This window comes from Engystomops pustulosus, chromosome 3 (assembly GCF_040894005.1).
Source record: "Engystomops pustulosus chromosome 3, aEngPut4.maternal, whole genome shotgun sequence".
NCBI lineage: Eukaryota > Metazoa > Chordata > Amphibia > Anura > Leptodactylidae > Engystomops > Engystomops pustulosus.
Window position 1 is genome coordinate 223,665,506 of NC_092413.1, and position 71,265 is coordinate 223,736,770.

The window sequence follows — 71,265 nt, forward strand, 5'->3', positions numbered from 1 at the left end:
TCGCCCCTCGTGTCCTCCCGGAGTCTCGCCCCTCGTGTCCTCCCGGAGTCTCGCCCCTCGTGTCCTCCCGGAGTCTCGCCCCTCGTGTCCTCCCGGAGTCTCGCCCCTCGTGTCCTCCCGGAGTCTCGCCCCTCGTGTCCTCCCGGAGTCTCGCCCCTCGTGTCCTCCCGGAGTCTCGCCCCTCGTGTCCTCCCGGAGTCTCGCCCCTCGTGTCCTCCCCGGGCTCCCTCGTGTCCTCCCGGAGTCTCGCCCCTCGTGTCCTCCCGGAGTCTCGCCCCTCGTGTCCTCCCGGAGTCTCGCCCCTCGTGTCCTCCCGGAGTCTCGCCCCTCGTGTCCTCCCGGAGTCTCGCCCCTCGTGTCCTCCCGGAGTCTCGCCCCTCGTGTCCTCCCGGAGTCTCGCCCCTCGTGTCCTCCCGGAGTCTCGCCCCTCGTGTCCTCCCGGAGTCTCGCCCCTCGTGTCCTCCCGGAGTCTCGCCCCTCGTGTCCTCCCGGAGTCTCGCCCCTCGTGTCCTCCCGGAGTCTCGCCCCTCGTGTCCTCCCGGAGTCTCGCCCCTCGTGTCCTCCCGGAGTCTCGCCCCTCGTGTCCTCCCGGAGTCTCGCCCCTCGTGTCCTCCCGGAGTCTCGCCCCTCGTGTCCTCCCGGAGTCTCGCCCCTCGTGTCCTCCCGGAGTCTCGCCCCTCGTGTCCTCCCGGAGTCTCGCCCCTCGTGTCCTCCCGGAGTCTCGCCCCTCGTGTCCTCCCGGAGTCTCGCCCCTCGTGTCCTCCCGGAGTCTCGCCCCTCGTGTCCTCCCGGAGTCTCGCCCCTCGTGTCCTCCCGGAGTCTCGCCCCTCGTGTCCTCCCGGAGTCTCGCCCCTCGTGTCCTCCCGGAGTCTCGCCCCTCGTGTCCTCCCGGAGTCTCGCCCCTCGTGTCCTCCCGGAGTCTCGCCCCTCGTGTCCTCCCGGAGTCTCGCCCCTCGTGTCCTCCCGGAGTCTCGCCCTCGTGTCCTCCCGGAGTCTCGCCCCTCGTGTCCTCCCGGAGTCTCGCCCCTCGTGTCCTCCCGGAGTCTCGCCCCTCGTGTCCTCCCGGAGTCTCGCCCCTCGTGTCCTCCCGGAGTCTCGCCCCTCGTGTCCTCCCGGAGTCTCGCCCCTCGTGTCCTCCCGGAGTCTCGCCCCTCGTGTCCTCCCGGAGTCTCGCCCCTCGTGTCCTCCCGGAGTCTCGCCCCTCGTGTCCTCCCGGAGTCTCGCCCCTCGTGTCCTCCCGGAGTCTCGCCCCTCGTGTCCTCCCGGAGTCTCGCCCCTCGTGTCCTCCCGGAGTCTCGCCCCTCGTGTCCTCCCGGAGTCTCGCCCCTCGTGTCCTCCCGGAGTCTCGCCCCTCGTGTCCTCCCGGAGTCTCGCCCCTCGTGTCCTCCCGGAGTCTCGCCCCTCGTGTCCTCCCGGAGTCTCGCCCCTCGTGTCCTCCCGGAGTCTCGCCCCTCGTGTCCTCCCGGAGTCTCGCCCCTCGTGTCCTCCCGGAGTCTCGCCCCTCGTGTCCTCCCGGAGTCTCGCCCCTCGTGTCCTCCCGGAGTCTCGCCCCTCGTGTCCTCCCGGAGTCTCGCCCCTCGTGTCCTCCCGGAGTCTCGCCCCTCGTGTCCTCCCGGAGTCTCGCCCCTCGTGTCCTCCCGGAGTCTCGCCCCTCGTGTCTCCGGAGTCTCGCCCCTCGTGTCCTCCCGGAGTCTCGCCCCTCGTGTCCTCCCGGAGTCTCGCCCCTCGTGTCCTCCCGGAGTCTCGCCCCTCGTGTCCTCCCGGAGTCTCGCCCCTCGTGTCCTCCCGGAGTCTCGCCCCTCGTGTCCTCCGGAGTCTCGCCCCTCGTGTCCTCCCGGAGTCTCGCCCCTCGTGTCCTCCCGGAGTCTCGCCCCTCGTGTCCTCCCGGAGTCTCGCCCCTCGTGTCCTCCCGGAGTCTCGCCCCTCGTGTCCTCCCGGAGTCTCGCCCCTCGTGTCCTCCCGGAGTCTCGCCCCTCGTGTCCTCCCGGAGTCTCGCCCCTCGTGTCCTCCCGGAGTCTCGCCCCTCGTGTCCTCCCGGAGTCTCGCCCTCGTGTCTCCCGGAGTCTCGCCCTCGTGTCCTCCCGGAGTCTCGCCCCTCGTGTCCTCCCGGAGTCTCGCCCCTCGTGTCCTCCCGGAGTCTCGCCCCTCGTGTCCTCCCGGAGTCTCGCCCCTCGTGTCCTCCCGGAGTCTCGCCCCTCGTGTCCTCCCGGAGTCTCGCCCCTCGTGTCCTCCCGGAGTCTCGCCCTCGTGTCCTCCCGGAGTCTCGCCCCTCGTGTCCTCCCGGAGTCTCGCCCCTCGTGTCCTCCCGGAGTCTCGCCCCTCGTGTCCTCCCGGAGTCTCGCCCCTCGTGTCCTCCCGGAGTCTCGCCCCTCGTGTCCTCCCGGAGTCTCGCCCCTCGTGTCCTCCCGGAGTCTCGCCCCTCGTGTCCTCCCGGAGTCTCGCCCCTCGTGTCCTCCCGGAGTCTCGCCCCTCGTGTCCTCCCGGAGTCTCGCCCTCGTGTCCTCCCGGAGTCTCGCCCCTCGTGTCCTCCCGGAGTCTCGCCCCTCGTGTCCTCCCGGAGTCTCGCCCCTCGTGTCCTCCCGGAGTCTCGCCCCTCGTGTCCTCCCGGAGTCTCGCCCCTCGTGTCCTCCCGGAGTCTCGCCCCTCGTGTCCTCCCGGAGTCTCGCCCCTCGTGTCCTCCCGGAGTCTCGCCCCTCGTGTCCTCCCGGAGTCTCGCCCCTCGTGTCCTCCCGGAGTCTCGCCCCTCGTGTCCTCCCGGAGTCTCGCCCCTCGTGTCCTCCCGGAGTCTCGCCCCTCGTGTCCTCCCGGAGTCTCGCCCCTCGTGTCCTCCCGGAGTCTCGCCCCTCGTGTCCTCCCGGAGTCTCGCCCCTCGTGTCCTCCCGGAGTCTCGCCCCTCGTGTCCTCCCGGAGTCTCGCCCCCTCGTGTCCTCCCGGAGTCTCGCCCCTCGTGTCCTCCCGGAGTCTCGCCCCCGTGTCCTCCCGGAGTCTCGCCCTCGTGTCCTCCCGAGTCTCGCCCCTCGTGTCCTCCCGGAGTCTCGCCCCTCGTGTCCTCCCGGAGTCTCGCCCCTCGTGTCCTCCCGGAGTCTCGCCCCTCGTGTCCTCCCGGAGTCTCGCCCCTCGTGTCCTCCCGGAGTCTCGCCCCTCGTGTCCTCCCGGAGTCTCGCCCCTCGTGTCCTCCCGGAGTCTCGCCCCTCGTGTCCTCCCGGAGTCTCGCCCCTCGTGTCCTCCCGGAGTCTCGCCCTCGTGTCCTCCCGGAGTCTCGCCCCTCGTGTCCTCCGGAGTCTCGCCCCTCGTGTCCTCCCGGAGTCTCGCCCCTCGTGTCCTCCCGGAGTCTCGCCCCTCGTGTCCTCCCGGAGTCTCGCCCCTCGTGTCCTCCCGGAGTCTCGCCCCTCGTGTCCTCCCGGAGTCTCGCCCCTCGTGTCCTCCCGGAGTCTCGCCCTCGTGTCCTCCGGAGTCTCGCCCCTCGTGTCCTCCCGGAGTCTCGCCCCTCGTGTCCTCCCGAGTCTCGCCCCTCGTGTCCTCCCGGAGTCTCGCCCCTCGTGTCCTCCCGGAGTCTCGCCCCTCGTGTCCTCCCGGAGTCTCGCCCCTCGTGTCCTCCCGGAGTCTCGCCCCTCGTGTCCTCCCGGAGTCTCGCCCCTCGTGTCCTCCCGGAGTCTCGCCCCTCGTGTCCTCCCGGAGTCTCGCCCCTCGTGTCCTCCGGAGTCTCGCCCCTCGTGTCCTCCCGGAGTCTCGCCCTCGTGTCCTCCCGGAGTCTCGCCCCTCGTGTCCTCCCGGAGTCTCGCCCCTCGTGTCCTCCCGGAGTCTCGCACCTCGTGTCCCTCCCGGAGTCTCGCCCCTCGTGTCCTCCCGGAGTCTCGCCCCTCGTGTCCTCCCGGAGTCTCGCCCCTCGTGTCCTCCCGGAGTCTCGCCCCTCGTGTCCTCCCGGAGTCTCCGCCCCTCGTGTCCTCCCGGAGTCTCGCCCCTCGTGTCCTCCCGGAGTCTCGCCCCTCGTGTCCTCCCGGAGTCTCGCCCCTCGTGTCCTCCCGGAGTCTCGCCCCTCGTGTCCTCCCGGAGTCTCGCCCCTCGTGTCCTCCCGGAGTCTCGCCCCTCGTGTCCTCCCCGGAGTCTCGCCCCTCGTGTCCTCCCGGAGTCTCGCCCCTCGTGTCCTCCCGGAGTCTCGCCCCTCGTGTCCTCCCGGAGTCTCGCCCCTCGTGTCCTCCCGGAGTCTCGCCCCTCGTGTCCTCCCGGAGTCCTCGCCCCTCGTGTCCTCCCGGAGTCTCGCCCCTCGTGTCCTCCCGGAGTCTCGCCCCTCGTGTCCTCCCGGAGTCTCGCCCCTCGTGTCCTTCCGGATCTCGCCCCTCGTGTCCTCCCGGAGTCTCGCCCCTCGTGTCCTCCCGGAGTCTCGCCCCTCGTGTCCTCCCGGAGTCTCGCCCCTCGTGTCCTCCCGGAGTCTCGCCCCTCGTGTCCTCCCGGAGTCTCGCCCCTCGTGTCCTCCCGGAGTCTCGCCCCTCGTGTCCTCCCGGAGTCTCGCCCCTCGTGTCCTCCCGGAGTCTCGCCCCTCGTGTCCTCCCGGAGTCTCGCCCCTCGTGTCCTCCCGGAGTCTCGCCCCTCGTGTCCTCCCGGAGTCTCGCCCCTCGTGTCCTCCCGGAGTCTCGCCCCTCGTGTCCTCCCGGAGTCTCGCCCCTCGTGTCCTCCCGGAGTCTCGCCCCTCGTGTCCTCCCGGAGTCTCGCCCCTCGTGTCCTCCGAGTCTCGCCCCTCGTGTCCTCCCGGAGTCTCGCCCCTCGTGTCCTCCCGGAGTCTCGCCCCCTCGTGTCCTCCCGGAGTCTCGCCCCTCGTGTCCTCCCGGAGTCTCGCCCCTCGTGTCCTCCCGGAGTCTCGCCCCTCGTGTCCTCCCGGAGTCTCGCCCTCGTGTCCTCCCGGAGTCTCGCCCCTCGTGTCCTCCCGGAGTCTCGCCCCTCGTGTCCTCCCGGAGTCTCGCCCCTCGTGTCCTCCCGGAGTCTCGCCCCTCGTGTCCTCCCGGAGTCTCGCCCCTCGTGTCCTCCCGGAGTCTCGCCCCTCGTGTCCTCCCGGAGTCTCGCCCCTCGTGTCCTCCCGGAGTCTCGCCCCTCGTGTCCTCCCGGAGTCTCGCCCTCGTGTCCTCCCGGAGTCTCGCCCCTCGTGTCCTCCCGGAGTCTCGCCCCTCGTGTCCTCCCGGAGTCTCGCCCCTCGTGTCCTCCCGGAGTCTCGCCCCTCGTGTCCTCCCGGAGTCTCGCCCCTCGTGTCCTCCCGGAGTCTCGCCCCTCGTGTCCTCCCGGAGTCTCGCCCCTCGTGTCCTCCCGGAGTCTCGCCCCTCGTGTCCTCCCGGAGTCTCGCCCCTCGTGTCCTCCGGAGTCTCGCCCCTCGTGTCCTCCCGGAGTCTCGCCCCTCGTGTCCTCCCGGAGTCTCGCCCCTCGTGTCCTCCCGGAGTCTCGCCCCTCGTGTCCTCCCGGAGTCTCGCCCTCGTGTCCTCCCGGAGTCTCGCCCCTCGTGTCCTCCCGGAGTCTCGCCCCTCGTGTCCTCCCGGAGTCTCGCCCTCGTGTCCTCCCGGAGTCTCGCCCCTCGTGTCCTCCCGGAGTCTCGCCCCTCGTGTCCTCCCGGAGTCTCGCCCCTCGTGTCCTCCCGGAGTCCTCGCCCCTCGTGTCCTCCCGGAGTCTCGCCCCTCGTGTCCTCCCGGAGTCTCGCCCCTCGTGTCCTCCCGGAGTCTCGCCCCTCGTGTCCTCCCGGAGTCTCGCCCCTCGTGTCCTCCCGGAGTCTCGCCCCTCGTGTCCTCCCGGAGTCTCGCCCCTCGTGTCCTCCCGGAGTCTCGCCCCTCGTGTCCTCCCGGAGTCTCGCCCCTCGTGTCCTCCCGGAGTCTCGCCCCTCGTGTCCTCCCGGAGTCTCGCCCCTCGTGTCCTCCCGGAGTCTCGCCCCTCGTGTCCTCCCGGAGTCTCGCCCCTCGTGTCCTCCCGGAGTCTCGCCCCTCGTGTCCTCCCGGAGTCTCGCCCCTCGTGTCCTCCCGGAGTCTCGCCCCTCGTGTCCTCCCGGAGTCTCGCCCCTCGTGTCCTCCCGGAGTCTCGCCCCTCGTGTCCTCCCGGAGTCTCGCCCCTCGTGTCCTCCCGGAGTCTCGCCCCTCGTGTCCTCCCGGAGTCTCGCCCCTCGTGTCCTCCCGGAGTCTCGCCCCTCGTGTCCTCCCGGAGTCTCGCCCCTCGTGTCCTCCCGGAGTCTCGCCCCTCGTGTCCTCCCGGAGTCTCGCCCCTCGTGTCCTCCCGGAGTCTCGCCCCTCGTGTCCTCCCGGAGTCTCGCCCCTCGTGTCCTCCCGGAGTCTCGCCCCTCGTGTCCTCCCGGAGTCTCGCCCCTCGTGTCCTCCCGGAGTCTCGCCCCTCGTGTCCTCCCGGAGTCTCGCCCCTCGTGTCCTCCCGGAGTCTCGCCCCTCGTGTCCTCCCGGAGTCTCGCCCCTCGTGTCCTCCCGGAGTCTCGCCCCTCGTGTCCTCCCGGAGTCTCGCCCCTCGTGTCCTCCCGGAGTCTCGCCCCTCGTGTCCTCCCGGAGTCTCGCCCCTCGTGTCCTCCCGGAGTCTCGCCCCTCGTGTCCTCCCGGAGTCTCGCCCCTCGTGTCCTCCCGGAGTCTCGCCCCTCGTGTCCTCCCGGAGTCTCGCCCCTCGTGTCCTCCCGGAGTCTCGCCCCTCGTGTCCTCCCGGAGTCTCGCCCCTCGTGTCCTCCCGGAGTCTCGCCCCTCGTGTCCTCCCGGAGTCTCGCCCCTCGTGTCCTCCCGGAGTCTCGCCCCTCGTGTCCTCCCGGAGTCTCGCCCCTCGTGTCCTCCCGGAGTCTCGCCCCTCGTGTCCTCCCGGAGTCTCGCCCCTCGTGTCCTCCCGGAGTCTCGCCCCTCGTGTCCTCCCGGAGTCTCGCCCCTCGTGTCCTCCCGGAGTCTCGCCCCTCGTGTCCTCCCGGAGTCTCGCCCCTCGTGTCCTCCCGGAGTCTCGCCCCTCGTGTCCTCCCGGAGTCTCGCCCCTCGTGTCCTCCCGGAGTCTCGCCCCTCGTGTCCTCCCGGAGTCTCGCCCCTCGTGTCCTCCCGGAGTCTCGCCCCTCGTGTCCTCCCGGAGTCTCGCCCCTCGTGTCCTCCCGGAGTCTCGCCCCTCGTGTCCTCCCGGAGTCTCGCCCCTCGTGTCCTCCCGGAGTCTCGCCCCTCGTGTCCTCCCGGAGTCTCGCCCCTCGTGTCCTCCCGGAGTCTCGCCCCTCGTGTCCTCCCGGAGTCTCGCCCCTCGTGTCCTCCCGGAGTCTCGCCCCTCGTGTCCTCCCGGAGTCTCGCCCCTCGTGTCCTCCCGGAGTCTCGCCCCTCGTGTCCTCCCGGAGTCTCGCCCCTCGTGTCCTCCCGGAGTCTCGCCCCTCGTGTCCTCCCGGAGTCTCGCCCCTCGTGTCCTCCCGGAGTCTCGCCCCTCGTGTCCTCCCGGAGTCTCGCCCCTCGTGTCCTCCCGGAGTCTCGCCCCTCGTGTCCTCCCGGAGTCTCGCCCCTCGTGTCCTCCCGGAGTCTCGCCCCTCGTGTCCTCCCGGAGTCTCGCCCCTCGTGTCCTCCCGGAGTCTCGCCCCTCGTGTCCTCCCGGAGTCTCGCCCCTCGTGTCCTCCCGGAGTCTCGCCCCTCGTGTCCTCCCGGAGTCTCGCCCCTCGTGTCCTCCCGGAGTCTCGCCCCTCGTGTCCTCCCGGAGTCTCGCCCCTCGTGTCCTCCCGGAGTCTCGCCCCTCGTGTCCTCCCGGAGTCTCGCCCCTCGTGTCCTCCCGGAGTCTCGCCCCTCGTGTCCTCCCGGAGTCTCGCCCCTCGTGTCCTCCCGGAGTCTCGCCCCTCGTGTCCTCCCGGAGTCTCGCCCCTCGTGTCCTCCCGGAGTCTCGCCCCTCGTGTCCTCCCGGAGTCTCGCCCCTCGTGTCCTCCCGGAGTCTCGCCCCTCGTGTCCTCCCGGAGTCTCGCCCCTCGTGTCCTCCCGGAGTCTCGCCCCTCGTGTCCTCCCGGAGTCTCGCCCCTCGTGTCCTCCCGGAGTCTCGCCCCTCGTGTCCTCCCGGAGTCTCGCCCCTCGTGTCCTCCCGGAGTCTCGCCCCTCGTGTCCTCCCGGAGTCTCGCCCCTCGTGTCCTCCCGGAGTCTCGCCCCTCGTGTCCTCCCGGAGTCTCGCCCCTCGTGTCCTCCCGGAGTCTCGCCCCTCGTGTCCTCCCGGAGTCTCGCCCCTCGTGTCCTCCCGGAGTCTCGCCCCTCGTGTCCTCCCGGAGTCTCGCCCCTCGTGTCCTCCCGGAGTCTCGCCCCTCGTGTCCTCCCGGAGTCTCGCCCCTCGTGTCCTCCCGGAGTCTCGCCCCTCGTGTCCTCCCGGAGTCTCGCCCCTCGTGTCCTCCCGGAGTCTCGCCCCTCGTGTCCTCCCGGAGTCTCGCCCCTCGTGTCCTCCCGGAGTCTCGCCCCTCGTGTCCTCCCGGAGTCTCGCCCCTCGTGTCCTCCCGGAGTCTCGCCCCTCGTGTCCTCCCGGAGTCTCGCCCCTCGTGTCCTCCCGGAGTCTCGCCCCTCGTGTCCTCCCGGAGTCTCGCCCCTCGTGTCCTCCCGGAGTCTCGCCCCTCGTGTCCTCCCGGAGTCTCGCCCCTCGTGTCCTCCCGGAGTCTCGCCCCTCGTGTCCTCCCGGAGTCTCGCCCCTCGTGTCCTCCCGGAGTCTCGCCCCTCGTGTCCTCCCGGAGTCTCGCCCCTCGTGTCCTCCCGGAGTCTCGCCCCTCGTGTCCTCCCGGAGTCTCGCCCCTCGTGTCCTCCCGGAGTCTCGCCCCTCGTGTCCTCCCGGAGTCTCGCCCCTCGTGTCCTCCCGGAGTCTCGCCCCTCGTGTCCTCCCGGAGTCTCGCCCCTCGTGTCCTCCCGGAGTCTCGCCCCTCGTGTCCTCCCGGAGTCTCGCCCCTCGTGTCCTCCCGGAGTCTCGCCCCTCGTGTCCTCCCGGAGTCTCGCCCCTCGTGTCCTCCCGGAGTCTCGCCCCTCGTGTCCTCCCGGAGTCTCGCCCCTCGTGTCCTCCCGGAGTCTCGCCCCTCGTGTCCTCCCGGAGTCTCGCCCCTCGTGTCCTCCCGGAGTCTCGCCCCTCGTGTCCTCCCGGAGTCTCGCCCCTCGTGTCCTCCCGGAGTCTCGCCCCTCGTGTCCTCCCGGAGTCTCGCCCCTCGTGTCCTCCCGGAGTCTCGCCCCTCGTGTCCTCCCGGAGTCTCGCCCCTCGTGTCCTCCCGGAGTCTCGCCCCTCGTGTCCTCCCGGAGTCTCGCCCCTCGTGTCCTCCCGGAGTCTCGCCCCTCGTGTCCTCCCGGAGTCTCGCCCCTCGTGTCCTCCCGGAGTCTCGCCCCTCGTGTCCTCCCGGAGTCTCGCCCCTCGTGTCCTCCCGGAGTCTCGCCCCTCGTGTCCTCCCGGAGTCTCGCCCCTCGTGTCCTCCCGGAGTCTCGCCCCTCGTGTCCTCCCGGAGTCTCGCCCCTCGTGTCCTCCCGGAGTCTCGCCCCTCGTGTCCTCCCGGAGTCTCGCCCCTCGTGTCCTCCCGGAGTCTCGCCCCTCGTGTCCTCCCGGAGTCTCGCCCCTCGTGTCCTCCCGGAGTCTCGCCCCTCGTGTCCTCCCGGAGTCTCGCCCCTCGTGTCCTCCCGGAGTCTCGCCCCTCGTGTCCTCCCGGAGTCTCGCCCCTCGTGTCCTCCCGGAGTCTCGCCCCTCGTGTCCTCCCGGAGTCTCGCCCCTCGTGTCCTCCCGGAGTCTCGCCCCTCGTGTCCTCCCGGAGTCTCGCCCCTCGTGTCCTCCCGGAGTCTCGCCCCTCGTGTCCTCCCGGAGTCTCGCCCCTCGTGTCCTCCCGGAGTCTCGCCCCTCGTGTCCTCCCGGAGTCTCGCCCCTCGTGTCCTCCCGGAGTCTCGCCCCTCGTGTCCTCCCGGAGTCTCGCCCCTCGTGTCCTCCCGGAGTCTCGCCCCTCGTGTCCTCCCGGAGTCTCGCCCCTCGTGTCCTCCCGGAGTCTCGCCCCTCGTGTCCTCCCGGAGTCTCGCCCCTCGTGTCCTCCCGGAGTCTCGCCCCTCGTGTCCTCCCGGAGTCTCGCCCCTCGTGTCCTCCCGGAGTCTCGCCCCTCGTGTCCTCCCGGAGTCTCGCCCCTCGTGTCCTCCCGGAGTCTCGCCCCTCGTGTCCTCCCGGAGTCTCGCCCCTCGTGTCCTCCCGGAGTCTCGCCCCTCGTGTCCTCCCGGAGTCTCGCCCCTCGTGTCCTCCCGGAGTCTCGCCCCTCGTGTCCTCCCGGAGTCTCGCCCCTCGTGTCCTCCCGGAGTCTCGCCCCTCGTGTCCTCCCGGAGTCTCGCCCCTCGTGTCCTCCCGGAGTCTCGCCCCTCGTGTCCTCCCGGAGTCTCGCCCCTCGTGTCCTCCCGGAGTCTCGCCCCTCGTGTCCTCCCGGAGTCTCGCCCCTCGTGTCCTCCCGGAGTCTCGCCCCTCGTGTCCTCCCGGAGTCTCGCCCCTCGTGTCCTCCCGGAGTCTCGCCCCTCGTGTCCTCCCGGAGTCTCGCCCCTCGTGTCCTCCCGGAGTCTCGCCCCTCGTGTCCTCCCGGAGTCTCGCCCCTCGTGTCCTCCCGGAGTCTCGCCCCTCGTGTCCTCCGCGGTTTTCCTCACCTTCTTCTTCTCTCTTCCCCAGATGCAGACGTTGTTTCGTTATCTGATCCGAGCTTCGGTTCTTTCCGTGAGCCTCTTCCCGGGATTTCCACCCTCTACGCCAGCACCCGACCTCGTCCTGGGAAGAGAAAGCGGCGCCCCCCTCAGAGGCGGAGCTACGAGCAGACCCCGGCCATGGAAGTAGACGATGGAGATAAAGGCGATGCTAAGCGGCGTCCGCACAGCGACTCTCCCCCCGCGGAGCAGGACGACTGGATGCTCCATGAGAAGCTGCTGCAGTGTGACCTGTGCGAGAGGACCTTCAGCCAGCACCACGACCCCCGAGAGACGCCCCTGTCCTGCCCCCAGTGCGGGGGCACCCTACACCTGCTGCCCAACACCGCTGGCCTCTGTCACACCATGCGTCACAGTGACACCACCTACCACCTGCAGGGCCCGGTGGGGTGAGGCTGCAGCCCGCTGACCTCTGACCTCCACCATCCACACTGGATTGTTCTTCCCCAGGTGGAGGCCACGGCCGCCTCCGCAGTGACGTTACGATACGCCCTCTGGTGGCTGATCCTTGGGACACGGCTGTGCCTTATTCTGAGATCTCGTCTTCCGCTTGTGACCTGCGGAGGAGGAGGAGGGAGTGCGGGGGCGTCCATTGGGCGATGTTACACTCCTGTCTCCCGGAGCGGTGCTGGACGCGGCCTCGGAGCCGCACATGAATTCTTAGGGCATTTTATAGGGCGGTGGCCTCCATCACTTCCTGCAGTATTACCCCCCCCCAACGCATTTTTAACTCTTTGTCTTTGTTTTATTATTTTTTATGATAATTATTAACACTGTGGAGGAGGTTCTGCCGCTCCTTGTAACACTGTATCCGGGTCAGTAGATGTGGTACCAACCTGCACTACTCTACGCGGGGCGGAGCGCGGATACGATGGAGGCGTCTGCACACGTTACGTAGACCTCCGTTAGTCAGGTCCTTAGCGTCTTGTTGGTTATTGCGGGTGATGTATCATCTGTGCGTCTGTCGTGTTTTTGCGCCTTTTTTTTTTTTGTTTTTTAAAGGGCGCATATCCCTTTGCCATACTTTTCTAAACTTTTGTCTACGTCTGCTCGGTCCTAAAGTTTATCAAAATTGCGCCATTTTACTAAGATTTGGGCTAAAATTGTCCCGTGAAACACTGAAAAATGATTGCACCTCCAACGCAGCTGAGAGAGGGGAAAAGTCACAAGTTTGGGGGCAACAATTTAAATGCACAAAAAAAGTTAAAAATGTAACCGTTAGAAAACAAAAAAAATCCCGCCCCCTTAGACTCCAGTCACATCCGGAGCTGCAGAGAACATGTTAGGACAGTTCACACTGGACATAGACTGGACGCTTCCTGCTGCAGACGGCGGCTCTATACAGGTTATTCCTGAACTGTCCTGCTACAAAATGATGCATGGACTGCAGCTCTGGATGTGACTGGAGTATTTGACCCAGTGCAGCAGCTCTGGATGTGAGGGGATGTATATGTAGAGATAATGATACATTTGCCGGTGCAGCTCTGGATGTGACTTGTGACACTGATTTGACGTGAAATATAATGGTTGCAGCTTTGGCTGTGAAGAGATCACCCTATACGCAGTCATGGGCAGGTGCCCCCTTCAGTTCTGTGTCTCCTCCTCTCCAGACGCTGTATACCATCGCCCTGTACACTGCTGCCCCCCAGAGCACCTGCCTGTGCAGCGGCTTGTCTGTCTTCATGTAGGTCCTGGTCACATCCACAGACCTGGAGGGACTTCACCCATCTCTGGTGAGAGAATAGAGACCAGGGAGGGCACTTACTGCGTCCTTATACAGGGTTATAGATGGAGAACACGTCCCCAGGAGTAGACAGAAGATCCTCCATCCCCTCACGATTGTGGGGCAGGGAGGTCACTCTTGTGGCTCTGTGCTCACTAGCGCCCCCTACGTACACGCTGAAGCTCTGTGCTCACTAGCGCCCCCTACGTACACGCTGAAGCTCAGGTACTGCCAGTGATTCCTCTGTTATTGTGTCCTTAAGTTTCAAACAGGGTTTGCTGGAGAAGCCTCAAAGACTTGATGTGACTTGTGATAATGGGGGTTGTAGTCACTACCTCTAGGGTAAGACCAGCAGGAGGCGCTATCCAAAGACAATCACTCTGCCCCCACTACCCTGACATCAGGACCGATACTGGATGAATGCAAGGAGTTGTCTCTAACACATGGAGGGCGTCTCCACCGGTCACCGTGTTTGTCATCGGTCCTTCCCGTAACGTTGCGTGGACTGTTCCAGGAGGTCGTCTTCTGCCCGGCTGTAAGCGTCCAGGTAGAGCCATGAGTTGCTTTCTATCGGTTTTCTAACGCCCTGATCCCGTAGTGACATTTCCAGCAATAAATCCGTTTTTTTACAAGTTTGTGTGTAATGTATCTCTACTGGTGAAGCCGATCGGATCATCGGGTCCAACTATGACTCGCACAAAGTGGAGGAACATGGTCCTGTAATAGGGGAAAATTTCCTTCCGATTCATGAAGGTCAGATCATCCGGTGCTGCTGCAGCAGAGACCATCCATCTACCCAGTCTGCAGATCATCCGTCCGCTGCAGCAGAGACCATCCGTCTACCCAGTCTGCAGATCATCCTGCCGCTGCAGCAGAGACCATCCATCTACCCAGTCTGCAGATCATCCGTCCGGTGCAGCAGAGACCATCCATCTACCCAATCTGCAGATCATCCGTCCGCTGCAGCAGAGACCATCCATCTACCCAGTCTGCAGATCATCCGTCCGGTGCCGCTGCAGCAGAGACCGTCCATCTACCCAGTCTGCAGATCATCTGTCCGTGCAGCAGAGTCCGTCCATCTACCCAGTCTGCAGATCATCCGTCCGCTGCAGCAGAGACCATCCATCTACCCAGTCTGCAGATCATCCGTCCGCTGCAGCAGAGACCATCCATCTACCCAGTCTGCAGATCATCTGTCCGGTGCAGCAGAGACCATCCATCTACCCAGTCTGCAGATCATCCGTCCGGTGCAGCGGAGACCATCCATCTACCCAGTCTGCAGATCATCCGTCCGGTGCAGCAGAGACCATCCATCTACCCAGTCTGCAGATCATCCGTCCGCTGCAGCAGAGACCATCCATCTACCCAGTCTGCAGATCATCCGTCTGGTGCAGCAGAGACCATCCATCTACCCAGTCTGCAGATCATCCGTCCGCTGCAGCAGAGACCATCCATCTACCCAGTCTGCAGATCATCCGTCCGCTGCAGCAGAGACCGTCCATCTACCCAGTCTGCAGATCATCCGTCCGCTGCAGCAGAGACCGTCCATCTACCCAGTCTGCAGATCATCCGTCCGCTGCAGCAGAGACCATCCATCTACCCAGTCTGCAGATCATCCGTCCGCTGCAGCAGAGACCATCCATCTACCCAGTCTGCAGATCATCCGTCCGCTGCAGCAGAGACCATCCATCTACCCAGTCTGCAGATCATCTGTCCGGTGCAGCAGAGACCATCCATCTATCCAGACTGCAGATCATCCGTCCGCTGCAGCAGAGACCATCCATCTACCCAGTCTGCAGATCATCTGTCCGTGCAGCAGAGTCCGTCCATCTACCCAGTCTGCAGATCATCCGTCCGCTGCAGCAGAGACCATCCATCTACCCAGTCTGCAGATCATCCGTCCGCTGCAGCAGAGACCATCCATCTACCCAGTCTGCAGATCATCTGTCCGGTGCAGCAGAGACCATCCATCTACCCAGTCTGCAGATCATCCGTCCGGTGCAGCGGAGACCATCCATCTACCCAGTCTGCAGATCATCCGTCCGGTGCAGCGGAGACCATCCATCTACCCAGTCTGCAGATCATCCGTCCGGTGCAGCAGAGACCATCCATCTACCCAATCTGCAGATCATCCGTCCGCTGCAGCAGAGACCATCCATCTACCCAGTCTGCAGATCATCCGTCCGGTGCCGCTGCAGCAGAGACCGTCCATCTACCCAGTCTGCAGATCATCCGTCTGCTGCAGCGGAGACCATCCATCTACCCAGTCTGCAGATCATCCGTCCGGTGCAGCAGAGACCATCCATCTAGCCAGTCTGCAGATCATCCGTCCGCTGCAGCGGAGACCGTCCATCTACCCAGTCTGCAGATCATTCATCCGGTGCAGCAGAGACCATCCATCTACCCAGTCTGCAGATCATCCGTCCGCTGCAGCGGAGACCATCCATCTACCCAGTCTGCAGATCATTCATCCGGTGCAGCGGAGACCATCCATCTACCCAGTCTGCAGATCATTCATCCGGTGCAGCAGAGACCATCCATCTACCCAGTCTGCAGATCATCCGTCCGGTGCAGCAGAGACCATCCATCTACCCAGTCTGCAGATCATCCGTCCGGTGCAGCAGAGACCATCCATCTACCCAGTCTGCAGATCATCCGTCCGCTGCAGCAGAGACCATCCATCTACCCAGTCTGCAGATCATCCGTCTGGTGCAGCAGAGACCATCCATCTACCCAGTCTGCAGATCATCCGTCCGCTGCAGCAGAGACCATCCATCTACCCAGTCTGCAGATCATCTGTCCGGTGCAGCAGAGACCATCCATCTACCCAGTCTGCAGATCATCCGTCCGGTGCAGCAGAGACCATCCATCTACCCAGTCTGCAGATCATCCGTCTGGTGCAGCAGAGACCATCCATCTACCCAGTCTGCAGATCATCCGTCCGGTGCAGCAGAGACCATCCATCTACCCAGTCTGCAGATCATCCGTCTGGTGCAGCAGAGACCATCCATCTACCCAGTCTGCAGATCATCCGTCCGGTGCAGCAGAGACCATCCATCTACCCAGTCTGCAGATCATCCGTCCGCTGCAGCAGAGACCATCCATCTACCCAGTCTGCAGATCATCCGTCTGGTGCAGCAGAGACCATCCATCTACCCAGTCTGCAGATCATCCGTCTGGTGCAGCAGAGACCATCCATCTACCCAGTCTGCAGATCATCCGTCCGCTGCAGCAGAGACCATCCATCTACCCAGACTGCAGATCATCCGTCCGCTGCAGCAGAGACCATCCATCTACCCAGACTGCAGATCATCCGTCCGCTGCAGCAGAGACCATCCATCTACCCAGTCTGCAGATCATCCGTCCGCTGCAGCAGAGACCATCCATCTACCCAGTCTGCAGATCATCCGTCTGGTGCAGCGGAGACCATCCATCTACCCAGTCTGCAGATCATCCGTCCGGTGCAGCGGAGACCATCCATCTACCCAGTCTGCAGATCATCCGTCCGCTGCAGCAGAGACCGTCCATCTACCCAGTCTGCAGATCATCCGTCCGCTGCAGCAGAGACCGTCCATCTACCCAGTCTGCAGATCATCCGTCCGCTGCAGCAGAGACCGTCCATCTACCCAGTCTGCAGATCATCCGTCCGCTGCAGCAGAGACCATCCATCTACCCAGTCTGCAGATCATCCGTCCGCTGCAGCAGAGACCATCCATCTACCCAGTCTGCAGATCATCCGTCCGCTGCAGCAGAGACCATCCATCTACCCAGTCTGCAGATCATCCGTCCGCTGCAGCAGAGACCATCCATCTACCCAGTCTGCAGATCATCCGTCCGCTGCAGCAGAGACCATCCATCTACCCAGTCTGCAGATCATCCGTCCGCTGCAGCAGAGACCATCCATCTACCCAGTCTGCAGATCATCCGTCCGCTGCAGCAGAGACCATCCATCTACCCAGTCTGCAGATCATCCGTCCGCTGCAGCAGAGACCATCCATCTACCCAGTCTGCAGATCATCCGTCCGCTGCAGCAGAGACCATCCATCTACCCAGTCTGCAGATCATCCGTCCGCTGCAGCAGAGACCATCCATCTACCCAGTCTGCAGATCATCCGTCCGCTGCAGCAGAGACCATCCATCTACCCACGGTGCCCCCCCCCCCCCCAGCAGCTGATAGTCACCGCACCACCCCCCACTTATGTGTGTGAATGTACAATTATCTCTCTGCTTTAGGGAGAATGGCGGCAGCTTGGAGAGATTTCTCTTTGCCTTCCTTCCCCTCGTATCTCAGTGTAAGTGAGGCTCCCAGCACTGAGGGGAAGGATGTGACACACAGGTCTATTAATGGCCCGGGCTGTTAGGTTAATAACGCTGTGAGCTCCGGCGGAGCAGGCGGTAAGACGCTGCGGTACCGCACTATTAACAGCGCGCAGCCGGCACAGCGCATGCGCGGTAGCAGTCTGCCGGCTGGGAGTTCTGCGGCTGCGCAATGGGCGCTTTCCACACCGGAAGTTAATCTCCGGGAACCGGAAGCCGGCGGTGAATTTTTTCACAGGAACCGGTGGGACGGCGCGAAGCGGGGACATGGCCGAGGAGGAGATCCGGGACCCGGTGAGAGACACGGCTGTGCTGCCGTCATTAACTGGGAAAGAGGGTGGAGCTACGCAGGTTATGTCATGGTGTGACGTCACTGTGTGGAGGTGGTGTGACGTCACTGTGTGGAGGAGGATGTGTGACATCACTGTGGAGGAGGAGGTGTGACATCACTGTGTGGAGGAGGTGTGACATCACTGTGTGGAGGTGGTGTGACATCACTGTGTGGAGGAGGTGTGACATCACTGTGTGGAGGAGGAGGAGGTGTGACATCACTGTGCGGAGGAGGAGGTGTGACATCACTGTGTGGAGGAGGAGGAGGTGTGACATCACTGCGGAGGAGGGGGAGGTGTGACATCACTGTGTGGAGGAGGAGGAGGTGTGACATCACTGTGTGGAGGAGGAGGAGGTGTGACATCACTGTGCGGAGGAGGGGGAGGTGTGACATCACTGTGGAGGAGGAGGAGGTGTGACATCACTGTGGAGGAGGAGGAGGTGTGACATCACTGTGGAGGAGGAGGAGGTGTGACATCACTGTGGAGGAGGAGGAGGTGTGACATCACTGTGGAGGAGGAGGAGGTGTGACATCACTGTGGAGGAGGAGGAGGTGTGACATCACTGTGGAGGAGGAGGAGGTGTGACATCACTGTGTGGAGGAGGAGGAGGTGTGACATCACTGCGGAGGAGGGGGAGGTGTGACATCACTGTGGAGGAGGAGGAGGTGTGACGTCACTGTGGAGGAGGAGGAGGTGTGACATCACTGTGGAGGAGGAGGAGGTGTGGCATCACTGTGTGGAGGAGGAGGAGGTGTGACATCACTGTGGAGGAGGAGGAGGTGTGACATCACTGTGGAGGAGGAGGAGGTGTGACATCACTGTGGAGGAGGAGGAGGTGTGACATCACTGTGGAGGAGGAGGAGGTGTGACATCACTGTGGAGGAGGAGGAGGTGTGACATCACTGTGGAGGAGGAGGAGGTGTGACATCACTGTGGAGGAGGAGGAGGTGTGACATCACTGTGGAGAAGGAGGAGGTGTGACATCACTGTGGAGGAGGTGTGACATCACTGTGGAGAAGGAGGAGGTGTGACATCACTGTGGAGGAGGTTGAGGTGTGACATCACTGTGGAGGAGGTGGAGGTGTGACATCACTGTGGAGGAGGAGGAGGTGTGACATCACTGTGGAGGAGGTGTGACATCACTGTGGAGGAGGTGTGACATCACTGTGGAGGAGGTGTGACATCACTGTGGAGGAGGTGTGACATCACTGTGGAGGAGGTGTGACATCACTGTGCGGAGGAGGGGCAGGTGGCATCCTCAGTGTAGTGGTCAGACCAGGTTACTGCAGCACAGGAGCTGATCTGTGATCATGTGAGCGGCGCCTCCTGCAGGTGGTGTGAGTGTGGCCACAGATGATTGGTCCTTCTGTATGATGTGTGCAGCACTGGATGCACGACGCCCCCTTCCTGACGGCTGAGGTAACACGACTTGTCTCTGTCCACAGGGAACGGTGACGTTTAATGATGTGGCCATTTACTTCTCCCTGCAAGAGTGGGAGCTGCTGGCCGACTGGCAGAAGATACTGTATCGCAACGTCATGAAGGAGATACATGGAGCTCTCAGTGCACTTGGTTTGTCTCCCGGGGTCTATGATGTAAGGGGAGGGGTTCCCGGGGGCTGTGATGTAAGGGGAGGGGTTCCCGGGGTCTATGATGTAAGGGGAGGGGTTCCCGGGGTCTATGATGTAAGGGGAAGGGTTCCCGGGGTCTATGATGTAAGGGGAGGGGTTCCCGGGGGTCTATGATGTAAGGGGAGGGGTTCCCGGGGGGTCTATGATGTAAGGGGAGGGGTTCCCGGGATCTATGATGTAAGGGGAGGGGTTCCCGGGATCTATGATGTAAGGGGAGGGGTTCCCGGGGGCTATGATGTAAGGGGAGGGGTTCCCGGGGGCTATGATGTAAGGGGAGGGGTTCCCGGGGGCTGTGATGTAAGGGGAGGGGTTCCCGGGGTCTATGATGTAAGGGGAAGGGTTCCCGGGGTCTATGATGTAAGGGGAGGGGTTCCCGGGGGTCTATGATGTAAGGGGAGGGGTTCCCGGGGGGTCTATGATGTAAGGGGAGGGGTTCCCGGGGTCTATGATGTAAGGGGAAGGGTTCCCGGGGTCTATGATGTAAGGGGAGGGGTTCCCGGGGGTCTATGATGTAAGGGGAGGGGTTCCCGGGGTCTATGATGTAAGGGGAGGGGTTCCCGGGATCTATGATGTAAGGGGAGGGGTTCCCGGGGGCTATGATGTAAGGGGAGGGGTTCCCGGGGGCTATGATGTAAGGGGAGGGGTTCCCGGGGGCTGTGATGTAAGGGGAGGGGTTCCCGGGGTCTATGATGTAAGGGGAGGGGTTCCCGGGGGCTATGATGTAAGGGGAGGGGTTCCCGGGGGTCTATGATGTAAGGGGAGGGGTTCCCGGGGGTCTGTGGTGTAAGGGGAGGGGTTCCCGGGGTCTATGATGTAAGGGGAGGGGTTCCCGGGGGCTATGATGTAAGGGGAGGGGTTCCCGGGGGTCTATGATGTAAGGGGAAGGGTTCCCGGGGGTCTATGATGTAAGGGTAGGGGTTCCCGGGGGTCTATGATGTAAGGGGATGGGTTCCCGGGGGTCTATGATGTAAGGGGAAGGGTTCCCGGGGGTCTATGATGTAAGGGGAGGGGTTCCCGGGGGTCTATGATGTAAGGGGAGGGGTTCCCGGGGGCTGTGATGTAAGGGGAGGGGTTCCCGGGGGTCTGTGATGTAAGGGAAGGGGTTCCCGGGGGTCTATGATGTAAGGGGAGGGGTTCCCTGGGTCTATGATATAAGGGGAGGGGTTCCCGGGGTCTGTGATGTAAGGGGAGGGGTTCCCGGGGTCTGTGATGTAAGGGGAGGGGTTCCCGGGGGTCTGTGATGTAAGGGAAGGGGTTCCCGGGGGTCTATGATGTAAGGGGAGGGGTTCCCGGGGGTCTATGATGTAAGGGGAGGGGTTCCCTGGGTCTATGATGTAAGGGGAGGGTTCCCGGGGGGCTGTGATGTAAGGGGAGGGGTTCCCGGGGGTCTATGATGTAAGGGGATGGGTTCCCGGGGGTCTGTGATGTAAGGGGATGGGTTCCCGGGGGCTGTGATGTAAGGGGAGGGGTTCCCGGGGGCTATGATGTAAGGGGATGGGTTCCCGGGAGTCTGTGATGTAAGGGGAAGGGTTCCCGGGGGCTGTGATGTAAGGGGAGTTGTTCCCCGGGGTCTGTGATGTAAGGGGAAGGGTTCCCGGGGGCTATGATGTAAGGGGAGGGGTTCCCGGGGGCTGTGATGTAAGGGGAGGGGTTCCCGGGGTCTGTGATGTAAGGGGAGGGGTTCCCGGGGGCTATGATGTAAGGGGATGGGTTCCCGGGGGTCTATGATGTAAGGGGAGGGGTTCCCTGGGTCTGTGATGTAAGGGGAGGGGTTCCCGGGGTCTGTGATGTAAGGGGAGGGGTTCCCGGGGGCTATGATGTAAGGGGATGGGTTCCCGGGGGTCTGTGATGTAAGGGGAAGGGTTCCCGGGGGCTATGATGTAAGGGGAAGGGTTCCCGGGGGCTATGATGTAAGGGGATGGGTTCCCGGGGGCTGTGATGTAAGGGGAGGGGTTCCCGGGGGCTATGATGTAAGGGGATGGGTTCCCGGGAGTCTGTGATGTAAGGGGAAGGGTTCCCGGGGGCTGTGATGTAAGGGGAGTTGTTCCCCGGGGTCTGTGATGTAAGGGGAAGGGTTCCCGGGGGCTATGATGTAAGGGGAGGGGTTCCCGGGGTCTGTGATGTAAGGGGAAGGGTTCCCGGGGTCTGTGATGTAAGGGGAGGGGTTCCCGGGGGCTGTGATGTAAGGGGAGGGGTTCCCGGGGGCTGTGATGTAAGGGGAGGGGTTCCCGGGGGCTGTGATGTAAGGGGAGGGGTTCCTGGGGTCTATGATGTAGGGGAGGGGTTCCCGGGGGGCTGTGATGTAAGGGGAGGGGTTCCCGGGGGCTGTGATGTAAGGGGAGGGGTTCCCGGGGTCTATGATGTAAGGGGAGGGGTTCCCGGGGGTCTGTGATGTAAGGGGATGGGTTCCCGGGGGCTGTGATGTAAGGGGAGGGGTTCCCGGGGGCTATGATGTAAGGGGATGGGTTCCCGGGGGTCTGTGATGTAAGGGGATGGGTTCCCGGGGGCTGTGATGTAAGGGGAGGGGTTCCCGGGGGCTGTGATGTAAGCGGAGGGGTTCCTGGGGTCTGTGATGTAGGGTGATATTTAAGGTGTAAGTTCCTCTCCAAGCCCCTGTCTCTTCCGGCAGGATATAAGATCGCCAATCCTGGTATTTTGTTTCGGATCCAGCAGTCGGTTGAACCCTACTATGAACCCCATGATGCCTCTGATGTCTTGGAGCACAGTAAGTGGCCTCCTCCTGCTCAGCTGGATGCTTATGTCCATAGCACAGGCTCGCTCATCTCTGTGTTTTCACAGGTTGGAGGCCACAGTTGAACAAATCAGAAGATGATGACATGACCGAGAGCAGCGAGTCCCTGCCCCAACTCCCCCCGGTCAAACCTGACATCTTACTGCGGCTGAAACTAGAGAGCAATGAGCAGAGCCCCCCAGCGTCCGCCCCACAGCCCGAGAAAGAGGAAGAGTCCGGTGAGTCCTGTATGTTACCCGGTATCTGGGTGTGTAGACATGTGACCAGTGGGGGAGGGGACTCCTGGCACAATCAGCTTCAAGGGATCGGGCATCAGGACGGTGTTACGGGCCCATGCAAGTAGCATCATCATTAATCTTTTCACCTTTCAGACAACGCAGTTTTTCACCCAGACCTGTCCTTGTGGATAAAGCAGGAAGAAGGAGCGACGTCTGCGGAGACAAGCTCAACACTGAAGGTGGAGAACCGGCCGTCGCCTGCACTGGAAGGTAAGATGGCAGAATATGTATCACCCAGCATATACATGTGGCTTCCAATATCCCTGTGATGTACAGTAGGGGGCACTCAGGGCCTCAACCCACACGGTTTTCATTACCAGGCTGAGGGGAGTGGAGAAGAGGCTGAGGCAGCTGCTGAGATAGAAGAGGCCGAGGTAGCTGCTGAGATAGAAGAGGCCGGGGGAGCTGCTGAGATAGAAGAGGCGGAGGCAGCTGCAGAGATAGAAGAGGCCGGGGCAGCTGCAGAGATAGAAGAGGCCGGGGCAGCTGCAGAGATAGAAGAGGCCGGGGCAGCTGCAGAGATAGAAGAGGCCGGGGCGGCTGCTGAGGTAGAAGAGGCCGGGGCGGCTGCTGAGGTAGAAGAGGCCGGGGCAGCTGCAGAGATAGAAGAGGCCGGGGCAGCTGCAGAGATAGAAGAGGCCGGGGCAGCTGCAGAGATAGAAGAGGCCGGGGCAGCTGCAGAGATAGAAGAGGCCGGGGCAGCTGCAGAGATAGAAGAGGCCGGGGCAGCTGCAGAGATAGAAGAGGCCGGGGCAGCTGCAGAGATAGAAGAGGCCGGGGCAGCTGCAGAGATAGAAGAGGCGGAGGCAGCTGCTGAGATAGAAGAGGCGGAGGCTGCTGCTGAGATAGAAGAGGCCGAGGGAGCTGCTGAGATAGAAGAGGCCGAGGGAGCTGCTGAGGTAGAAGAGGCCGGGGCAGCTGCTGAGATAGAAGAGGCGGAGGCTGCTGCTGAGGTAGAAGAGGCGGAGGCTGCTGCTGAGATAGAAGAGGCCGGGGAAGCTGCTGAGATAGAAGAGGCCGGGGAAGCTGCTGAGATAGAAGAGGCCGGGGAAGCTGCTGAGATAGAAGAGGCCGGGGAAGCTGCTGAGATAGAAGAGGCCGGGGAAGCTGCTGAGATAGAAGAGGCCGGGGAAGCTGCTGAGATAGAAGAGGCCGGGGAAGCTGCTGAGATAGAAGAGGCCGGGGAAGCTGCTGAGATAGAAGAGGCCGGGGAAGCTGCTGGAAAACCTGATTGTGGAGAGTCCAAAAGCAGGAGGATGTGAGGACAGGCAGGACTTAAGCCCCAGGCAGCAGGTGATGGGTGAGGGGCCCATCTTTTAGGCTTTGTAGTGTGGCCACCATGTTTGATGAAGGGCGGGAAATCCATTGCCACATTCAGATCTGTAATATTTCTTGTGATCAAAACTTGCCAGCACAGAAAGTTGTAAGATTCCCTTTGTGTTACAGCTGTGCGATGTGTTGTCCATGGTGCTGAACACTGAGCAGTAGGTCTAATCTTCATGAACCTATATGAGAATCTCTGTTGTACTCATATCTCCTGGACCACATGATATACCGCAGGGCTTACCTTTACCTTTCTGCTCTTCTGGGATCTGCTGCATATGCTACATTCCCGCGGGAAGGCTTGTCCTTGGTACAATATGGCGGCCAGGTTCAGATGTAGCCGTAATGATGGGCCTCACCCATCGCTTCCCATGGATTCCGATATGTCATTCTCCCTCTTGCTGTGTCTTTGGACTCGCCCAGTAGATAAAGTGTGAGAAGAGATGGTGGAGAGCGTTCAGTGTAAGCAATGACTCTTGTTCCATGACTTTGGATAGGGTTTTTTTTTATAGGAAAAAGGGTGAGATTACATAAAGAGGGGATTTTGGAAAGGACATTTTATCCTCTACTTGAGGCTGTTGGTAGCTTAGTGGGCTAAATATGGAGAACCATTAAAGGGTTTTAAATGGATAATTTGTTGGGCCTAATAGTAGAGTAGAAGAGTAGCATGTGACTAGAGCAGAGAGGAGAAGGTGTACAATGGGCCCAATAGTAGAAGAGCCCCTTCTCTCTTTTTGTAGATGTTCTGCAGTCGTCAGGTGATTTGTATCCCAGCTTCACGTCTTTACATGTTCAGAAACCAAGAAAATTCTAAAAATGTATTGTGAAATCCTGAGCGGTATCTGCATAGTATGGGCCTTGGCTGCTGACAGATGAATGTGTGCATGGTGTAAGGTGTCGGCAGCTCCTGCTGTCGTAGTGGGGCTTGTCCTTCGTGTACAGGTAATAAACACTCCCTGACATGGCACGCGCTAGTTTGGAGCAATGAGATCCTCCGTTTTGTCTGGATTCTTTGTCTGTTGGGTTCTTGCCCTAAGCTGTGGATGGGATGGATACAGATTCCTCTTGGACTCGCAGACATGTAACTCCGTTCATTCCTGTCCCCCCCAGCATCGACTCCACCACCCGACCCCAGAGAGATACGATCATCACCACCACCATGCACAAGAAGACCTTCTAAGCCAACCTGTGACAAAGCACCCGTGCACAAACGTAACGGGCTGAAGCTGCGAGACAAGATCCTGGTCCTCTGTGCCTACGAGAACAACGAGTCGGTGGGCTCTATCGCTGCACAGTTTGGAGTCAGCAGAGCACAGATTGTACAGATTGTGAAGCGGCGGGAGGAGCTTCTGGACGCTCTGCAGAACAACGTCAGCGGGGACCGCATACGGCGGCGACGGAGGACCAACAACGACAAGCTGAACTCTGCCGTGTGGGAGTGGCTCCTCTCTGCACGGGACACGGATATAACCTTATCTGGCCGTGTCATCCGCGAGAAGGCTCTGCAGATCGCCCGAGACATGGGCATCCAGGACTTCAAAGCCTCCAACGGGTGGCTGGACAGCTTCAAGAAAGCCCACAACATCCACCGTAGCTCGCTCCCCTTCTCCCTGGCGGCCCTAGGCGGGATGGATGACTGGCTATCCAGTGAGACTGCCATAGATGACCGATAGCAGGCGCCTTGTCATCCAACAGCCACTCAGACTGCCGACTTCTTCGTATTTATTTTTAGAATATTTTTATCTTCTTTTTAATACAACTTAATAAATTTTAATACCAAATCTCCTACCATATGTCACCTCTCGGGGAGCTGTATGTGTCCAGCTGAAGTTATCCACCCTCTAACTACGGGCAGAGCCTCCTCTGTATGTGGTGTTGAATGCTCTTGTCGTCACATATGGAGCCCCCTGTTGTGTGGTTTGCTGAATGAGGTGAGCAAAATAAAACCTTGTACAATGAAGTGCAGCTCCGGTGACGCCTTCAAAGCTGCACTTACAGTTCTGCCGCCTTTTTGTTGTCTCTCTGGTATTGGTTACTTCTTATCATGCAGTTTTATAGCCAAACTATACTCAGAATGGTAAGTCGGTGCTCTAGCAGACCCTGACCTACCATTAGGACGGATAGCTGCCTAGACTGCCTAGCTCAAAAATTGTAAAGTGAAGATTGTTTTGCATTGTGGAGGGTGTTGACTTTTGCACTGCTATCTAATGTTTCACATTCTCCCCTCACAGATGTTGTCAGCCTTGGGCATCATTCATCGAGTCCGCTGAAGGAGACCGGGCCGCCTCTGCCGGAGAGGCTGATGGGGAATTTGTTGCGGTATTTTGATGACGAAAGGGAGAAGCATTGCCGACTTGGAGGATCATTTCCTGGGCTGTCCAGTCAGTTGCAGCCACTGGTGGCCTCTGCAGAGGGATCTCCACTCTTTTCTCTCAACTGGGGTCTCCCACATATGACTAGCAGATTCCCACTGACCACTGACCTGGATGTGGCCAAACACTATAAATGCACTTACTGTGAGAAGAGCTTCCCACGCAACACCCAGCTAAGAGAGCATGAGCGGACGCACACCGGAGAGAGGCCCTACCAGTGCCTCAAGTGCCCGAAGAGCTTCAGCCGCAGCACCCAGCTGAAGGACCACCAGCGCACCCATACTGGAGAGAGACCCTTTCAGTGCACAGAGTGTGGCAAGACCTTCTCCCACAGCTCCAACCTCATCCACCACCGGAGAACCCACACTGGCGAGAAACCCCACAAGTGCAGCATGTGCCCGAAGAGCTTCAGTCAAAACTCTGACCTGAACCGGCACCAGCGCACCCACATGGCCGGAGACCGACCTCACCAGTGCGTGCGCTGTCACCGGACATTCATATACAAGTCCCAGCTGCGCATGCACAGCCGCGTGCATGTGGTGGAGGATATTCTGCAGGGTGTGGAGAGAGGGACGGGGGCAGAGGACGTGACATGGAGCAGCCTGCCCCCATGACCCGCAGGCTAACCTTACTCATGAATGTTGTGTCCTCATGAATCCCAACATGTCTGCGAGAAAGGCGGTTTTGTCCCATGACATCCATGTTTCTCATCACTCGGCAAGCGCCTGCACCATGTGACCCGGAGGGATGTTCAGTGATGTGGTTGATGGTGTAGACCGACTCATATCTTCATAAAATAAAGGGGGCGCTGATAGGACAGGGAGTACAATGTTTATAGAAGTCTGTGGCTTATATTGTTATTGATGTTGCTTAACCCCCTGTAGGAGAGCTGTAGTAGGGGGAACTACCTGGCTCAAGTGATCGCCAGCACTATACCCCCTCCCACAAGCTAATGAGGCCAAGTCTCATGTGTCAGCCTCTTCCATCTCCTTACTAACTTGTTTCAGTGTCATTCTACACAATTTGGAGCCCTATAATTCAGTGCACCCCAAATGCAGACCTTAGAGGCGGATCTGCGTTTGCTTCTGGCAGTAATAATATTTGGGAGGTGAGTGGAGATCTCCTACCTTCTCACAGCTTATGCCATGGGTGATCCTGGCTTCGAGCAGAGGGACTTCTTAGTACAATTAGAAGCCTAACATCTAAAGTATGACAAATCTTATAAAAATTCAAGTAGTCGAAACAGGTTTTATACCCCAAAGGTTTCCCCTGTTCTGGCGGATTCAGACTGAGGAGGGCTGAGGTGTGGGGCAGGTGCTGTCTTGCTTGTTTTGTGCTTATCTTTGCTCCATAGATTGAGTGGATTCTCATGGCCAAAGAAGCAAAAAAGGAAATCTGTCCATGCAGCCCTACATGATTGCGATGTCCATGACCCTCGCCTCCCTGCAGTACATTCTCCTCTCTGCTCTCGAGGTGCCCAATCTGGTGCCGGAGATGGTGGCTCCCTGAGACAACAGAAAGACAAGGCGATTCCCAGGGGGTCGCTATGAGATCCCGTCATCCTCAAAAACAACAGTGTAATACAGAATGAATTCTATGCTGGTGTTATAGGCGTGAAATGAAAGAGAAGATATTTGGTTGCCGGTGAGGATTGAGGTTTACACTGGTCACATGTGAGAAGCCTGAAGCTGTAAAGGGGGTCTGACCTTGTCTGTGGCTTGTCTGACCTTGTCTGTGGCTTGTGCTGTTACATTGTACTATTTTCCAACATTAAATGATCACTGGTCACACGTGGAACATTCTCATGTGGTTTATTTGCAGAATCCTGATCTGTGTCTATCCTGATGTTCCCTAAGTGTTACTACCTTGTCCTTAAATACTCTGTACAAATGTTTTGCACAAATGGAGGAGATACAAACTGTGGGTTTGCGCCTTTTTCTACGCAAGAAGTGAGCATAAACGCCCTCCCATTGTGTCCTACCACATCTCCTTATCATGCAGCACTTCACTCTCACTTCATCCAGAATCATGTCCCCAGAATCTCATATACTTCACTATTCATCTTTCTTTTATTTCCCAGAGTGCAGATTACTATGTTGGGTTCACTATACAACATTTTATAAGGTAACCCAACAAAAGTGTCTGCGTTGAGTTGTCACTTCGTTAGGATTTCAGCCATAATTGAGTTCTGGAAGTTGTGCTGGTGAATGGTTGGAGGAACTTGGTGTTAAACCTCATCCACCAGAATTGGTTGCTTCGTTTGGTGCTGAAAACGCAAAATATTTGACTTAACCATACGATTCTTTTGTTGGGAACAATATCCCAGCCACATTTGGTGAAGATGATGTCTGATGATGAAACCTCACTTGTCCAAAACATATGATGTTTCCAAGGAACTCTCTTCTGTTCCTGTCCGGTCTTAGAAGTATGACATAACATTTGGGGAGGAAGATGCAGCTCATGAGTCCAGCGCTGGAAGCCAAGATGGCGAATATCTGCACGGCTACAGTATATTTACCACTGGTGCTCAGATAAGCCGGTATGAAGGAGATCCAGACACAGCAGAAGACCAGCATGCTGAAGGTGATCAGCTTGGCCTCATTGTAGGTTCCAGGAAGGTTTCTTGCCAAAAAGGCTACAAAAAAACTTATCATGGCCAAAAGACCCAAGAATCCCAAAGTCATGTAGAAGAACAACTTATGACCTTCATTGCACTCGAATATAATCTTATGGTTTTCTGTCTCTGCATTCAACGCTGGGAAAGGAGGAGACTGGTGAAGCCAAACAGAGCAAATTACCATCTGCAAACCTGAGCAAATTCCAACAACGCAGCGCGGGATTGTAGGTCCCAACCATTTCCTCAGAGGACTGTTCAGTTGTGTGGCTTTAAATGCCAGGATTACCATGATAGTCTTAGCCAGGACGGAGGAGATGCAGATGGAGAAGACCACACTGAAGAAGGTTTGTCTCAGGGGGCAGGTGACCTCCGATGGTTGACCTATGAAGACCAGACAGCAGAGGAAGCAGAGAACGAGAGACACCAACAAGATGCAGCTCAGCTCCCGGTTGGTGGCTTTTATGATGGGTGTGTCTTTGAATTTAATAAAAGTCAGTAAAATGGACAAACCCAGAAAAGAGAACATGAAGGCCATTGACATAAGAATTCGTCCCAAAGGCTCTTGATGGGACAAGAATTCTATGATTTTTGGGACACATCTTGTACGTTCTTCATTTGACCACTGGTCGTGGGGACATCTCGGGCACTCCACTGCATCTAGAGAACAAAATTCATGTTAGTTTTATCTACAAACTAAACTATTGAAAGGCAACTTGGCAGCGGATATAGCATGCTTTCAATAGCCCTAATGCTTGATTTGGTTTTATTGGTACCTGTCTTAAACTCTGATGGAATTTCAGATGGGTAATGCAAATATTCAGAACCTCACGTAGGTTTTATCTGGATAACGCCAATACTGATTTGGAAAAAAGGGTTTCAAAACACAACCAGACCTAAGCTGTTCTACGACCTTCACCTTGGTCCGATGTGCAGATTGCGGTGGGTGATTGCAGGTTGACGCTTACTTTTTGATATGGACTCCAAAAACCGTAGCATGTGGTGTTAGGCTCAAAGGATCCGTAAAGGATCTGTATTTTTAGAGATTAGTATTAGTTACATGTACGCGGAAGATCAATATTGCAGAAGGGACAATTTCCTAAATGTCAAGGTCATTGTGTCGTCCTATGTGATTATATCCTACAATGAGTAATATATCAGTATTTTAAGTTGGTTTCATAAATTGTTTATATTCCAAAGCTCAGACTAAATAAGAACATTGTAAAAGACACTGCATCAGATTTTTGTAAGTTATTGTTGATAATTTGGCCTTGATGCTAATTTCCTTAATTATCTGAGAAAATCCGATGTAACTGGCACCTAACTTCCCAGTTTTCACTGTCTTTACAAAAATGATGTGCCATTCCAAAACGAACTGAATCCCTCCGGCAGCAGGTTGTTGACATGAAGATCGAAAGGGTGACTCCATCAGCCACAGCAAGATAAATCGTTCCATGTCTGTGATTTCTAGAATATTGCATCTTTACAAAATCACAAACTCATTCAAGTCCCCCATGAAGGCCGGACACCCCCAAAAGACAAACGTGAGGACAGGATAATGTAGAGAATCTCCATGGGGAATTATTTCATCACTGCAGCTGGAATTGTCACCAGTTCTGCACTAAACAGCGTATGGATCTGTCTCGGCCTACAGTCTTTTGAAATTTGGGCTGAAAGCCAACTTTGCAGTGACCAAAACTCTCATTAGCAGAAAGAAACAAAAGGCAAGACTCCCCTTTACTGAGGAACAGGTGATGTGGATAGAGGAGAAGTGTCCACAGGTCATTTTAATGATGAAAACAAGTTAAATTTACTTGGGTCTGATGGGAAACCTTATATTTGGGTTCAGTCTTTCCTCAAATTGTCAAGTGTGTTAAAAAAAAAAAAAAAGTCAGTGAAAGGTGTTGGAGGAAGTGACACGGTTTAGGGAATGTTTTCTCCCTCCGGAGTTGGATCTCTTATACAGTTGTATTTGTGCTTAAAATACCCCTGCAGAGTTTTGGCCTTTTTTCAGAATAGATATAAATAAATCAATGAGCTATCATTCATATTCTCTGAAAAAAAGGCCAAGAAACCCAAAATTCTTCCAGGGGTTGGTAAACTTTTGATCACTACTGTACATAGCAGTAAATTCAAGTGTGCACCAGAACTACCTTGTAGAAACACGAGGTCCCCACCTTGTGTTTATCACTCAGCCAACATTATTTGTGCAGGACAATGCCCCCTGTCACTCAGCAAAACGGGTAAAGCAGTTTTCTTGAAACAGAAAATGGCCACGCCCAGAGTTCTGATCTAAACCCAATAGAAAACCTCTGGAAAATCCTTTGTTACAAAGTTATGGCCAAGAAACCCACAAGAGTCACAGAACTGTGGAAGAGGCTGGAAGAAGAGCAGAGCAGATCCCACCAGAGCCGTGCGAGAGACCAGTGAGGTCCTGTGGCCGGGGCGGAGGTCCTGTGCTCTCCCTACTGACTGGTGCCTGCTGGGACCTGCAGGAGAAGTCATTATAATCTTTCTCTGGGCTCCAGTCATTGCTCTTCTCTAATTATCATCTTCAAGGTTTTATGTTGATACTTTGGTAATTTTGTGAAATACTGTCCTAGTAACCCGGTGAGCCTTACACAAACCCTGCACGTGTTGATCAAGATCACTTGATTTTTTCAGGAATAATATCTTAATCTTTCACTTGCAGTAGGGGAATTATATGCTCACAGATGCCAAATATTGTCTGAAATAAAGTTCAGCATAGCCGGACCCAGCAGATGTCTCATAAGACTGACCTGTGCTGTTAGAAATCTCTCCGGCAGAGCACGGCACACAGTCGAAACAGCATGGTGGTTGTCCTAATCTGGTGACCCGCCTGGATCCAGGAACACAACTACTGCTGCACATGGAGTCTGGGATCTATATAGACAAAGGGAAGCATTTCAATGTATATGAAACGTGTTTCTACATAGGAGAAGTAACATTGTGTGGTTTCCCCCAACATCGTCTGGTACGTTCCCTATGAATTGGGAAATGTTCCAGACCTCCCAAAACCCGCACTTACCTGGGAGAACTGATCTTTCCAAAGTATCTGGCTGCTATTGATGACAATCCTATGGCCTAATGATCCCTCAGGGGTGAATGAGCCGACAGTCACAAGCTGGAAGTGTCCATGGAGAATCTGAATGGTCACAATGTCATAGGAGGTAGAAATGTCCCCATTTGCATCAAAAGTGATAACATCGTCAGACTGGGCCCAAAATGGTGTCCTCTTTAAAGATCGTAGAACCTAGAGATACACAAGAGGTTTTTACTAAACAATGTCAGATGGAAGCTTCAAAGGTTATGGTAAAAACATGAAACATTCTGGGAATACAAGGAAGGTCATGGTGATTGGCTGCAACAAAGGACCTTGAGTTTCCAGCCTTCAGAGAACGGATCATCAGAATACATAATGTATAGAAGAATTGTGTCTCTAATACAGAAGAGCTTCATTTTTATCAGGGCTGTGGACTTGGAGACCATTTTAGTGGTGTTGAATAAAATATATAATAAATTGTTACAATGTGGCACATTTACTTACCCGTCCTGCGTGATCCCCGCTGTGCGTTGTCCGACGATCATGGACTCTGACACGATTCCCTAAGATCGTGCCCCCGATATCCTGCATGTGTCGCTTCCCCGCTCAGGTCCCCGGAGTTCAGCTTCTTCTTCCTGGTGCATGTAAGTGCATTGTCCGTGTATAATGCGCTGTGCATGGAGTCACTAAGATCCTGCCCCAATATCCTGCATGTGTCGCTTCCCCGCTCTGGTCCCCGGAGTTCACCTTCTTCTTCCCGGAGCATGTAAGTGCATTGTCCGTGTATAATGCGCTGTGCGAGGAGTCACTAAGATCCTGCGCCCGATATCCTGCATGTGTCACTTCCCCGCTCAGGTCCCCGTGGTTTACCTTCTTCTTCCTGGTGCATGTAAGTGCATTGTCCGTGTATAATGTGCTGTGCGGGGAGTCACTAAGATCCTGCGCCCGATATCCTGCATGTGTCGCTTCCCCGCTCAGGTCCCCGGAGTTCACCTTCTTCTTCCTGGTGCATGTAAGTGCATTGTCCATGTATAATGCGCTGTGCGGGGAGTCACTAAGATCCTGCCCCCGATATCTTGCATGTGTCGCTTCCCCGCTCTGGTCCCGGAGTTCACCTTCTTCTTCCTGGTGTATGTAAGTGCATTGTCCGTGTATAATGTGCTGTGGGGGAGTCACAAAGATCGTGCCCCCGATATCCTGCATGTGTCGCTTCCCCGCTCAGGTCCCTGGAGTTCACCTTCTTTTTCCCGGAGCATGTAAGTGCTTGGCTTGCGACACAAATCTAAATCTTAAATCCCGTGCTTAGTCCGAATCCGTTGGATCATCTGATGACCCGCCCCCCGATTTCTGCCGCATGAAAGCATCCACCAATGCGCCAAAATCCGATCGTCTGCGACACAATCCCCGGCGCGATCCCTGAAAAGTCGGAAAATCAACAAAAATGCGGCCACAGGACCCTTAGTAAATAAGCCCCAATGTGTTCACTGCAGTATGTGATGAATATTTTTTTTTATCAGAATTTGTGGAAATGATAGAATGTCTTATAAATGACTGTTCTGTTCCTGATCTAAGGACGGAGGCTTTTATTTGAGATAAATGTGATTTGCTCCTCCCCTACAGATCAGGGAGAAGGGACGTCTGCGCTTATCTCAGAGCTGCAGTCTGGCAGGATGATCCAGTGTATGTCCTGCTTTGTGTTTGCTTCTCCTCATGTTTGTAGAGGTTAGGTGTTCTGTGGATTCTATGCATAGAATATGAGGGGAAAACTAACATCTCAGAAAGCCACACAAAAGTGCTACAGGCATAGAAGCCAAGTCCTCGTGTTATCCGGCACCGGTAGATTGTGCAGCATGATGATGTGAAACGCTCTGTCCCGGAGAAAAAACGGATATTGAAAGTTCAACCGTTCATCTACTGCCTCTTCATGAGGCAATTCCTGTACATCCGAAAATTGTTAGAGATGTTGCCCGTGTGGTCACCGCATTGCCTCAAAATAATTCCATCAGACATCAGGTCATCTACGAAGGAGGAACTGATTGACGCCATACTGTCTCCAGGAACAAATTTATAGATTCACTAAACAAATATTATTCAGAACATTTTTTTTAAATGTTTTTTTTTCTTCTCACATTATCAAATACTGTGCAGTCTGTGCTATGTGCAGTGTCCTGTGTAGTGTGCAGGATTCAGGATTTGTGATGTAGAGGCCTCACGGGGTGTATCGCCCAATGTATCAAAATATAAAACTGGTTATTCCAGACGAGGAACCCTACAACGGAAAATAACGCCCAAATGTTCAAAACGCGACTTCTACACTATTTTAGATAACGTAAGAAATGTAACTAAAAAGCGAACAAAAGGTCGCACAGTTCTCAACATAGTAGCAATGAAAACGCCAGCTCATCTTGCAAAAAATGACCCCTCACACAGCTCCGTGCACCAAAGAATGAAAATGTTATTAGCTTTAGATGATGGTGAACCTTTTTTGTTTTCGTAAACATTGGGCCAGATCTCTCACTTGTTTTTTCAGTTGTTTTTGCAGCTTTTCATACTAACACCAAACTAGCCGCGGAGCAAAAATACCCGTGTTTTCCTCATGTATCCTGCCAATCATTGCATCTATCTTGCGCCTAAACTGGAATTTTTTTCCAGCTTCCCAGTACACGGCATGGAATAATATATAACATCACTAAGAAGTAACATTTGTTACGTAGAAAATAAGCCTCGCACTGCTCTGTACACGGAAAAATGAAAAGGATTTTTGAAGGTGGAGAGTGGAGAAAGGCCCCATGAATGTGGGGGATGGGGGTTTGGCTTTACCGACTCCACAGCCCGGATTTTCCCTGCTGTAAAATTTAGTGATTGAAACTATAAATTACTTTCCCAAATCCAAAAAGCAGCAACAGGCTTTGTGTCCTGCACAATGTTACAATATCATTGAGTTGCGCTGCGGTACCTGGCACTGGTGTGGTGCTAATTTTTGGATCAGAGAATGTTTTTGGGGTTTTTTTTATCCTCCACAATCCCTTTAATCTGTCATAATGGAAAATGGTTGTAATGACACAGCTGTGAACAAAGATTAGGCTAGGAATAATATCTGTTACCTTCCAGGGTTGGATTCCGCTCACACGGTCACATTGTTGGTGATCTGTCCCTGATCGGCATCTAAGTAATGCATGAAGGGCATGAGCATAGGCATAGACCGCCAGATAGGCGTGGTAAGTGTAGCTGAGGTCAAACATCTCAAATAATGCAGGAATCATCCCCGTAAGATCTTCTTCTTGGGTACAGAGTGTCCCCGGATTCCCAGAATCTGTCGTGTTTTCCATCGATGTGCAGTTAAAAGCAGTTTCCCAGAATGGCCGGATAAAGGGATGTGTGTGATACAAGGAAGGATGCAGGTGTTGTAGAAATTCCTTGAATCCTGGCATCGGCCCTGTGGCAGGCATCAACCCTATGGTCCCATTAAGGACTTTCCAAGCCTTTTTGGAGAACAGTCCTGGGGTAATTGTAAATGATGCTGAGGATATAAAAGTCTTCTCAGTGACTCCCTCATCATACATGACATCAAGGAGAGACTTGACGTGAGCTTCTGTGCTGTGGAGGATGATGACGCTCACAGAACTCTCCTTTATAACATCCACCACTCTCAGGACTTGTCTTTTTGAGTAGCTCAGGTGGATTTTTTCAGCAAAGGCGACACAGCTTCCACTTTTTTCTATCTCAGCCCGTATCACTCGCCCACCCTGCTCTCCCACATCGTTGTCTACAATCAACATCCCTACCCAGGTCCAACCAAAGAGTCCAATCAGCTGGGAGAGAGCAACGTTCTGAAACACGTTACTGGGCACCGTGCGGAGGAAGGATGGAAAGTTTACTTTATCGCTCAGCGCTGAAGTTGAGGCTCCATGACTGATCTAGAAGAAATGTTGCAAAAAGAGTATAAGAATTGGATTGGGTTGACCATGTCTACCTGAGGAGACCACGTGGGGCCAACTCATATATCTTTACAATTGGTCATTTCTACTACTCTGTGTGCTAGTGACATATAGTGATGTGCCTCTAGATGCAGGTAGAACGCGTGGTAGGTGGATGTATTGGACATGAGGATAGCCCTTTTTAGAGTCAATTCTCACGTCCCCACTATCTTTTTTAAATCTTTATTGCCCTGATATTCAAATTTTCTAAAGACTACTGGGGCCTGGAGTAGCTGGACACGAGGCTACAAGTCGCGGCTACTCCACGCCCAGTAGCCTCTTTGTTCCTCTTTGTATTCGCAGAACTCCGGCTTCTCGGACGAGGGCTCGCAACTATGATGAGCTGCACGACTAAGATGTCAGGGTAAGAGGAACAAAGAGGCTACTGGGGCATGGAGTAGCCACGCTGTGTAGCCTCATGTGCGGCCACTCCACGCCTCAGTAGCCTCTTTAGAAAATTTACATATTTGGGCATTAAAGATTTAAATAAGATAACGGGACGTGAGGATTAGCTCTAAAAAGGGCTATACTCACGTCCCATACATGCACCTACCACCCGATCTACCTTTATAGGTAGATTCATGGTGGTAGGTTCCCTTTAAGGGGACTTCTCATGCAATGCCTTTCTATGGTGCCACATCAGAAGATGATTGCATTGGGGCTGGACAGTGTTATCACAGCCCCCGGCACTAAAGCCTGGGATCGTAAAAGCTCCGATTCTGGATGTTTAACCCTATAGACTCTGCATGCACCCTCTGCCATCCATCGGCACCCTGCAGCTGTTATTGTAGGTGAGGATGGTGCCGGGGTCCAGTGAAGGTTGGATGCCATCTAATGCATTATATACAAGATCAGACACTTTATGGGACAAAGTGATATAAAAAGAAATAAAAAGTTTTATACAATAAAAATTGTCAAAGAAAAAAGTTACAAAAAAAAATCACAAAAATCAATCTCTTTTATGTAGCTACACCCCTGTACCAACCCAGGCTACAAAACTGTAATAGTCGTTATTCTGTACAGAAAACAAAAATGAGGACAAATTGACATTGTTTTTATCCTCAATCACACAAAAATAATTAATTAATCGTGTAAAAAAAATGATGTGTGCACAAATAAAATCTCTAGCTCCCACACGGCTACATTGAGAATTAAAGTCAAAAGTTCTGCTGCTTGAAAGGAGGTGAGACGTAGTTATAACAAGAACTCGTACAAGTATATAGACAGAAAAATAAAAAAGGCATTGATCGAAAAACCGAAATATAGACCGGACATTAACACGGAAAATGAGGGGTTAAACCTCCCACTCTGAAGAAGATCATGTGCGGAGATATATCTCCAGAAAAGAAAAAGGGATGAACTTGACCAACACAAAGAAGAAATGACCTACCTGCGGGAAGTGGTGAACCCCCAAGATCCGAGCTATGGGAAGAGACAGGGCGGAGGCCATATCTCCAATGATCCCCATCATTCCTGAGGTTGTACGGCAGTCATAGCGAGGAATGGGATTCTCAGCACCAGACATCAGGGACAGCGTCCCACCGATAGCCCGCAGCTCAGACATACAGGAATGGAGAAGACTGTAGCCAACAGTGATGTTAGGCAGAAGGTCCGGAGAATTGTTGATTTCTCTGATGGCAAATATGAAGCCGAGGACATCTCTGTAATATCGGATGAGGAATCTGCAGGAGGCACCAACATACAAACAACAAGGGCTCAGGTCCTGAGGATCACCAAATGTGGGAATAGTGGGCCTATCCTATCCATCTGTGGATCTAGAGAAGGAGCACTGGACCTTGGTAGAGATTCAGAAAGCTGAGAGGCTTCTCTCCTTGTGCAGCCGGAGGTTCATTATTTTGTATCACAATAAATCGTCCACAACCAGCTGCCTGGGACGGATGTCCTCACTATATTTTTGGTGAGATTTGTTGATGCTGAGCATCTTACAGCGAGCAAAGATCAGTCTGATATCTCTAGTCTTGTAGCTGCTATGTTCCGAGAGACTTGGGCTAGGAAACACTGGTGCCATACACTGGTACTATGCACTGGTGCCATACACTGGTGCCATACACTGGTGCCATACACTGGTACTATACACTGGTGCCATACACTGGTGCCATACACTGGTACTATGCACTGGTGCCATACACTGGTACTATACACTGGTGCCATACACTGGTACTATACACTGGTACTATACACTGGTACTATACACTGGTACTATACACTGGTACTATACACTGGTACTATACACTGGTACTATACACTGGTGCCATACACTGCTGCCATACACTGGTACTATACACTGGTGCCATACACTGGTACTATACACTGGTGCCATACACTGGTACTATGCACTGGTGCCATACACTGCTGCCATACACTGGTACTATACACTGGTGCCATACACTGGTACTATACACTGGTGCCATACACTGGTACTATGCACTGGTACTATACACTGGTGCCATACACTGGTACTATGCACTGGTACTATACACTGGTGCTATACACTGGTACTATGCACTGGTGCCATACACTGGTACTATGCACTGGTGCCATACACTGGTACTATACACTGGTGCCATACACTGGTACTATACACTGGTACTATACACTGGTGCCATACACTGGTACTATGCACTGGTACTATACACTGGTGCTATACACTGGTACTATACACTGGTGCCATACACTGGTACTATACACTGGTGCCATACACTGGTACTATGCACTGGTACTATACACTGGTGCTATACACTGGTGCCATACACTGGTACTATACACTGGTGCCATACACTGGTGCCATACACTGGTACTATACACTGGTGCCATACACTGGTACTATACACTGGTACTATACACTGGTGCCATACACTGGTACTATGCACTGGTGCCATACACTGGTGCCATACACTGGTACTATGCACTGGTGCCATACACTGGTACTATGCACTGGTGCCATACACTGGTACTATACACTGGTGCCATACACTGGTACTATACACTGGTGCCATACACTGCTGCCATACACTGGTACTATGCACTGGTGCCATACACTGGTACTATGCACTGGTGCCATACACTGGTACTATACACTGGTGCCATACACTGGTACTATACACTGGTGCCATACACTGCTGCCATACACTGGTACTATACACTGGTGCCATACACTGGTGCCATACACTACTGCCATACACTGGTACTATACACTGGTGCCATACACTGGTGCCATACACTGGTACCATACACTGGTGTCATACACTGGTACTATACACTGCTGCCATACACTGCTGCCATACACTGGTACTATACACTGGTACTATACACTGGTGCCATACACTGGTGCCATACACTGGTACTATACACTGGTGCCATACACTGGTACTATACACTGGTACTATACACTGGTACTATACACTGGTGCCATACACTGGTACTATGCACTGGTGCCATACACTGGTACTATACACTGGTGCCATACACTGGTGCCATACACTGGTACTATACACTGCTGCCATACACTGGTACTATACACTGGTGCCATACACTGGTACTATGCACTGGTGCCATACACTGGTACTATACACTGGTGCCATACACTGGTGCCATACACTGGTACTATACACTGGTGCCATACACTGGTACTATGCACTGGTGCCATACACTGGTACTATACACTGGTGCCATACACTGGTGCCATACACTGGTACTATACACTGCTGCCATACACTGGTACTATGCACTGGTGCCATACACTGGTACTATACACTGGTGCCATACACTGGTGCCATACACTGGTACTATGCACTGCTGCCATACACTGGTGCCATACACTGGTACTATACACTGGTGCCATACACTGGTACTATACACTGGTGCCATACACTGGTACTATACACTGGTGCCATACACTGGTACTATACACTGGTGCCATACACTGGTACTATACACTGGTACTATACACTGGTGCCATACACTGGTGTCATACACTGGTGCCATACACTGGTACTATACACTGGTGCCATACACTGGTACTATACACTGGTGCCATACACTGGTACTATGCACTGGTGCCATACACTGGTACTATACACTGGTACTATACACTGGTACTATACACTGCTGCCATACACTGCTGCCATACACTGGTGCCATACACTGGTACTATACACTGGTACTATACACTGGTGCCATACACTGGTACTATACACTGGTACTATACACTGGTACTATACACTGGTGCCATACACTGGTACTATACACTGGTGCCATACACTGGTACTATACACTGGTACCATACACTGGTACTATACACTGGTGCCATACACTGGTACTATACACTGGTGCCATACACTGGTACTATACACTGGTACTATACACTGGTACTATACACTGCTGCCATACACTGCTGCCATACACTGGTGCCATACACTGGTACTATACACTGGTGCCATACACTGGTACTATACACTGGTACTATACACTGGTACTATACACTGGTGCCATACACTGGTACTATACACTGGTGCCATACACTGGTACTATACACTGGTACCATACACTGGTACTATACACTGGTGCCATACACTGGTACTATACACTGGTGCCATACACTGGTACTATACACTGGTACTATACACTGGTGCCATACACTGGTACTATACACTGGTGCCATACACTGGTACTATACACTGGTACTATACACTGGTGCCATACACTGGTACTATACACTGGTACTATACACTGGTGCCATACACTGGTACTATACACTGGTACTATACACTGGTGCCATACACTGGTACTATACACTGCTGCCATACACTGGTACTATACACTGGTGCCATACACTGGTACTATACACTGGTGCCATACACTGGTACTATACACTGGTGCCATACACTGGTACTATACACTGGTGCCATACACTGGTACTATACACTGGTGCCATACACTGGTACTATACACTGGTGCCATACACTGGTACTATACACTGGTGCCATACACTGGTACTATACACTGGTGCCATACACTGGTACTATACACTGGTGCCATACACTGGTACTATGCACTGGTGCCATACACTGGTACTATACACTGGTGCCATACACTTGACTATACACTGGTACTATACACTGGTACTATACACTGGTGCCATACACTGGTACTATACACTGCTGCCATACACTGGTGCCATACACTGGTACTATACACTGGTACTATACACTGGTGCCATACACTGGTACTATACACTGGTGCCATACACTACTGCCATACACTGGTACTATACACTGGTGCCATACACTGCTGCCATACACTGGTACTATACACTGGTACTATACACTGGTACTATACACTGCTGCCATACACTGCTGCCATACACTGGTGCCATACACTGGTACTATACACTGGTACTATACACTGGTGCCATACACTGGTACTATACACTGGTACTATGCACTGGTGCCATACACTGGTGCTATACACTGCTGCCATACACTGGTGTCATACACTGGTACTATGCACTGGTACTATGCACTGGTGCCATACACTGGTACTATACACTGGTACTATGCACTGGTGCCATACACTGGTACTATACACTGGTACTATGCACTGCTGCCATACACTGGTGCCATACACTGGTACTATACACTGGTACTATACACTGGTGCCATACACTGGTACTATACACTGGTACTATGCACTGGTACTATACACTGGTACTATACACTGGTACTATACACTGGTACTATACACTGGTACTATGCACTGGTACTATGCACTGGTACTATACACTGGTACTATACACTGGTACTATACACTGGTACTATACACTGCTGCCATACACTGCTGCCATACACTGGTGCCATACACTGGTACTATACACTGGTACTATACACTGGTGCCATACACTGGTACTATACACTGGTACTATGCACTGGTGCCATACACTGGTGCTATACACTGCTGCCATACACTGGTACTATACACTGGTACTATGCACTGCTGCCATACACTGGTACTATGCACTGGTGCCATACACTGGTACTATACACTGGTGCCATACACTGCTGCCATACACTGGTTCTATACACTGGTGCTATACACTGGTACTATACACTGGTGCCATACACTGGTACTATACACTGGTGCCATACACTGCTGCCATACACTGGTGCCATACACTGGTACTATACACTGGTGCCATACACTGGTGCCATACACTGGTGCTATACACTGGTGCCATACACTGGTACCATACACTGGTACTATACACTGGTGCCATACACTGGTACTATACACTGGTGCCATACACTGGTACTATACACTGGTGCCATACACTGGTACCATACACTGGTACTATACACTGGTGCCATACACTGGTACTATACACTGGTGCCATACACTGGTACTATACACTGGTGCCATACACTGGTGCCATACACTGGTACTATACACTGGTGCCATACACTGGTACTATACACTGGTACTATGCACTGCTGCCATACACTGGTGCCATACACTGGTACTATACACTGGTGCCATACACTGGTGCCATACACTGGTACTATACACTGGTGCCATACACTGGTGCCATACACTGGTACTATACACTGGTACCATACACTGGTGCCATACACTGGTACTATACACTGGTGCCATACACTGGTGCCATACACTGCTGCCATACACTGGTACTATACACTGGTGTCATACACTGGTGCCATACACTGGTACTATACACTGGTACCATACACTGGTGCTATACACTGGTACTATACACTGGTGCCATACACTGCTGCCATACACTGCTGCCATACACTGGTGCCATACACTGGTGCCATACACTGGTGCCATACACTGGTGCCATACACTGGTGCCATACACTGGTACTATACACTGGTACTATACACTACTGCCATACACTGGTACTATACACTGGTACTATACACTGGTACTATACACTGCTGCCATACACTGCTGCCATACACTGGTGCCATACACTGGTACTATACACTGGTACTATACACTGGTACTATACACTGGTACTATACACTGGTGCCATACACTGGTGCTATACACTGCTGCCATACACTGGTGTCATACACTGGTACTATGCACTGGTACTATGCACTGGTGCCATACACTGGTACTATACACTGGTACTATGCACTGGTGCCATACACTGGTACTATACACTGGTACTATGCACTGCTGCCATACACTGGTGTCATACACTGGTACTATGCACTGGTACTATGCACTGGTGCCATACACTGGTACTATACACTGGTACTATGCACTGCTGCCATACACTGGTACTATACACTGGTACTATGCACTGGTACTATACACTGGTACTATACACTGGTACTATGCACTGGTACTATGCACTGGTGCCATACACTGCTGCCATACACTGGTACTATACACTGGTACTATACACTGGTACTATACACTGCTGCCATACACTGGTGCCATACACTGGTACTATACACTGGTACTATACACTGGTACTATACACTGGTGCCATACACTGGTACTATACACTGGTGCCATACACTGGTACTATACACTGGTGCCATACACTGGTACTATACACTGGTACTATGCACTGCTGCCATACACTGGTACTATACACTGGTACTATGCACTGGTACTATACACTGGTACTATACACTGGTACTATGCACTGGTACTATGCACTGGTGCCATACACTGCTGCCATACACTGGTACTATACACTGGTACTATACACTGGTACTATACACTGCTGCCATACACTGGTGCCATACACTGGTACTATACACTGGTACTATACACTGGTGCCATACACTGGTACTATACACTGGTGCCATACACTGGTACTATACACTGGTGCCATACACTGGTACTATACACTGGTACTATACACTGCTGCCATACACTGGTGCCATACACTGGTACTATACACTGGTACTATACACTGGTGCCATACACTGGTACTATACACTGGTACCATACACTGGTACTATACACTGCTGCCATACACTGGTACTATACACTGGTACTATACACTGGTACTATGCACTGGTACTATACACTGGTGCCATACACTGGTACTATACACTGGTACCATACACTGGTACTATACACTGCTGCCATACACTGGTACTATACACTGGTACTATACACTGGTACTATGCACTGGTACTATACACTGGTGCCATACACTGGTACTATACACTGGTGCCATACACTGGTACTATACACTGGTGCCATACACTGGTACTATACACTGGTACTATACACTGCTGCCATACACTGCTGCCATACACTGGTGCCATACACTGGTACTATACACTGGTACTATACACTGGTGCCATACACTGGTACTATACACTGCTGCCATACACTGGTACTATACACTGGTACTATACACTGGTACTATGCACTGGTACTATACACTGGTGCCATACACTGGTGCTATACACTGCTGCCATACACTGGTGTCATACACTGGTACTATGCACTGGTGCCATACACTGGTACTATACACTGGTACTATGCACTGGTACTATACACTGGTTCTATACACTGCTGCCATACACTGCTGCCATACACTGGTACTATGCACTGGTGCCATACACTGGTTCTATACACTGCTGCCATACACTGGTGTCATACACTGGTACTATGCACTGGTACTATGCACTGGTGCCATACACTGGTACTATGCACTGCTGCCATACACTGGTGTCATACACTGGTACTATGCACTGGTACTATGCACTGGTGCCATACACTGGTACTATACACTGGTGCCATACACTGCTGCCATACACTGGTGCCATACACTGGTGCCATACACTGGTGCTATACACTGGTGCCATACACTGGTACCATACACTGGTACTATACACTGGTGCCATACACTGGTACTATACACTGGTACTATACACTGGTGCCATACACTGGTACTATACACTGGTACTATGCACTGCTGCCATACACTGGTGCCATACACTGGTACTATACACTGCTGCCATACACTGCTGCCATACACTGGTACTATACACTGGTGCCATACACTGGTACTATACACTGGTGCCATACACTGGTACTATACACTGGTGCCATACACTGGTACTATACACTGGTGCCATACACTGGTGCCATACACTGGTGCCATACACTGGTACTATACACTGGTACCATACACTGGTGCCATACACTGGTACTATACACTGGTGCCATACACTGGTGCCATACACTGCTGCCATACACTGGTACTATACACTGGTGCCATACACTGGTACTATACACTGGTGTCATACACTGGTGCCATACACTGGTACTATACACTGGTACCATACACTGGTGCTATACACTGGTACTATACACTGGTGCCATACACTAGTACCATACACTGCTGCCATACACTGGTGCCATACACTGGTACTATACACTGGTACTATACACTGGTGCCATACACTGGTACTATACACTGGTGCTATACACTGGTACTATACACTGGTACTATACACTGGTACTATACACTGGTGCCATACACTGGTACTATACACTGGTACTATACACTGGTGCCATACACTGGTGCCATACACTGGTACTATACACTGGTGCCATACACTGGTACTATACACTGGTACTATACACTGGTGCCATACACTGGTACTATACACTGCTGCCATACACTGCTGCCATACACTGGTGCCATACACTGGTACTATACACTGGTTCTATACACTGGTGCCATACACTGGTACTATACACTGGTGCCATACACTGGTACTATACACTGGTACTATGCACTGCTGCCATACACTGGTACTATACACTGGTGCCATACACTGGTGCCATACACTGGTACTATACACTGGTACCATACACTGGTGCCATACACTGGTACTATACACTGGTGCCATACACTGGTACTATACACTGGTGCCATACACTGGTACTATACACTGGTGCCATACACTGGTACTATACACTGGTGCCATACACTGGTACTATACACTGGTGCCATACACTGGTACTATACACTGGTACCATACACTGGTGCCATACACTGGTACTATACACTGGTACCATACACTGGTGCCATACACTGGTACTATACACTGGTGCCATACACTGGTGCCATACACTGGTGCCATACACTGGTGCCATACACTGCTGCCATACACTGGTACTATACACTGGTACTATACACTGGTACTATACACTGGTACTATACACTGGTGCCATACACTGGTACTATACACTGGTGCCATACACTGGTGCCATACACTGGTGCCATACACTGGTACTATGCACTGGTGCCATACACTGGTACTATACACTGGTGCCATACACTGGTACTATACACTGGTGCCATACACTGGTACTATGCACTGGTGCCATACACTGGTACTATACACTGGTGCCATACACTGGTACTATGCACTGGTGCCATACACTGGTACTATACACTGGTGCCATACACTGGTGCCATACACTGCTGCCATACACTGGTGCCATACACTGGTACTATACACTGGTGCCATACACTGGTACTATGCACTGGTACTATACACTGGTACTATGCACTGGTGCTATACACTGGTGCCATACACTGGTACTATGCACTGGTACTATACACTGGTACTATGCACTGGTGCTATACACTGGTGCCATACACTGGTACTATGCACTGGTGCCATACACTGGTACTATACACTGGTGCCATACACTGGTGCTATACACTGGTGCCATACACTGGTACTATGCACTGGTGCCATACACTGGTACTATACACTGGTGCCATACACTGGTGCTATACACTGGTGCCATACACCTGGTACTATACACTGGTACCATACACTGGTGCTATACACTGGTACCATACACTGGTATCATTCACTGGTGCCATACACTGGTACTATACACTGGTACCATACACTGATGCCATACACTGGTACTATACACTGGTGCCATACACTGGTACTATACACTGGTACTATACACTGGTGCCATACACTGGTACTATACACTGGTACTATACACTGGTGCCATACACTGGTACTATACACTGGTGCCATACACTGGTGCCATACACTGGTGCCATACACTGGTACTATACACTGGTACTATACACTGGTACTATACACTGGTACCATACACTGGTGCCATACACTGGTGCCATACACTGGTACTATGCACTGGTGCCATACACTGGTACTATACACTGGTACTATACACTGGTACTATACACTGGTGCCATACACTGGTGCCATACACTGGTACTATACACTGGTGCCATACACTGGTGCCATACACTGGTGCCATACACTGGTACTATACACTGGTGCCATACACTGGTACTATACACTGGTACTATACACTGGTGCCATACACTGGTACTATACACTGGTACTATACACTGGTACTATACACTGGTGCCATACACTGGTACTATACACTGGTGCCATACACTGGTGCCATACACTGGTAGAGTTGCCATTATATGGACTATTTATTACTGCGCTGTGTACATTACCTCTGCTAGATTTAGACTTGGTGCCAAGAGCCGGGTATGAACAATACTCTATGTCCACCACATTGTGTAACTATGAGCAGGGATGTTAAAGATTGGCAGAAGTTAATTTGCATGAAGATAACAATGATCTGGGTCACTGATCCAGTCTATCTACAATATAGAGAACGATATCCGGACTATATAATCTCTTACCCCTTGCAGGACGCAGGCTGAGGCCAATCACGAAAGGTCGGCTGTAGGAAGTCATATCCAGAGTAGACCAAAAAGAGCCCCCCAATGAGAATGTCTCCTGGCTGGTGAAAGGGATCCATCTCCCACCCTCGTAGGCTGCAGCCAGGGACCTGCTCCATGGAGAGGGGTAAGGACAAGAGGGAAAGCAGGAGTATGTTCATTGGCATCTGTCTGTGTCCATCATCATGGTCCCAGGATCAAGTCTTGAGGTGATGCCACAAACAAAGATCCTAAGGTGAAGATCAAGGAAATGAATGAGGGAAATGAAGCAATGGATGGACTTCCAGGTACACAAAGATGAGGGAAATTGGAGTTATTGGACAGCGAATGTCCTGGGGAGAGCTCGATGATTACCCACAGATGAAGCAATGGGTCAGTACAGAGAGTTGTCCTCTGATTGTTTATACCACACAAGAAGGTGGCAGACCCTCCAGCATAAACACTTCCCCCAAGACGGGATCGTCCCACAGAGACGTGTATTTAGTACAATGTTCTACTCCCAGCAAACCTTTATATACTTTCCACACTTTTTGCAGCAACCCCAACACCGGTCTAGCCCTAGCCATCCCCTGAAACCTCTTTGCCTCCAGTGCAGCTAGCGGGCCCATGTCACCTCCCAAGTGCAACAGCTTTTTCGGGCACTCAGTCACCCTTTCCTCCCTGGCCCAGCCACTCATATGTTGACACTGAGCTGCTAAGTAATACACCCATACATTTGGCAGTGCCAAACCAGCTTGGTGTTTGGGGATCTGCAATTTCTCTAACTTGATGCGTGAAACCCCTTCTTCCACAAAAATTCCCGAAACAAATTATGAAATCGGAGGAACCAGTATTTGGGAATCCACACTGGGGCATTGTGCAGAATATAGAGCAACTGTGGCATTAGGATCATTTTAATTAGGTTAGTCCTGCCAAGGGCTGATATGCAAAGGTGGGGTAGCTAAGGGGTGTGCTACTTGTACCAGCTGCACTCTGATGTCTTGAAGTCTTTACCAAGGGAGGATTTTGAATTGCCGCAGTCCTGGTTCTTTCAATTCTTGCAGTTGAGACATGCTCTACAGACACAAGCCCAATCCGGTTCATTGGAGATAGGCTCTATGGGAGTGTTGGAAGGGGTAGTTAAGGCTCAAGGGACTAAAGGGATAATTTCCCTGCTGTATGGTTTCCTTCTCTCAAAAGTATTGGGGGATCCTATGGCCGAGCCTAAAAGGAGGTGGGAGGAGGAAGTTGGGGAGCTATCGGAGGACGAGTGGGCAGAGACGATGAGTTCTCCTAGTATCTTATCCATGTATAGGATGCCATATGTACTATGGAAATGGGACTGAGGGAGGATGCAAGGTGTCCCCGGTGTCAAGAAGAGAGGGCAGATGGATGGCACATGTTTTGGTCTTGTGCAGCATTAGAGAGCCTGTGGAAGGAGGCGGAGGATTTGATGGATCGGGTATATAACATAAGGCTTCCTCATGATCCTAAGGTTGGTCTATTGAGCTGTATGGATGGACAGCAGGGGACCCAAAATGAACGATTGGCTGTGGCAAAGTTTCTTTATCAGGTCAGGAAAAGTGTAGCTAGGCACTGGTTAGATGCGGATCCTCCAGGGTTGGGAGAGGTGACAAATATGACAAATAAAACTATATGGATGGAAATGAAGGTTTATCAGAAAAGGGGTAATCTCAAAATTCGAGAAACAGTGGCTCTACTGGGTGGGGTTTCCAGGATTGGCAACTGAGGAACTGCGGAGAGGTTGGTCCAGGTTAAACTTGGGGAGTACACTGTGGCAGTAAGGGGTATTCTATTATATTGGCGGCTGTATTGGATGCATGACGAATTGGTGGATCAAAAGAGAGGTGACAGACCAAAGGGTTGTTGGGAGCGGGTGGGGGTGGACCTGGGGAATGTTCTATGTGTTTATACTGAATATACACTTGTATTAATATGTACTGAATGCTTGCAATTTGTCATGTGCTTATCTACGCTATAAGCGAAAGCAATAAAAGTTTCTGATTTTAAAAAAAAAGAAGGTGGCAGCCGCTACAGGCGTGTCCTGCTGCGCATGGAGACAGACGCTTGAGGCTCTGGCTCCATTGCACGGTGGTCAATAGCGGCCCTCAGCATTCAGCCCGCGGGGGCAGATTTCTCACCCGATCACTCCCTATACCTTGGGGCCAGCAGAGTATATGGCCAAAGGGCGGAAAAAGCAAAGCCCGCTGAAGCTCACCAAGTTTTTCTCAGCGGCCGAGTCAATCCAAGATGGTGCCAGCAGCGTGCTCTCGGCAGCTACTTCGGAGCTAGATAGTGAGCCGCCTCCTTCACCTCCTCCAGAACTTGAAGCGCACCTTCTACTATCGGAACCGCTGCTAATGATGGACTCCTCAGTCAGTAGTCCAGCTTCTCCAGCAGGCCAGGAGTCGGTACTGGATACGGAGGTACCGTTAACTCCGACAATGCTGCTTAGAACCACCGCAGCAGACAATCCCCATCAACCGGCAGGTATGTGGGAAACCCCGGCTACACACATCTATGCTAACCAGCCTGTCTTAGAAGGCGTCTCAGATCAAGCAGCTTTAACGATGCAATCTATGAAACTTTTATTAGTCGATTTGCAAGCCAACATCACCAAGGAGCTGCATCTCTCTATACAGACCCTCAGGTCAGAAGTCAATTCACTGGGCGACCGCACCTCTCATATAGAAACGAAAATGGCAGAGTTAACATCGGCCCACAATGAAGTTGTGGATGTAACAACTTCAATGGAGGAGGAGCTGGAGGCCCTAAAAGCAGAGCTTGCCGGTATTGAAGATCGCTCACGCAGGAATAACCTGAGAGTGTTAAGCCTGAAGAGCTCATAGAATTTCTCACTGACTATTTTACCTGCTTAATCCCCAATGCCAACCAATTGGGCCTCACTATAGACAGAGCGCATAGACTCCCGAAGCCAAAACAGCTTGTAATTGCTCGGATCTACTTCTTCCACATTAACCCCTTCCCGGCGCAGCCCTTTTTTGGTTTTGCGTTTTTATTCTTCACTCCCCACCTTCAAAAATCTATAACTTTTTTATTTTTCCGTGTACAGAGCTATGTGATGGCTTATTTTCTGCGTAACAAATTGCACTTCGTAGTGATCATATTAAATATTCCATGCCGTGTACTGGGAAGCGGGAAAAAAATTCTAAATGCAGTGAAAATTATGAAAAAACGCATTAGCGCCATTTCTTGTGGGCTTGGTTTTTACAGCTTTCACTGTGCGCCCCAAATGACAGGTCTATTTCATTCATTGGGTCAATACGATCACGGGGATACCAGATTTGTATAGGTTTTATAATGTTTTCATACATTTACAAAAATTAAAACCTGTACAGAAAAAAAATTCTTCATTTTGCTGTGTTCTTGCGCTAATAACTTTTTCATATTTCAGTGTACGGAGCTGTGGGTGGTGTCAATTTTTGCGACGTCTGATGAGGTTTTCAATGCTTTTATTTTTAGGACTGTGCGACCTTTTGTTCACTTTTTATAGAATTTTTTCTATTTTTAAAAATAGCAAAAAAATGCCATTTGCGACTTTGGGCACTATTTTCCGTTACGGGGTTAAACGCAGTGAAAAACGGTTATTATATTTTGATAGATCGGGAATTTTCAGTCGCGGCGATACCTAATGTGTTTATGATTTTTACTGTTTTTTTATATTTATATCAGTTCTAGGGAAAGGGGGGGATTTTAATTTTTATGTTTTTTTAATATAATTTTTTTTTTTTCCTTTTTTTTTTTTTTTACTATTTTTCAGACTCCCTAGGGTACTTTAACCCTAGGTTGTCTGATTGATCCTACCATATACTACAGTATGGCAGTATTTGGGGATTTTGCACACCATCTATTACAATGTGCAGATCGCACATTGTAATAGATAGCCTCGATCATGATAACCTCGGATCTTTGTGTGATCCAAGGCTGTCATGACAACGGATCGCCGCTCCCTGGTGACATCACGGGGAGCGACGATCGGAGCCAAGATGGCGGAGCCCACGTGCCGCCGGCGGCGATCAAAGGGTTAACACCCGCGATCGGTGCAAGCACCAATCACGGGTGTTAGCGACGGGCGTTTGCTTCATTATGAAGCAAAAGCCCGGTGAGTATGAAGAGGGCTCAACCCGTGAGCCCTCTTCATACTCCCCCATGCGCAGCAAGACGTAAGGGTACGTCTTATTGCGCTATGGGGTTAAAGAAAAAATTGCGATAGCGGCAAGATCCCCTCCGAGTCTTCCATCTCGCTTCCCGGACATATCCGTCTACACAGACCTGTCGGCGGCAACACTGGCAAGGAGAAGAGCTTTCTTAAGCTGCACGAAAACCCTACGTGCACACAATATCCCTTATCGCTGGGGATTTCATGTAAAGTTAATTATATCCAGGAATGGTTCCAAAACCATAGCGGGGACCCCAGAAGAAGGGATCCTCTTATGCAAACAGTGGAACTTGACAGCTGAAGAGATTGCCCACTCAGCTAAGAAACGTCATCCACCTTCCTCAATTACGGAAGAACGGTCCACAGTGCATAACAACAAGAAGCGTTCTACCTAAGCACTTTCGTTCTTTTCAGCCCGTTCACTTTCTTTGGGTGTTATTTGTCCACCGGGCTGTGCCATTACCCAGTATAGCCCCTTAGGCTGTGCTTGTCCTGCCACTACCACCGGGAGGACGCCTACACGGTCATTCACAGGCCAGTTCCCAGTATGGCAAGTCACTATATATGTTCTCTGTGTTTTTGTTATAATTGCCTTATTACAGGCTTTGATGTTATTTGCTGTGTACCCCCATTACCGATCAGACAGACCCAATAATGTATTTCATTGGGGGCTTGAGACCGTTGATTTTCACATGGTGTGGTGCTCTAGTCCGGGGGCCGAAGCGTGAGTATGCCGCTTTACAAATCCATTTAAATGGTGTTAAAATTTTATCAATTAATGTTAAGGGGCTTAATTCACCCTGTAAAAGAACATCTGTTTGGAGAGAAGCCCGTAAGGCTCAGGCTGATATTGTATGCCTACAAGAAACCAGGCTGAACCAAATAGATTCCCTTTTATCTTCCATGCGCACGCGACGGACAAGAGGTGTGGAGTCCCCATAGCCTTCAGGGATACTTTATCCATGGTTCAGCATGACATAATTGTGGACGCGAAGGGCCGTTATCTTGTAGTTTTATGCTCCATCAATAATGCTCCTTATTCCATTGTCTCATTGTACGGGCCTAACTCTAAACAACATAACTTTATGAAGAAAGTCGCCAGTGGCCCTTTCTTTTTAACAGGGGACTTCAACCAGGTTGTGTGGCCTTCAATGACTCAACATCAGGGAGTCCCCATCATGAGCCCACCCCGTACGCTAATACCATATTCAAGTATGGACTATTTGATATTTGGCGCATTCGCCACCCTACAGAAAGGGATTTCTCTAACCCTCATAAGGTCTATACTAGAATCGATTACTTCCTAATCAACAAACAATTATTAGACTTAGTAGAAGAAGCTTCCATAGGGACAATCTCGTGGTCAGACCACGCTCCCATCACCCTGGTTCTTAGAGAAGAGTACAACTGTCTGGCGGATTAACAATTACGTATCACATCACGCTGAGTACCATCCTGATACCTCTCAAGCATTAGAAGAGAACTTTCGCATTAATGATAACAATAGAGTTTCAGAGACAATTCTGTGGTGTGCCCACAAAGCTACACTTCGAGGTCACTTTATAAAACAAGCGTCCCATGCCAAAAAGGTGCACACAGCTAAAGAAAACTCTCTGCTAGAGTCCCTGGCTACCCGGCACAGGCTAAAGAAACAGAACTTCTCCCCTGACAGGGCAAAAGAAATTGCAGCTATCACATCCCAGCTTCATTTACTGAACGCACACAGACATGATTCCGCCCTCCAAAGACTGAAACTGTCTCACTATTGGCTAGGGAATAAACCAGGAGCTTTATTAGCCAGGTGCCTCAAAGCTAGAGAATCGAAATCCCGCATTCCTTATATAATTAATCAGAATAAAGTGAAGGCTATGGATCCACAAGGGATTGCAGAAACATTCGCAGATTATTATAGCTCCCTTTATAACCTTCAAAAGGACGAATCTACTCGTCAACCCAAGAAGGTGAATATTCAAGCATTTCTAGACGCTATTCACTTACCAAAAATTGATGCAACCACTTTGGAATCCATTTCTGTCTCCTTTTCAGCACAAGAAGTGGAGAAGACTATCGCATCTCTTCTAAGGAATAAAGCCCCTGGACCAGATGGTTATTCTAATGATTACCTCAAATTGCACAAAACAATTCTGGTCCCATATTTAACCAGGTTGTTCAATGACTTCATGTCCACGGGCTTCATTCCAGTAGAAATGCCTCAGGCCTTAGTTATTACAAGTGATTCCCCCGCCAACTTCAGACCCATTTCTCTTTTGAATGCCGATTTGAAATTGTATGCAAAAATTTTAGTCTAACTGATGTCCTTCCCAAGATAATTGCTCCGGACCAGGTAGGATTTATCAAGGGTCGCCAGACAGTGGACGTTACTCGGAGACTTATAAATATCATTTCAGTCTTGGAGTCACGTTGAACGCCGTCTCTTGGATGCGGAGAAGGCGTTCAACCGGGCATATTGGGGGTATTTGCGACTGGTTCTACGGAGGTTTGGCATAGTAGGCCCGGTGATGGAGGCGATTTTGGCTCTGTAGACGCTTCCTTCAGCCCAAGTCTATAACTCAGGGGTTATTTCTCGTTTTTTTAACATCACAAACGGCACCAGGCAGGGGTGTCCTCTTTCCCCGGTGATATTTGCCTTAGTTATGGAACCCCTAGCCCAGGCGGTTCATATGGACCCAGTGATAAAAGGTGTGTCTATTGGCAATAAGGAACATCGCATTGGCCTATTCGCTGATGATGTTGTCCTGTGCCTCACGGAGCCAGAATCCTCTTTAGCAAAGGTATATTCACTTTTAAAAAATTTCGGCTCCCTAAGCTATTACAAACTAAATGCAACAAAATCTTCTATTTTGGGGATTCACATAACAAGGGTCATAAAAGAGAGACTAATGGAGACATATCCATTCAAATGGGTCACGGAAGCAGTTTCATATCTTGGTATCACTCTTACCTCACCCATTAGCAAACTCGCCCACACAAACTTTACTAGCCTCAACCAAAACATTATTAAGGACCTACATGTATTACGATAAATTGCCTATTTCATGGGTAGGAAGAAGATCGGCCCTTAAAATGATGGTGATGCCGAAAATCCTTTATTCCTTTCGTAACCTCCCGATAGTGTGGCCAAAGACTTATTACTTTTAAGACTAACACTCTTACAGAAAGTCTTAACCACGTTTATTTGGAAGGGCCAGAAGGCAAGGACTCCGTTAAATACCTTAATACTGCCAGTTAATGAAGGGGGGTTGGGTTGCCCATCAGTGGAATCATACATCAAGCAGTTATAGCAGATCAACTGAAAGATTGGTGGTTAAATGGCCGGGATAAATTTGGGGTAGATATCGAAAGGCACATTGTGGGATCTTCTTCACTTCAAACAATTTTATGGGCTTCTCGCTTTTCTATACACACTCCCGCGGAGCTCTCTCCGACCGTCCTGATATTCTGCCTCTTAATATAAAAAACTTATTAACCTATTCCCCATTTACAGGCTGTGATTCCTGACATACACTTTGAGCAATGGGAGTGTAAGGGAATTGTATGGGTGAAATTCTACCCTTCTCTCCTTTGAAGAGATAGCCCGTAAATACTCACTGCCCAATATTTGCAACTCCGTCACTTCAACAGCGCCAGGCCAGTCGGTAACCAGACTCCCTCTAAGTATGCACTTATCCAAAGATAAAAGAAAGCAGGGGATATCAATGGCTTATTCAGCCATCATAAATCCACCCTCAGGCAGTTCCTTCTTGCCCAGAGAAAAGTGGGAAAAGGAATTGCATCAGCAGTTTACGGATACACAGTGGCACGAGGCCCTCACACTGTTCTAAAGCCTCCAGATGCATAAATTACCTGGAATCTTCCCGTAAATTACTGTACAGGTGGTACCTAACCCCATACAGGTTATCTAAAATGTACCCTAATTCCTCTCCGCAGTGCTGGAGGTGTAACTCTGAAATTGGATCACTTCTTCACGTTTGGTGGTCTTGTAAGATGCTAGCTCCCCTATGGTCATCGGTGTTCTCCTTGATCAAAAAAGCCCTGAGATTCCCTCCTCTGTGGGGTCCACATGGAGCATTACTGAACCTCGAATTAGAAACACTTGAGAAAGAAGATAGGTACATGGTTTTTCACATCCTCACAGCAACATAGCTAGAAAGTGGAAATCGGTTGAGATACCTAATACTAAGGTTATTACCCAAGAAATCAATACCAGCAAGGAACAAAAAGGGTTGGCCAGCGCCAGACAAGGTTCTTCTTCCCGCCACACCAGAATATGGCCAAATGGCTCGAATGAAAGAATTAAATAATAAACAAAACGGATTCAGGGGGTAAGGTCCTAGTAACTCCAATACGGTTATTTTGAGCAATCCCAAAGTCCAAGCCATGTTGTATGTATGTATCAAGAGATTTATTGAAGGAATGTCTGATCAATTTGTCTACTTTTTGTTATCTCCAAGTTTATTTCCCTGCACTGCTTTCACAATCTTACAAGTATGGGTATCATGGTCCTGCAGGGACAGCGTCCCATGCTCGGGCTTGCTGCTCCCACTCATGTGTAATTTACATGTTTAAAAAATTTAATAAAAAAATTGTGATAAAACGCTACTTACACCCAGACCTGAGATGTCCGGTCACCTCAGGAGATGTCCTCCACATCCGGTCACCTCAGGAGATGTCCTACACAACCAGTCACCTCAGGAGATGTGCTCCACATCCGGTCACCTCAGGAGATGTGCTCCACATCCGGTCACCTCAGGAGATGTCCTCCACATCTGGTCACCACCGGAGATGTCCTACACAACCAGTCACCTCAGGAGATGTGCTCCACATCCGGTCACCTCAGGAGATGTGCTCCACATCCGGTCACCTCAGGAGATGTGCTCCACATCCGGTCACCTCAGGAGATGTCCTACACAACCAGTCACCTCAGGAGATGTGCTCCACATCCGGTCACCTCAGGAGATGTGCTCCACATCCGGTCACCTCAGGAGATGTGCTCCACATCCGGTCACCTCAGGAGATGTCCTACACAACCAGTCACCTCAGGAGATGTCCTACACAACCAGTCACCTCAGGAGATGTGCTCCACATCCGGTCACCTCAGGAGATGTGCTCCACATCCGGTCACCTCAGGAGATGTGCTCCACATCCGGTCACCTCAGGAGATGTCCTACACAACCGGTCACCTCAGGAGATGTCCTACACCACCAGTCACCTCAGGAGATGTCCTACACAACCGGTCACCTCAGGAGATGTGCTCCACATCCGGTCACCTCAGGAGATGTGCTCCACATCCGGTCACCTCAGGAGATGTCCTACACAACCAGTCACCTCAGGAGATGTGCTCCACATCCGGTCACCTCAGGAGATGTGCTCCACATCCGGTCACCTCAGGAGATGTCCTACACAACCAGTCACCTCAGGAGATGTGCTCCACATCCGGTCACCTCAGGAGATGTCCTACACAACCAGTCACCTCAGGAGATGTGCTCCACATCCGGTCACCTCAGGAGATGTCCTACACAACCAGTCACCTCAGGAGATGTCCTACACAACCAGTCACCTCAGGAGATGTCCTCCTCATCCGGTCACCTCAGGAGATGTGCTCCACATCCGGTCACCTCAGGAGATGTCCTACACAACTGGTCACCTCAGGAGATGTCCTACACATCCGGTCACCTCAGGAGATGTCCTACACAACCAGTCACCTCAGGAGATGTCCTACACATCCGGTCACCTCAGGAGATGTCCTACACAACCGGTCACCTCAGGAGATGTCCTACACATCCGGTCACCTTCTTCGCCTCCATATCTTTTAGGTTTCTGACATTTATACTTGACCTTTGTTACATGTGTAACAGTCTATTTCACCTGATGTCTTCTCCAGCCTCATCTTTTATAGACAAGTCTATGGACAGGAAGGCACATGTGTGCGCTCTCCTCCATGTGTGAGGAAACATCTGGCTCCAGGACTCGGTGGACACGGTTACGATTAGTGGTTTCCATTTCCCTCGTGTAATGAAGCGCTGAGTGATTACAGGTTGTGTCTTCTGATCACAGGCTCCGTGTCCCTCATGATTGGAGGTAATAACATGTAATCCAAGGCCGGTGTGGAATCTCCTCCATGTGTGATACCAGGGGATGAGCGGAGGACCTGACGAGCTGCTGACTGTACAGTTCTCTCCTGTCCCTCATGATTGGAGGTAATAACATGTAATCCAAGGCCTCCATGTGTGATACCAGGGGATCAGAGGAGCTGACGTGCTCCTGACTACACAGTTCTCTCCTGTCCCGCAGCTCCTCAGCACTTTCATCTCTTGGGGACGTCACTTTTACTAAATTGCATTCTGATAAATTTGTGGCCTGATTATAAGCCTCTTCATCTTAATTCTCATCTAAATTGAGAGCCCCCAAGGACAACCACCCCCATCGTTCTGCTGTGTTTGCGGATCAGTTACTTGTAGGGAATCTTATGGCTCTATTAAGGGTCGGGAGCTGTTATCTAGACATTTGTCGTAATTTTGAGAGTTTCTGTTTTTTCAGTATTTTTGTGTTTTTTTGCACGTTATTTTATGAGTCTCATTATAATGTGATATCAGCAACATGGAGATGTCTTACTGAATAAATATTCATTACATTGGACCATACTGTAGACTAGAGCCCCTCACGAGTATTTAGTTCTGATCCATATAGATGGATAACCTCATCTGCATGGCAAGGACTAAGCGCTCTGTTTGCTGTACACTCCATGCACACTCCACACTCTTCCTGTATTCTAGTCCTCATCCTTTATTCAGAGAATCTGTCTGCTTCATGTCGAGGTGGTTGTGTATATCTGTGTATGACAACATATCATTACCATAGGTCTCCTCTATAAGAAACACCTGAGAACTTAGTACATGGAGGGGTTGATGGGACTCGGCACACTCCACACTATGAGGAGGAGGTCAGAAGACATAGAATAGTTCTATTCTCCTGAGGCCCCTCTGTACCATAGGAAAATGGCTAAAGTCTCTAAAGGCACCGGCTGTGTCCCAAAACGTGTGGTCAGGAGACAACGGGGCAAATCTACTTACCTGGTCCTGTCGCGATCCCTGAATCACACGGTCCGCCGATGATGAAGTCTGGCGCAATTCATGAAGATCGTGCGCCCGAGTTCCTGCATCCTTCACTTCCTCGCTGAGGTCCGCCGGAGTTCACCTTCTTCGTCCCGGTGCTTGTACGTGCTTGTCTTGTGACACATTTCTAAATGTTAAATCTTGCGCGTTGTCCGAATCCGATGGCCAGACCCCCCGGTTTCTGTTGCGTGCAGGCCGGCGCCGATGCGGCAAAATCCAATCGAGTGCGCCAAAATCCCGGTGCAGTTCGGAAATCGTCAGGAAACACGATGAAAATGCGCTCCGCGGACCCTTAGTAAATGAGCCCCAGTATGTGTTGTGCCTGATTTTCATACTACCCTATAAAAGCTTGTGTTCTACATGAGAGACCTCACCATGATGTACATCCTCCATACCTGAAGATCATCAGTGTCCAGAGGCAATCGCTCCCCATATTCTACATCATTAGTCCGTGGAGATCCTCAGTACATAACGACCCAATAACTAAATTCCATCCCTAAAGATCCTCAGTGTCCACCTCTTCTTGGCACTCTCCATCTATTTCACTTTTAGATCTCCAATATATCCCCACCAGCAACTGCTCATCTGTACATAGAGACACAGAAACTGGAGACCATTGGTAACTGAAGATCTTTAGTATGTGAAGAAGCTCAGTATTTAAAAGATATTTAGTACCGAGATATAGATCTTCAGTGCCCAGAGATTTTCCATATCTGGAGACTTTCAGCACTTGGACATCCTCAATACCTGGAAACTCCCTGGAGACCATTGATACCTCAAGTTCCTCAATCCGTGTAGATCCTCCTGCGTCCAACTCACAACAAACTTACATTGTGTGCTTGCTTGGACCTCCAGTCTGAACACTCAGAACTGAACTTAGAACATGGGTTCTGAGTGCTGAGCTTTCGGGCCAGACGTTCCGGAAAGTGCAATAGGACTAAATGAGATGATGGGAATTCAGATGGACACGGAGTTTCCGCATTTGGTCTTGGATCAGAGAAGATACATTATGTTTCAGAAGCTGAAGAAAATGTATTATGTGAAGTCTCCTTAATAATACAAATCTCCTACATGAGGCGTTAAATGATATCATCGTTTATTAGTTTGTACCAGCAGGTAGGTAGCATCGCACATGATGGGTGGGTCTAGGACAGAGAGCAGCCCATTACCTCTAAGCTGATCATTATGGAAAGGACAGTGTTACCTTTGTGTACAACTAAGATGTCCAACACAGCGGGGACTTATATTCTGGTGTATTCTGGGAGCTGCATGGGGGGGTGACATGTAGAGAAACCATGGCTTCTGTGGAACGTCTTCCTACCATTGCTCAGTATATATATATGTGATGTTGTGTAGGTTTCCCGGTCCATTTCATTAGTAATTACATATAGTTACTCTGCTCTATGCCTTACCCACAGACCATTGTGTTACCACCTTCATGTTTTATCAATCTGTTTACATAAAACCCTTTTATTTTCATCATTTTGCATTATTTGTGGACCGGCATCTCCTTTCGTCTTCTGACATCACTTTAACCTATAAAGATACAACTCCGTCCAGTGGATGTTGGACAGCATTTGGTCCTTGGGTGACAGTCATCATGGCGGGTGCAGGTGACAAAGCTGCAGGAGGGCTTCCGGGGGCCACTCAATGCCCTGCAGGTGCCCGGGGGCTCTGAAACGATAGGGAAACATTTGTCAGTTATTCCCAAAGAACTGAGGTCGGAGGGTCCACATGACAAGAGGGGCAATAAGCCCACCAGCTGCTGTACATCACTTGATGTAACCTTTATGAGACAAGCATGTCCACCCCACCTCAGGATACCATCAGCTTTTTAAACAGGAACAATGTCAGAAGTAGCAGCCAATCAGCGGATAACCGAACAACTACAAAGCTATGGACAATTATGCAGCTATGAGGCTTAGCATGTGGTGTGTGTAACTTGTATTTTCATGTGTAAGTAGGACTATGCAGGATATTACGTGAGTGAGTACAGAAGTCTACTTACCTGCACTGGGAATCCAGCACCTGAAACCAACAGATGGGCAGCACTTCATCTCATTGGGACATTGACTGTCCTTCTGACACTTGGTGGCCTTGAGAACATCCTTAAGATTTGGAGCCTGCTGGGGACATCTCCCTGGTTTCACTGCAATGTATAGAGGAAGTATAAAGCGATTACATGCACCGGAGCATGGACTGGACTCAACTAGGACTACACAAATTGTAGGCTCTATCAGGTCCTAACCATTTCTGGGTGAGGTCCTTATCATTTCTGTCATGCCTGTTCCCTATGGGCAGACGGTGGCTCGGCAGAAAGAACCAGGTGTCATGAGACGGGTCAGCCTTACCCTACTGATAGGAACCATCGGTGCAGACATTTGTTCTCCTCTCATACTGAGAAGGATTAATATTGTGACATCATCAGGAGGGTAAAACTAACTTGTCTCATAATGGTCTAAACCCCCCTGACGACCGGTATGAAGGGGTCTCCAATGGAGTAACCGGTCTCTTCATGGAAATTACGCTGAAACAATAATTCGTTATGCAGATTGTTTAGGAACATTGGTAGAACAATAAAGTCTTATTCTGATTTTATATTCAGTACTTAGTGAAGGTTGGACCAGCACAACATTTAGTCTGCAGTCATTCATGTCCTCATCTACGTGTCAGTCCCTTTCAGTAATTTATCTTCTTTCTTGGTTATTGTAAAGATCAGTGATTGCAGTCAGAGACCCATTGTCCAAACTACAACCATAACTTCTTATTTATCATTGTGCCGTAGCAATTCTAGCCAAAACGTATTTCTCCCTGCTGCAGCCTTCAATCATATTGGGTCTTGAGGACACCAATGCTGCTGAAAAGAGGAGGAGAAATTGGGATCTTCTCTGTAGCATCGCACTGGGGTCCCCGTGCTCTAATGATAATCCGGACCAGTCCTCATCTCCTTGCTCTTCCCACAGTCTCAGGAAGCCAAGGATGTGCCATGTACCATGGACTGCAGGACACTGATGAGGGGCAAACTCTGTCACGTCTGGCACCGGGCCATAGGTTCACCACCACTGGGTATAGATCAGGCCATCGTTTACAGAAGTCCATCAAGTCCAGATCCAATTGAATTAATCCCTGAGGTAATGATAGATGGAATAACACTTACCTTCTTCAGGAGTCATACACTTCAGCTGGCAGCCAGAGCAGCAACATTTCTGAGCAGGAGCGCAGTCGGTGTCAGACTGGCATTCATTAGGGTAGGACATGTGGGGCAGACAAGCCGAGGTGTTAGCCGACGGGCACACAAGGAGCATCCCAGACGGAGAAAGCTCTGCAGAGAGAGATACATCAATGTGTCCAGGAGTCACATCATCTCAAGTGGCTTCTTAATGTAAGTTATAACACCTCTTATAATATGACATATACAGCCCATTGCAAAAGTATTTGACCCCCTTTTACTTCTCTAACTTTTGTTAAATTTCAGGCTTCAAATATAAAGATATAAAATTGTAATTTTTTGGTGAAGAATCAACAACAACCAACTGTTGTCCTATGGACGGACTCTCCCCCTCGGCTGTAGGTCTCTGCTGATCATCCGGAGGGGTCAGGGGTCTTGGCTGCGTCTCTGATGAGTCTTCTCCTGGTGTGAGATGAAGGGTAGAGGGACGGCCGGGTCTCGGTCGGGGTCTGATGCTCCTTCCAGGACAATATGAGGCTTGGACTCGGCTCCTCGGGATGTTCCCGAACCTCGGCCTGGTGGATCCTTCATGATACAGAACCTGAGATATCACAGAGCAGGAGGATTATCCAGAGACCTGATTACACACAGGGGGATTATATCCATCATCATCATCAGTCACTAGGACAACATCGGATCCTCCAGACACTGAACTTCTGGAGGGAAAGTAAAGGGGCAAATAATATTACACGCCCGAGTTTTCAGTTTTCAGTTCCACTTCACAAATGTCTCCCACTTGTTGTTGATTCTCCACCAATAAAATTACAATTTTATATCTTTATGTTTGAAGCCTGAAATGTAGCAAAAGGTAGAAAAGTTCAAGGTGGACGAATACCTTCACAGGACTCTGTACCAATAATAATATGTCTACATATACCGAGGTCCTAAAAGCTAAAGCCAAATGGAAGCACAGAAATAATCTTATGGGGACAATAGGTCCAGGCAATGGCCAAACTCATGTTTCCAGTGAGAGCCGAGGAAGTGCGAGGCCTGGATGCAGACCCTGTGCTCGCCCGAGGCCTCGGTTCAGACTTCTCACATCTTGCAGGTAAAGTATAGTGAGAAATTTAGAGGATTGTTCTGCTCTTCAAGCTCAGGAGCCAAAGCAAATATAGGAAAGTGTGGAAGGTCTTTCCTGCCATATCAGAAGTAGAACATGATGTGGCCTCCAGACCACGGTTACGAGGTGTCCTCCTCCCTGAGGACGATGCAGCTCCTCTCCTCCTCCCCCTACAGTCTTCTTACCCTCTTCAGTCGTCTTGCAGTCTTTCTTATCCGCGGACATGCAGCACTTCTCCATCTCGCTGCAGTCGCTGTCACTGGTGCAGTGAATGGAAGGACAATCCAACATCTTCTCCTTCATTTGTGAGGCAGGACACACGCCCAGCGGCTCTAAGATCACAAGTCCAGACACAAATATACTTTTATCGTACAATATGGTGAAGCCTTCCTAGTATTGCTGAGGGTTGTCCATCAAACACTCTCAGAGCAGAAACACAATGTGACAGATTATGTATAAACAGATGCGTCAGTACCTGGAGCCGGGGCGTGACAGGCCCAGTTACAGATATTGCAACACTTCTCATCTCCGGGGCAGTCGGTATCGAGTTCACATGCTGGATCGGGGGGATACGCTGCACACATGTACGGTATATTGGGGCATCGTCCTGATTTCACTGTCAATAATACAAAGAACCAAGAGTCTACTGAGGACCTAGTGGTACAGGAGGTTGAGTCTTCTACATATCTAAGGTGAAGGCCACTTACCAGGCTTAGGGGTCACACACCTCCGTCCACAGGCCGTGCAGCAGCATTTCTTCCTCCTTGGACACTGAGTATCGATGCTGCACTTATCATTCTTCTGTATACCGGGCGGACACGTATAGTTACGATATCGGGGGCACACGCTCTGTACAACTACAGAAGGGATTTAGTCATGCGCTCAGCAATCCCTACCGTCCCTACACGTGGTATAGACCCAGGACAAGTCACCGGCAGAACAGCAGGGACAACCATCATGATGAGATGGAGGTGTTGGGTGATTAATAATAATTGGGATCTTGATATTTAGGAATAGTCATTATATTTTTTTACGATCCATCGGAAAACGAAGGCGAGTGGTAACTGAGGGATGTGGCGTGTGGTTACTGAGGGATGTGGTGGCTGGTTACTGAGGGATGTGGTGGCTGGTTACTGAGGGATGTATCGTGTGGTTACTGAGGGATGTGGCGTGTGGTTACTGAGGGATGTGGTGGCTGGTTACTGAGGGATGTGGCGTGTGGTTACTGAGGGATGTGGTGGCTGGTAACTGAGGGATGTGGCGTGTGGTTACTGAGGGATGTGGCGTGTGGTTACTGAGGGATGTGGTGGCTGGTTACTGAGGGATGTGGCGTGTGGTTACTGAGGGATGTGGTGGCTGGTAACTGAGGGATGTGGCGTGTGGTTACTGAGGGATGTGGTGGCTGGTTACTGAGGGATGTGGTGGCTGGTTACTGAGGGATGTATCGTGTGGTTACTGAGGGATGTGGCGTGTGGTTACTGAGGGATGTGGTGGCTGGTTACTGAGGGATGTGGCGTGTGGTTACTGAGGGATGTGGCGGCTGGTTACTGAGGGATGTGGCGTGTGGTTACTGAGGGATGTGGCGTGTGGTTACTGAGGGATGTGGTGGCTGGTTACTGAGGGATGTGGCGTGTGGTTACTGAGGGATGTGGCGGCTGGTTACTGAGGGATGTGGTGGCTGGTTACTGAGGGATGTGGCGTGTGGTTACTGAGGGATGTGGCGTGTGGTTACTGAGGGATGTGGTGGCTGGTTACTGAGGGATGTGGTGGCTGGTTACTGAGGGATGTGGTGGCTGGTTACTGAGGGATGTGGTGTGTGGTTACTGAGGGATGTGGCGGCTGGTTACTGAGGAATGTGGCGTGTGGTTACTGAGGGATGTGGTGGCTGGTTACTGAGGGATGTGGCGGCTGGTTACTGAGGGATGTGGCGGCTGGTTACTGAGGGATGTGGCGGCTGGTTACTGAGGGATGTGGCGGCTGGTTACTGAGGGATGTGGTGGCTGGTTACTGAGGGATGTGGCGTGTGGTTACTGAGGGATGTGGCGTGTGGTTACTGAGGGATGTGGCGGCTGGTTACTGAGGGATGTGGTGGCTGGTTACTGAGGGATGTGGTGGCTGGTTACTGAGGGATGTGGTGGCTGGTTACTGAGGGATGTGGCGTGTGGTTACTGAGGGATGTGGTGGCTGGTTACTGAGGGATGTGGTGGCTGGTTACTGAGGGATGTGGTGGCTGGTTACTGAGGGATGTGGCGGCTGGTTACTGAGGGATGTGGTGGCTGCTTACGTGGTGGAAGGATCCATACATCGATAGCCACACATATGTTTTAATGAAGTTGGTTATTGTGTTTTGTGTTTTGACTGCAAATATGTGCAAAGAAAGTTGGAGCAAGAGATCTGGATCTATTTACTTCCATGTTAGCAGCCTTGGGCCATGACAATGTGGGTCAGAACCGAGCACAAAAATTGGGGTGAGCTGGATAGAAGCTTTTTTCCTTAGAAGCCATGCACCATCCCTCGAGCCACCTGGATCAGCTGAACTAATTCCAGGAGAAGCTCAGACCCCTGAGGGTGACAACCAGGACACTATTTAGGAATTACCCAAGAAAAAGCTTGATGTCAAATCTTTTCTGTAGCCCAGCATGTCCGAATCTACAGAGCGACGATGGATGTCAGAGCAGGACAGAGGTCACCAAGGTTACCATAAAAAATTCTCAGATCAAAAAAATCCAGACCTTCTATCACCAATGAGCCCTGGTGAAGGGCGGCTGAAGGTAGGGTCATACCTGGGTAGGGTCATACCTGGGTAGGGTCATACCTGGGTAGGGTCATAACTGGGTGGGGTCATAACTGGGTGGGGGTCATACCTGGGTGGGGGTCATACCTGGGTGGGGTCATACCTGGGTAGGGTCATACCTGGGTAGGGTCATACCTGGGTCGAGTCATACCTGGGTAGGGTCATACCTGGGTGGGGTCATACCTGGGTGGGGTCATACCTGGGTAGGGTCATACCTGGGTAGGGTCATACCTGGGTGGAGGTCATACCTGGGTGGGGTCATACCTGGGTGGGGTCATACCTGGGTGGGGTCATACCTGGGTGGGGCTTGACACACTTCCGGCTGTTATCGGACAGGCAGCACTTCTCATCGGCGGCGCAGTCTATGTCGCGGCTGCACTTCACCGTGGAACAATGAGGCTTCATCGTGTTCTGTGTCACGGGGCAGGATCCATAAGGTTCTTCATCAAACACATGCAGAATAAAAACACATAAACAGGGGAACGCACGGAGGGAGAACATCTCCAGACAATGGGTGAGGGCTGAAGAGTTACCCGGATCTGGAGCCCAGCAGCTCTTCCCGCAGATGTCGCAGCACTTCTCATTACTGGGACACTCGCTGTCGTCCTGACACTTTGGCTTTGCTTTTGTATCCGTGCACTTTGGTTTTATCGGGGGACATCGACCTGGTTTCACTGGAGGAAGTCAAGACAGAAGATGAATGTCCCAGAGTATCAGATGTGAAGACATTTCCCATACTTTGCACAGAAAAATTTTCTTAAACAAAGGGATTAACACAGATTCTCAGAACTTTTATGACCATAAACTAAACTCTCAGCCCTCTCAGGTGTGAAATGTTCATTGTAAAAATCCCCTCTCTGTGAAAACTGCCCCATTTAGCTTTAGCAAATCTGCTCCAAAGACGCAGAGATGCGTCAAGTTTAGAAGCTGCAAGGGGCGGGTCAGTTCAGACACCTATATCTGTAGTTTTATAGCACCTGGAGACGTGCTGCTGGTGTCAGTGCATTGTCTGTGGTTCTGTAAGACATATGGGCAGAATTGCAAACACAAGAATTGTCTTTATCTCTGGATCTGTAGATCACAGAAACACCAGATCTTATTATCTTTAAGTTTTTATCTTCATTGTCTATGTGCTATACAACTGAAGATCGGGGCGTCTAAAGTGACCCTCCCCCTGCAGCCTCTGATGTTGACACTCAGCCAAAATATGACTCTTCTCGGCTCATTTTCACATGAAATTGGAGGATATTTCATACACCACCTGAAAGGGCAAATGGGATAAGATGTGGCATCAAATGAAACGCAAAAATGTTGCCTTCATTTTCTGCCTCCGATTAGGAGGTAAAAAGTTAGATAAGTTATAAAAAGAAGGAGATTTATCTTTCATCTTCCGACAATGTGCAAATATTACAAAATCTAAATCCAGTGTTTGCATAAGTCACAATCCTCCAAAATATTTGGGATCTTCTAAAGAATCATTAATTCTCACATGCCCCTAAGTCTATTTTCTTCTAAAATATTACTAAATATCAGGATTTATTAGAGGTCATAGATGAAGACATGAACGTCAACTGGAGGATGAGAAAAAAGGAAAGTGGACGAAGGGAGGGAGGAAGGGAGGGAGGAAGGAAGAAGGGAAGGAAAAAGCAAGGGAGGGGGAAAGGGAGGAAGGAAGGGAGGGAGGGAAGAAGGAAGGTAGGGAGGAAGGAAGGTAGAAAGGAAGGGAGAAAGGAAGAGAGAAAGGAAGGGAGAAAGGGAGGAAGGGTGAAGGGAGGGAAGAAGGAAGGAAGGTAGGGAGGGAGGAATGAAGGAATGAAGAATGGAGGGAGGAAGCTAGGGAGGGAAGAAGCAAGGGAGGGTAAAAGGGAGGAAGGAAGGAAGGGAGGGAGGAATGGAGGATGGGAGGGAGGGAAGAAGGGAGGAAGGGAGAAAGGGAGGAAGGAAGAAAGGAAGGAAGGAAGGGAGGAAGGAAGGTAGGTAGGGAGGAATGAAGAATGGAGGGAGGAAGCAAGGGAGGGAAGAAGCAAGGGAGGGAGAAAGGGGGGAAGGAAGAAAGGGAGGGAGGAAGGAAGGATGGGAGGGAAGAAGGGAGGGAGGGAAGAAGGGAGGAAGGAAGGAAGGAAGGAAGGAAGGGAGGGAAGGAAGAAAGAAGGGATGGAGGAAGGAAGGAAGGAAGGAAGGAAGGGAGAAAGGAAGGAAGGAAGGAAGGAAGAAGGGAGGAAGGGAAAGATGAAGGAAGGGAAGAAGGGAGGACGGAAGGGAGGGATGTCATTTACATCTGCAGTTGTTGCCAGTTGGCAAACGTAACACTTAACAACCATGAAATGTTTACACTCTAAACACGGAGACTTTGTACTTGGTGGAAATGGTCAGAACTTCTTTACTCAAAGTTAAATATCAGATCTCCAGTAGGATCCTGACCACCACCAGGAGGCGTAAGCCCAGCCGGACCCCTGGGGATCCATTAAACTATTTCTTTACGCCAGCTGTGACTAGAGAAAATAGTGAAAATAAACATTGTAAAGAAAAAAACAAAACAGGTGATATATACCAGGGAGGGAGGCGAAGATCCAAAGAGGACCCAAATCGGAAGCTACACTCCTTACATAAACGGTAAGGGGCTAGAATGGCAAGAGGGGATGTAAATGCAACCTGGAACATATTTCCTTACTCAATCCCAAGAACCCAAAGTGCAATTAATCTCCTGCTGGACTGTCTAAAACCCAGAGGACAACATTAGTCTGTGCGCACCCTCCCTAATTGGTCAGGGCACGCTGCAGGCCCTCCAATTTATCTCTCTGCTCACATCATTGAGTGGGCTGTTATTATCTGTATACTCTGCTTTGTCTTGTGTTTCTGACCTTTGACTATTCTATTGAGTTACAATTTTGTACCTTGCCGCCCATTTTGTTTTGTCTTGCTTTGCCTGACCTCACTATTTGTTTCTCTTGTTTGTTTGTTTGTCTTTCTGTTCATGAACCTAGGGTGGGGGTCAGTCATCCAGTTGTCACCTGCAATTGGACGATTGGAAGAAGGGATCCCGTTTTTTCAAGAATGCTTGGGTGGTAAAGACGGTGCTCATTGGACATGTTTCTACAAAACAGTTCACCATTATATAAGATGATGAGAAGTGATCGTGTGATGTGTTACCTTGCTCGGGAGCCAGGCAGGTCCAGCCACAGGTGGAGCAGCAGCATTTCTTGGGACTGTCGCAGTCACTGTCATTCTGACATCTATTGATCTCATGTCTGGCCATTGTACAGATTCCAGGACTGAAGGCCGGACAGACATGGAGCACAGCTAAGGAAAGAAGGAGACGGAGCCGTACAGCAATACATTATCAATGGAGGTTCCTGGAATAGGAGGCAACACCAGGGAAGTAACTCAGGTTATACACGGAGAAGAGGGAATGTCCTCAGCCACAACAATTGTTTCCTACTTCCTGTTATCAATGACAATAGAAAGCGCAGATGTGATCACAGGAGGCAGTTACTAATGTGTGCATTGGATAAACAGGGACATTACTCATAGATCCGGGACTGTGGGAATCTCCTTATATTTGTTATCCATGGCCTCCTCCCTCGGAAAAATCTAGTTTTATGCTAAAGAGCCTTAGGGGTTACCAGAGCCACTCCATGCTGTGCAGCTTCACAGACTGTTACACTGTACAGGCCGATTCCCCCTCCCACTTTGTGAGATTACAACAGGCAAAGGCATTTGGGAAGTGTTAAGGGAGCAGGGGGGAGGGGGAGACAGTGTAACAGCCTGTGATGATGGATTCTGATTGGACAGTTTTTCCTGGGTGTGACGCTGACACCTAGTGATAGTTTGTTAGCATCACATCCTGGGCTGCGATGATAGTGTAGTGGAGGACAGTGAGAGAAGAATCTAAGAGAATAGGATCGGCAGAAGCCTGTGAGGACAATGTAAAGTCTCCTTGATGTTTCTTGAACTGATAGAGGAGTCACCTGCCCTAGATCTAGTGAAAATACCTACAGGTGTAGCATATATGGTGCTGCTGATCACTGATGATCCCACCAGGGATGGATCAAGTGTCCCATGGACCCTGGGCCGTTGACACAACTAGGGCTCCCCGAGCTTTGGTGGCTCCAAGGCCCCGAGGCCTCCGCCGCCCAATGACGCCACAGCAGCCAATACTGGCCCCACTTTACAGAAATGTCCACAGCAGAGCCCCCCTTTATAAAAATGTCCACAGCAGAGCCCCCCTTTATAAAAATGTCCACAGCAGAGCCCCCCTTTATGAAAATGTCCACAGCAGAGCCCCCCTTTACAAAAATGTCCATAGCAGAGCCCCCTTTTTTAAAAAATGTCCACAGCAGAGCCCCCCTTTACATAAATGTCCACAGCAGAGCCCCCTTTACAGAAATGTCCACAGCAGAGCCCCCTTTACAGAAATGTCCACAGCAGAGCCCCCTTTACAGAAATATCCACTGCAGAGCCCCCCTTTACAGAAATATCCACAGCAGAGCCCCCCTTTACAGAAATATCCACTGCAGAGCCCCCCTTTACAGAAATATCCACTGCAGAGCCCCCCTTTACAAAAATGTCCATAGCAGAGCACCCTTTACAGAAATTTCCACAGCAGAGCCCCCTTTTAATGAAATGTCCACAGCAGAGCCCCCCTTTACATAAATGTCCACAGCAGAGCCCCCCTTTACAGAAATGTCCACAGCAGAGCCCCCTTTACAGAAATGTCCACAGCAGAGCCCCCTTTTAATGAAATGTCCACAGCAGAGCCCCCCTTTACAGAAATGTCCACAGCAGAGCCCCCTTTACAGAAATGTCCACAGCAGAGCCCCCTTTACAGAAATGTCCACAGCAGAGCCCCCTTTTAATGAAATGTCCACAGCAGAGCCCCCCTTTACATAAATGTCCACAGCAGAGCCCCCCTTTACATAAATGTCCACAGCAGAGCCCCCTTTACATAAATGTCCACTGCAGAGCCCCCCTTTACATAAATGTCCAAAGCAGAACCCCCCTTTACATAAATGTCCACAGCAGAGCCCCCCTTTACAGAAATGTCCACAGCAGAGCCCCCTTTAATGAAATGTCCACAGAAGAGCCCCCCTTTACATAAATGTCCACAGAAGAGCCCCCCTTTACATAAATGTCCACAGCAGAGCCCCCCTTTACATAAATGTCCACAGCAGATGCCCTGCTTTGCAGAAATGGTTACAGCGGAGCCCCCTATAACTGAAACACCCACAGCAGGGGCCCCCTTTACAGAAATGTCTACATAAGAGCGTCTTGAAAAAATGCTACATTCACCTTTGGCTTCTTCTCCCCGCATCACCGTCTTCTCTTATGACCCACGCCCAAGACTATGAATTCACGGTCGGGACATCGACACATCATATTGGCTGGAAGAGGAGAGGACAAAGCCGCGGGGGGAAGAAGCTGGAATAGCAGATTTTAACCTTCATATAGGGCCCATGTATGGGCGGGCATGGGCCCCTGGGAAGCCGAAGGCCCCGGGCGCCTGCCCATACCCGTGCCCTATATGAATATCCGCCAATGGATGTCACTGACCACTGTGCACAAAGAGCGACCCAGTCACTGTGACAGACCAACAACTTCACCTGAGCTGGAAATGAAGGAAGAAAACCAACGACCTCCCTGTGACTGCTAATTACCACCACTCTCATCATCCATCATCTTATCACCCACTGGGAGGCTGATAGTGCTACACAAACAATCAACATAGGGACACATATATATATATGGAAGATTATCATTATGTATGTCTTACTATCTCACTCAGGAGCCCAAACTGATGTCATTGGACCCAGCTCAGACATTTCCACCAAACCCACAGGAGCCCCTTTCATTCCTGTGAGGTCCCATACTTTGCTCCAGGTCTGTATGACATGTAAGTATATTTGGGGAGGGATTCCTGAGGTTCTCCGGTACCTGGTTGGGGCTGCACACACTTCTGGCCTTCCTCAGTCAGGCAGCACTTCCTATGTGGAGCACAATCGCCATCACGGCTACACGTAACAGATGAACACTGGAGATGAGGGTCATCAGGAAGGTCCGGGACTGGGCACAC

At 52.2% G+C, this 71,265-nt stretch overlaps 3 protein-coding genes across 4 annotated transcripts in view; 1 reads left to right on the plus strand and 2 right to left on the minus strand.

Moving 5' to 3' along the window:
• Positions 1–16,812: 16,812 nt before the first annotated feature.
• Positions 16,813–27,162, plus strand: LOC140122740 (zinc finger protein 324B-like). 2 transcript variants are annotated; one of them, XM_072143897.1, is made up of 6 exons: positions 16,813–16,971; positions 18,455–18,581; positions 21,270–21,365; positions 21,440–21,610; positions 21,764–21,880; positions 25,225–27,162. In XM_072143897.1, exons 1-6 carry the CDS (start codon positions 16,945–16,947, stop codon positions 25,977–25,979), a joined length of 1,293 nt encoding a protein of 430 aa, XP_071999998.1. In that variant the 5' UTR covers positions 16,813–16,944; the 3' UTR covers positions 25,980–27,162. The 2 variants fall into 2 exon arrangements, with proteins under 2 accessions (XP_071999998.1, XP_071999999.1); XM_072143898.1 differs by lacking the exon at positions 25,225–27,162 and adding an exon at positions 24,104–24,786.
• On the minus strand, positions 27,128–47,248 carry LOC140122739 (extracellular calcium-sensing receptor-like). The gene is made up of 6 exons (XM_072143896.1): positions 46,761–47,248; positions 36,411–36,702; positions 34,148–34,960; positions 31,029–31,253; positions 30,760–30,883; positions 27,128–28,639 (listed from the first exon to the last, which is right to left on the minus strand). Exons 1-6 carry the CDS (start codon positions 46,964–46,966, stop codon positions 27,654–27,656), a joined length of 2,646 nt encoding a protein of 881 aa, XP_071999997.1. The 5' UTR covers positions 46,967–47,248; the 3' UTR covers positions 27,128–27,653.
• A 12,318-nt stretch (positions 47,249–59,566) lies between these two features.
• Positions 59,567–71,265, minus strand: part of LOC140122983 (uncharacterized) — a 23,031-nt gene continuing 11,332 nt past the window's right edge. The window contains exons 7-16 of the mRNA XM_072144233.1: positions 71,127–71,265; positions 68,346–68,495; positions 65,729–65,869; positions 65,492–65,635; positions 63,109–63,258; positions 62,877–63,017; positions 62,587–62,733; positions 61,270–61,434; positions 60,121–60,261; positions 59,567–59,786 (exon numbers count right to left, since the gene is read on the minus strand). The exon at positions 71,127–71,265 is cut by the window's right edge and continues 11 nt beyond it. Of these exons, the coding sequence (XP_072000334.1) occupies positions 59,644–59,786; positions 60,121–60,261; positions 61,270–61,434; positions 62,587–62,733; positions 62,877–63,017; positions 63,109–63,258; positions 65,492–65,635; positions 65,729–65,869; positions 68,346–68,495; positions 71,127–71,265 (1,461 nt within the window). The 3' untranslated portion in view covers positions 59,567–59,643. The remainder of the gene's footprint in view (positions 59,787–60,120; positions 60,262–61,269; positions 61,435–62,586; positions 62,734–62,876; positions 63,018–63,108; positions 63,259–65,491; positions 65,636–65,728; positions 65,870–68,345; positions 68,496–71,126) is intronic.

Coding starts and splice junctions, on each gene's coding strand:
- LOC140122740 (XM_072143897.1), top strand. CDS start 16,945: ATGGCCGAGGAGGAGATCCGGGACCCG. Junction 21,366..21,439: donor CTCTGATGTCTTGGAGCACA/GTAAGTGGCCTC, acceptor GTGTTTTCACAG/GTTGGAGGCCACAGTTGAAC. Junction 21,881..25,224: donor GCCGTCGCCTGCACTGGAAG/GTAAGATGGCAG, acceptor CTCCCCTCACAG/ATGTTGTCAGCCTTGGGCAT.
- LOC140122739 (XM_072143896.1), bottom strand. CDS start 46,966: ATGCCAATGAACATACTCCTGCTTTCCCTCTTGTCCTTACCCCTCTCC. Junction 30,884..31,028: donor GGAAAGATCAGTTCTCCCAG/GTAAGTGCGGGT, acceptor TTGTCTATATAG/ATCCCAGACTCCATGTGCAG. Junction 28,640..30,759: donor AGAGATTTCTAACAGCACAG/GTCAGTCTTATG, acceptor TTTGTTCTCTAG/ATGCAGTGGAGTGCCCGAGA.